This window comes from Perca fluviatilis, chromosome 22 (assembly GCF_010015445.1).
Source record: "Perca fluviatilis chromosome 22, GENO_Pfluv_1.0, whole genome shotgun sequence".
NCBI lineage: Eukaryota > Metazoa > Chordata > Actinopteri > Perciformes > Percidae > Perca > Perca fluviatilis.
In genome coordinates this window covers 4,894,985-4,967,073 of record NC_053133.1, presented here as the reverse complement: position 1 = coordinate 4,967,073, position 72,089 = coordinate 4,894,985, and the positions used below count along the sequence as shown (strand labels likewise).

General features: G+C 42.0%; 1 protein-coding gene across 1 annotated transcript; it reads left to right on the top strand.

The window, feature by feature from the left end:
* The first annotated feature begins 12,094 nt into the window (after positions 1–12,094).
* Positions 12,095–67,119, top strand: snx7 (sorting nexin 7). The gene is made up of 9 exons (XM_039790331.1): positions 12,095–12,293; positions 32,248–32,439; positions 34,562–34,672; positions 35,375–35,533; positions 36,852–37,050; positions 38,053–38,252; positions 40,369–40,455; positions 46,141–46,293; positions 66,150–67,119. The coding sequence occupies exons 1-9, from the start codon at positions 12,210–12,212 to the stop codon at positions 66,228–66,230; spliced, it is 1,266 nt and encodes a 421-aa protein (XP_039646265.1). The 5' UTR covers positions 12,095–12,209; the 3' UTR covers positions 66,231–67,119.
* The last annotated feature ends 4,970 nt before the right edge of the window (positions 67,120–72,089 follow it).

The following is a 72,089-nucleotide window of genomic DNA, read 5'->3' as shown; positions in this document are numbered from 1 at the left end:
GAGCGCCGAGTGCCGTGACGTCAGATTTCCACACCTGCTCGGATGCAGCGCACACGCACAGCATCGCAGAGTAAAAACCCAGCCACCCGTACGCCGCCGAGCCCTCTTCATCATCGCCATCAGATAGAAACTAGACGTCTCTCTTCCGGTCTAACACCCCCACACACCCCCACCCCCATCCTCCTACCTTCTCCCTGCTTTCACGGTGGAAGAAAAAGCAGCCACACTGAGCCTGGGAGGAGTTGAAGCTTTATTTTTTAAATCAATCAGACAGACAAACTGGTATGAAATGGCAGGGAGATAATGCAATGGTGTGGCGTGGTGACCTTTAAACACGGCCTGCCGCTACATCCCAACCACTGAAAAACCCTGACCTTTGTAGAACCATTACAGAAGCCTCTAATCTGAAAGGTGGGGGACGGGGAGACACACACACACACACACACGCCACATACAAGCATGTATGGCATCTGCTTCATGCATATAGACACACACACAGCATGCACCCATGTAGATGAATATATTTGAACACATGTGCATGCATGAAAATAATTAACACACCCAAGGTAGAACCGTGCAATCAAACTGAAACATGCATGTAAACACACACACACACACACACACACACACACACACACACACGTAGCAGCCTTCCTGTTGGCTGCAAAGGCCAGATGTGATAATGGCTTCCTGTATGTTAATGCTGCTGGCTGGAACGCCTCTCTGCTCCTCAGTATTCCGCTCAGGCAGCGCTCACATTGCTTTGAATTGCAAAATGCCAAAAGTGGAACGACACATTGTTTGTAATGCCATTGGCACTGTGCATTTAGAGAGAAAATACAGAAAAAAATATCCCGTGGAGTGTTTGAATAGATAATTAGAGCGGCGCTGTGCGTGCGCACATGCGAGTGTGTGCACGTGTACGTGCGCTGAGTGCAGACTGAGCAGTGTGACCCAGGCAAGTGGAAAGACAGCAGTAATTGTTAACTGTAGAGGAGAGAGAGCGGGTCGATAAGTATTGACTATCTTCTGTCCATTAGGAATAATTGGTGATGTTTGAGCGAGCGACGCGATAACACATTGACAAGTGAGCTGGGGGTAAAACATCATTGATTCCCAAGAAATGCACAATTTGACAGTCAGTTTAGTTGATCATCCACAGCTTTGCTTTATCGGGCTCAATCGATACAAGGGGGAGACTCATTTTGGGGAATTTGTTTACATTTATCAACACAATCTTCCTCGATCGTGAATGATCTTTCTTTCCCAGAATTAGTTTTCCCCCCAATTTATTGGAAGAATCTCTTGTATGAAAATTCTTCTTCCAATGAAGAAGTGGACCAACATCCTGTTTGGAACAACCTGAACAACGCTTCTAAAAACATTACTCGTGGATTTGTGAATGGTGTCTTTCACTCTATAGTTTATTTAATATGGAAATATCTTACTAGCAAATTATGCCTATCTATCTATAATTGCAGGAACGTCTGTCCGTCTGTCCATCTGGGTGTTAAGCGCATATCTCTCGACCCGTTTGTCTGATGGATTTCACACTTGACAGGTGTCTTGCTATGGGCACGAGTAAGTGCAGTGCCAAGTTTGATGTTGTTTGGATTAGGAATGCAAAATATATCGTTAAATATATAGGTAAAAGAAGCACACATTGGCTGTTGACGCTCTAGCCGCTGGCCACTCCCCCTCTGCTCACTGACCAGAGACAGAGAGAGAGAGAGAGAGACAGCAGCGGGGCTTTGGCAGCTAAAATGTGTGCAAAGTAGCACTACTTTGGACTGTCTTTGACTTTGAATAAACAAACGACAATTCCCGAATTTAAGGACGTTTCAGAATCCCACACATGCAAAGCACAACCAGACAACAAGTGCAGACAGAGCGTGATGTCACTTATAGGCAAGCTATCTATCTTATAAAGCCAGACTATCTGTATATACAGTATGTGTGTCCGTGTTTGGGGGGGAAGGTAAGCTGCACATCAGCGCCTCGGACTCTTTTCCTGCTATTGTATTATCAGATTTCATCAGACTCACCCTGGGTCGGGTTAATTAAGTCGCCAAAATACCCCCCCCCAAATCCCCTACTTCACCGTTAACCGTCAAGCCACTAAACCTGTATGGAAATGAACACCTCTGCTGGAATGTTAAATTTGTTAACGACACCTCTCTCTCTCTCTCTCTCTCTCTCTCTCTCTCTCTCTCTCTCTGTGTGCGTGCGCACAAACACACACACACATTAATAATAATAAATAATAATGTAATTATTATAATAATTTATAATGTCCACGGGAAGGTTTCATCAAGAGGAATGGCCAGCAGTATTTTCTTTGTCACAGCACAGCCAGCTAACTTTGTCATACCAGGAGAGCTGAACAGACTTATTACTTTGCCCTGTCTTTTGCACTAAATCAATCTTAAGTGTTGATCTAACCCTGCTGCTTAATTCTAAGTTTCTCCTCATAAGGAAGACTTTCAAATGGCTTCGCCAAAATCAGGTCGACAATATTAGCATTGTCTGCCATCGTGTGCAGTTTGCTAGCTGGCTAGCTCACCCCTACAACACTAGCCTAGCCTACTGTATGAATGAATGAATGAACAAACATCTAACAAAACGATATTAAACTCGAAGGAGGAAATGTAGGAATTAGGTTAAACTGAAACAAGGAATGTGGAGTATAATTGTATGAAATGTATGATGAAAATTGGCTAGCAATTTCGCCAGGCAAATACCAAGAAACTGGTTGCAGCAGTTCGTCTTCCAACTAGACTTGTAAAATCCGCGATGGGACTGAGCTGAGCTCTGCTTGAAGTTGTACAGTTTCGGCGACTTTTTATAGTACAAAATCGCTGTCAATCAAAAGGAGATACAGTCCTTCAACAGACCCTCCAATCATCACGAAGAAGCCCAGCGTCTGGCCAGCCCCCTGCTCCATTGACCCCCAGAGACGCTGAGCGTCCGTGGGCGGGACATAATCGCAGCATTTATCCAATGACCGTCTAGTTTCGAAGCGCTGAAAAAAACTGCTCAAATCAGTCCCGTTGAAGTCAACGGACGCTAGGCTTCAACGGGGAAATGCACTGAGACGCTACAGGAATGTATGAGAAGGAAATCGAGTCAGCCAATTCTGAACCAACTCGTCTTCGAGATTAACATATTCTAACGCATTTTACTCAATAAAATGTTAACACAATAGTACATATTTGACCATTTAAATTTTAGACATTTTAGGGGAAGCTGAGCTTCCCTTGCAGTCTTAAAGAAATCGCCACTGGTCAGGACCCCCCCATCTAAAGGTTGTCCCCCCCCTAGAAAAATCATTAAAACAATGCTGTGTATTGTAAATAACATAATGATGTAAACTTAAAATATCTGTGTAAGTAGTAAAACAATACAAACCCACAAAAATCGTCGTTTTCATCCAAGAGACGCTGTTGATTGGTGGATAGGATATGGAGCAGGGGACTGACAGCGACATAACCAATCACATTATGACAGACGCTCCACTTTGCACCAATTGCAATGTTTAATATTAAAATAATGTAGCCTACTGGCAATCTGGCCACGTGGGTGCTCAGTGGGTGCTGGTATTTTCCGTAGGTACTCCGCATGCAGACGTAGCCCACACTAAGTCAATAGATAGTAGGCTATACAGTGGAGTTGCATATTAAGTGGTTCAGGGTCTTTCTGTAAGTCATTTTGGGGTACACTTTGCTTTTGATAAATTCTACAAGCAGCAACACCACATGCCAAGCAATCAACCCGTTTTCAACGGGCACAGCACTAGTTGATAATAAACCAACAATAGCATATCGTATTCACTAACCGGGTCAATAAATAAGCGTTAGCTGCGTAATGGAAACCCGTTATGCGTTCACATGGACATATTCTTTCTTTTCAAATCTTTTCATTGGTATTTAATCTACAAAGTTTACGTACCATAGCCCCCTCATCCTGTATCCACTCCTCCAGTACCTAATGTCCATTTCCTCCTTTATAACACCCCCCACACACACACACACCACACACACACCACACCCCCACCCCCACTCCGACAGCCAGCCAAATAAATACTACATAAGATAAACATGTAAGACAATGCGCAGCATTCACATGTCATATCCACATGGGCCTACGATGCTAAAATAAAAAGCATAAATGTATGGCATACCTAGGTTACTCATGCAAAGTATGTCACACGGGAGTTAACTTTGGGTTCAACATTGGGGGGGGGAGGGGGGTTAGTTTAGTTTGTATTTTATTTTGAACATGTAAAAATATACACATATATACAAACACACACATATATATATATAAAATTAAAATAACAGACAAATAAGAACATGTACATCTCAGTACAATCTTTCAAAATTATTGTTAGTGATTCAAATAAGAAATTCCCATGTTCAAAAAGTAGGAAGAAGTAAAAAAAAAATCTTTTCTGGTTAAATACAAAACAATTTGATGCTTCACTTATTTATACATACACATACATGTAACATATATCTACCTACCTACACTCACATAAACACATGCATACACATAGACACAGATGCATACATACGCATACACACACATTTACACATTTGTTTTTCTTTTCCATCTATCTTCTTCATTTCCGTCTATCTCTATCTATATAAAACCGAATAATAACCCATCCAAACTACACTTTGTATATAAGCCCAGGAACCATACAGTCAGTTGAAATATACAGACATAATAAGCATATCACACACTTCATTTCCTGCATTCTGGTGAATGTTTCTGCATCAATTCATGGTGCGACTGTCTTAGATAATGTAAAGGAAATTATTATTAGGTGTCTGAGGGGGTTGCACTGGCCAGTTCTGATTATCTATATAAAACCGAATAATAACCCCACCGTAAATTACACCTTTGAGATTGTCACATCATATATCTCCAGATAGAATACAGCCAATACTCTGTTGCAGACATGTTACTCTTGGCCCCACTTAATGGATACATTTATTTGTGACACACTTTGTATGGAAATATCAATACCAAAAGAAAAGAAGAACGCATCAAGCTAAACACACCATTCATCCACCACGTTTTTTTCAAAATTGATTAGATTTGCTGGTTGTTTTTGGAATTGTCATTATAAGGGTGTGTATGCGATGGGAGGAAATGAGGTTAGAGGTGTTGCTACATAACTGAACATAGCACCGTTTATATATATTTTTTCAATTATTTGTTTATTTTTCTTTTCTTTTTTCTCAATACTCTGGATACTGGATTAGATTCATTTTCTTTGACGTTATGGGGTAAGGATGAGGACAGCACGGGGGGAATGTTTACATGTTGATATACTTTTATGTTCATCTATCTATTTATTTATCGCACTGAATGTCCTTTGTCTTGTGTTTTTTTGTTTTTTTTTATGTTGGAATGCATCGCCTGAGTGCCACAACTGATGTCGTTGGATTCCTATGCAATGACAATAAAGGCTTTCTGATTCTGATTCTGATTCTGATACGGCTATGTGGTATCATTTGGCTGCATCCTCGCAGTGTGTGCAGTATGTTTGGAGAATATAGAACAATAAAAAAAAAAATGAAAACAAGATCACAAAAGGACTTATTTTTCTGATGGAAATAAATGAAGAAGGGACATCTCTCTGGCTGCTTCAGCCTCAAAAAGCAAATCCATTTTATGTTTTTTTTTCTTCTCTTCTTTGAGGAGCAGTGTTTGCTGTGGAGTGGAGGAATGGGGAATACGCGAGGCAGCAGCGGTGCTGATAAGCACAGAGGGAGGGAAGTGCAGCCCCTGATCGATGAGCAGGATGCACGTATCGGGCGGGGGGGGGACGGGCTGAGGCGTGACACACGGCGTGGCTTGTGCAACAGTGACATCTTGTGTGCCAGTGCGGCCTGGCCCCGGCCGAGCCACGCTGCAGTAAATAAAAGATTATGATCACATTATGCAAATGCGTGTTCCATCTGTACACAGCTCCCTCGTGTTAGCCTGCACTCTCGCTCTGTGTTCTGACAGTTATTTGAGTTCTGGAGGCGACAGAGAGAGTTTGACTGCGCAGCCGTTGTGTTGACAAGGCTGAAGGTGATAGCAAGTCTTGCTCTGACAAAATATGGGGGAATATATTATATTGTTTCAGGTGCATTGCGCTGGTCGAGCATGAAATGAGCTTTTCATAGGTGAGTTAGAGCAGCCAGCGGCGCTGGCAATATTCACAGGTTGAGATCAGGTGTATTTTAGTGGGTATACTGCAGTGTATATTGGCCAGAATCTGCCTTGTGGGGGGACATAGCTAACAGGGAGGAGGAGGGTCGGGTGTCCTCCCCCAGGTAAGTTTTTAAGCATCAATGACTTTATTTCCTGTTTTCGGATACACTTTTATGCACCAATTTACGGTGGAAATACCTTTATTTAGCCTATGTGAAGAAAAAAAGCACAGATGAGTTAATAATTCAAAATATATCAAAAATATAATGGAAAGTATGTAGTCATTGAGCATTTTTAAGCGGTTATATGGAAATCCTGGAGCTTTCTTAGTGGGTATACTGCGTATACCTGCGTATTAGAGGATGGATACCCGAACCGAGCCCGGGACCCGACGGTACCCGACAGGCTGGGCCGGGTTCAGACAGATATTTAGAAATGATGTTCAGGTTCGAGTCGGGCTCGGTCACATCAGCGAGATAAGGCTTTGAACATTTCAAATTTCTTGTGCGCATCTGTGTTAACGTGTGCTTGTTGCCCCGTGTGCGCTGATGCGCTCATCTGTTGACATTTCTGAATGCCTTCCTACAGTTGCTTAATAAAAGTGGGCTTTCCACACAAACAAACATACATGTGTCATCAGTATGAGAAAAAAAACGAGATTTTAACTGTGTCGGGCTCGGACAGAAATTTCTTAATGCCTGTCAGGCTCAGGTCGAGTTCGGTTACTGCTTTGTTGAACGCGGGCCGGGCTCGGACAGAAAAATGTGGCCCGATCCGGACTCTACTGCGTATCACGTAGACTACACCACTGGGTTTCACACCTCGGACCGGCCCTCTGTCCTTCACAAACTATTATACTGGAGATATTTCATTATAGCTTGACTATGTAACAGAGTTTCTGCAGGTTTCACCAAGTCAAATCTAAGACTTTTTAAAGGGTAACTACCGTTGTTTTCAACCTGGACCCTATTTCCCTATGTTTTTGTTAGGAAGCGACTGATGCTGTAACCGGCAGCCGCAGACCGGGCTGCAATGTAACCCTATGGGGCAAACATGCATAGCTCCTCAGAGATCCCTCCTCCACCAGAAATAAGTGCTGCATCTCATGTTGCTTAAATTGCCTCCTCGAGTCCTCCACTTGCCTCCCTCCCTCGCGTCTTAGCCCCTCCCACCGAGGAGGCACGGGAGAGACGTGAGGAAATCATCGTAGGAGAGAGGAAAACGAGCAAAATGTGTTTTTAAGCGGGATGAGGCGTCCTCTCCTCTGAAGCGCCACATGAATTCGTCAGTGTGGGCGGAGTTAGCAACTCCTTCAGCCGCACGGCCACCAGGAAAGGCTGCTCCTGTGTATCCTGGCCTATTAGCTCCTCGATGAACCCTAGAAATAAGAGCTCTGAGACGGCCTTCACAAAGGAGGGACAGAACAACTGCCGGTTCAGCCAAGGACCGAGGAGTAAGGACCGAGGAGCAAGGAGCTATCAAATAAGGGAAGTGGGATGTCCCATTAGAGCAGGGGTCTTAGGACCCCTAACCTGAAAGAGATACGAGCAGGGACAATCTACTATATGAAAAGCGCTATATAAATTCAATTTATTATTATTATTATTATTATTATATACAGAATATTGTATAAAATTGAGTTGCATAATAAACTGGGCCTACAATAGGGTGGCCTAAAGCCTGTACACATACCTTTTATGGTGCCCTACAATACTACTGTAAGCTACTATGTACTTATTCATATATCATCATGCTTTAATGTCAAACACACATGTGGAAGGCACAGTGAATCCTTAAGCTCAACTGTATATGTGGATGGCTACCATAGTGGCTACCTTAAGCTTGATTTTATACTTCTGCGTAAAATCTACGCTGTTGCTATGTACGTAGGTAGGTGGAGACACAAACCTATATGCCGGACCCTGCGCCGCAGCCTGACGTGCACATCTTGAAAAATGTAACTACACGTCGCTCGGCCGTGGCTGGGTAGCGTTGCATTCCCCCGTCTCATTTCCTGGTTCTCCTTCTCCATCAACAACATGAAATCAAGGAGAGGGTTAACTTCTCCTGCTCCAGATTTCCCACAGTGGTCAGAAAGATCAGGGGAGACACTTTGGTTCTCTCACTAGGACTCTAGAGTCGCTACTCGCTCCGAAGCTAATCGCCGTCACTCTCTCACTTTCTCCCTCGCTCCATCACCCACTCCCCACACACGCGCGCGCACACACACACACACACACACACACGCCGACTCGACGCACACACCAACGCAAGTAATAAACCGGCCACTTATGGCGAAAGCTCTGCGTGGAGCTATAAATCAAGCTTACCTGTAGGCCTGTAAGCCTATCATCAGTGTTGAAGTTGTTGTTTTTTTACGAATAGGCCGATTTATCTTTGCTAATAATATGTCAGATTCATGTTAATGTATATTTTCAGACATATTTATAGTGATTTTGAGCATCCCCTGTTGAAGATCTCTGGCCTAGAAAAACCCTCTAAAAAAACGTTGCCTCTCTCCTCCCGTGATTTCCTCCCGTCTTTCCCACGCTTCCCTAGAAACTCTGAGCAGTTCTACTTTAGGCGTTGTTCGATCACCCTACACACAACACACACACACACACACACACACACAGACTACAACCGGCTACTCATGTCTACTTTGGAGGAAGTCCCAGCTGATCTCAAACTGGCCTGTAGGACAGTTTGGAGACTTGTCTTCCACCTCTGAGAGCAGAAAAGTGGCCTGCATGGCATTCTTTCTCTCTCTCTTCTTTGTTTCACAAGAATCAATAGGCTATTTATTGAAAAATATTAGTATTTTTACTTTAAGGGGATGTCACAATACAGAACAAGTCCACCATGGTTTTATGTGCTGGTGTAAAACTAAAGCGCTCTGCTCTGTTCCTCCCAGCTGAATCGTGGAGAGTGATTTCTGCTCTGACCCTTCCGCATCTGCGCGCTTGACAATCTAGCTGCGTCAAGAGTGAACATGTCCAGCACTATACCGGAAGTACCCCCAATTCATTGTCAAAATAAAGGCCTCCAGTGTTTTAAAAGAGTTTTGCAAAAATGAACGGACCAACAGATACATGATAGTTGTGATACATACAGCAATGCAGAGAACAAAGACAGGACATGAGTAATGAATATGTTGATGAATCATTTTAAACGATAAATCCAGAGAAACACGAGAGACAGGCATCCCAAAAACATTTTTTTTTAATAACTTTAACCATTCTAATTTCAGAATCAGATTTTAATCAATTTCATCTTTGAGTATTTTTAAGGTTCCACAAGTCACATTGAAGTGAAAAGTGTAATATTTGGATTAAATCTAGATTTAAGCTACAGCGACAAATTATAAACTGTTTCAAAATGTATACATTTATAATCACTCATCAGAATCCACTTTATTGGCCAAGTATGTGAACACGAAAGAGAAAGAACTCATTGCTCTCAATGGTTTCAGTAGACTATAGAAATAGACATACAGCTAAAAACGTAGTGCAAACATTTTATTTCCTAAACAATTGGGAAATCCGTAAAAATGTCAACTTTATTCTGACAATAAATGTGCAGCATTTTATGTCTTTTTTATGCATGCAATAAAAACATAATACTTACGAGTGTTGTGTTTGCTATTAGTATCCCATGTCGGGACACCTGTAGACACTGAGAATACTCTCTCAACCATAAATGAGGTTGCTGTATAATCCTGGCAAACAATCATTTCTTGTGAATGTTGAATCGGTCATGACAACCCAAGGGATCATAGTGTATTTTAACCAGACCTACATTAGGTCAATGTTGTGCAACAAAGGGAGAATGTGTTGGGACGCGTGTTCTGGGCTGCACCAATGTCCAATACATTAAATAACTGTGAGTGCGGGGACCCATTTATTTAATGACGGTGCATGCTCACCGTAGCACAGGTATATTTCAGTTGTGTCAGTTTCATTTCAATTTTATTTTTAGTATCAAATCATAACAAGAGTTATGTCAGGACACTTTACAGATAGAGTAGGTCTAGACCACACTCTATAATTTCCAAAGAGCCAGCAATTTCCCACGAGCAAGCATTTGGTGCGACAGTGGTGAGCAAAAACTTCCTTTTAACAGACAGAAATATCAGACAGACCCAGGCTCTCGGTGGGCGGCATTTGTCGCTGCCGGTTTGGACACAGACACTGATACAGATATACAGAAATGGAGAAAGTTCAATTTCAATTTCAATTTTATTTGTAAGGGACAATGTGCAATTAAAACATAAATGTAACCATTTGATGCATTGCACCAGAGTTAGCTTTAGGCTAATTTACATCTGCAGTCTCACAGGAAGCACAAATACAACATTTGTAAAATCATACATCGCTCAATAAGTAAAAAACAAGTAGCAAACAGTATATTACATTTCATATCACAGATACACACACACACACCCGCACACACACAAACACACGTCTCATTATCTTTGTGGGGACTCATTGACATAATGCATTCCCTAGCCCCTTACCCTAACCTTAACCATCACAACTAAATGCCTAACCTTAACCCTTACCCTCACCCTAACCATAACCTAATTCTAACCCTAATCCTAAAACCAAGTCTTAACCCTCAAACAGCCCTTTAATGTTGTGGGGTCCAGCATTTTGGCCCCACAAAGCTGTCGGGACCCCACAAGTATACTGTATTCCCGGTTTTTGGACCCCACGAATGTAGTTAAATGAGAACACACACACACACCATTAGCACAACTGGAGAGTATGATTCATAATCATTATAGCAGTTGGAGTGATGAACAGTGGCAGGTATAGTAACAATAAAGATAATGGAACTAGGACTAGAAATAATAGTTGTAGCAGATCAGGGCGTAGCGCGATGCGGGGCGTAGTAGGGGGTCGAGCAGGACCACGGCAGCAATTTCAGGTAAGTTTCATTCTGCAACCAGTTAAACCCAAATCAAACAATACCATTGACCACACCACGCTGACACGGTAAGAAGCTGTTTGCTTTCCCTGTTGCCCCACACCTGTACCTGTGGCTGTTAATTACCTGTATGCATGTCCGGTGTCAATGCTCCACTCAGTGTTCAAACATAAAACTGCTTATGCTTTAACGTTCTATATAAACAAAAGAAAAGAAACAAAGCATATGAACTCGTCCTTTTATATGGCAAATTTTGAATATCTTCAGTTTTCTACAGTGTTTGCACTATTTGGTATTTATTATTGGATTGTACATATTACATTTTTAATATTACTTGTTTTTTTTATTTTGTTTGTTAATATATTACTAATGTTTTTTTATATATATATTTTATAGATTACTTACTTGTTGCACCGTGGGTCGGAGAGAAACATATTTTCAATTGCTCTGTATGTCTGAGACATAATGCAGAATTGACAATAAAGTCTTTTTTTATTTCTTTTTATTTAGAATTCAATTTACAAATATTCAGTCATCACAGTCCGTAAAGATAAAACTATACATAAATAAGTGCAAATAATATAATGAAAGTAAACATGAAAGTAATAATCTAAACAGAAACAAATAAAAAGCTACATAAGTAAAGAAGTGACAGACTTGCAAACTTCATTAATGATAATGACAGCAGGAGTTCTTAATTAATTATTGTTGAGTAGATATCAGTTATTAAAATGCCTTTCTTATTTGTTACCAATTTAAGAGACTCAAAGTATATGTCAGCTTCAATTTGGAATAGTTTAAAACATGGTGTCGATTTGGAAGATTGTGCTTTGTGAATATGGAATTTACCTAATAAAATAAAGAGATTTAGACAATAAAGTTGTCTTGACTTGACTTATGGCTCCAACACGTAGAGACGGCTTTTATTTCGAAAATCAGTTAGCGGAAGTGCTGTTGTCGCTCGCCTCTCGGTGTCTTTCCGCCGCTCTGAGTCTGAAGTTGTGCTTGAAGTTTACCTTTTACGTTTGCCCCGATGAGCTCAGTCGGTTTCAACAGTTTGGAAGTATAAGATGAGCGGACAGACGGTCCCCGCGGACTTCTCGGGACACATGCTGGACCTGGACGAGGACGAAGACCTGGAGGTTTTCAGCAAGGTAACGTCAAAAAGGACAAAAAGTTCCTTGAAAACAAGGCGAAAGCGTCGCTCTCTCAACAGTTCCATTGGCTTCTCTTGCTACGTGGATCTAGCGTTAAGCCCAGGCACCAACAAGCCCGCTTTAACTCTACCTTGTAGGAGAATAGCTAGGCCGTGTAGCGTCACTTTAAAGGTTCCCTCCGGTCTGTGCGGGTTGGAACGTTAGTAAGCATACAGTGTCACGTAGTGAAGGAAGGAAACCAAATGTCGTGGATCAGCTGATGAGCTGACCTTAGGACCCGTCTGACCTGTCTGCTTTACGTTAAAACTCCGTTCGCATGTTGAATGGCTCGGTTTGCTTAGCTGCAAAACATTAACATCCCATTATGTAAAAACAAAGTTAGCCTAACGTTACCATAGAGATTTAACGTCTCTATAGGCTAACACTTTACAATCCGGGTTAGCTCCAAAACGATAATGAACACCAGTAGTGGAATGTAACTTAAAGGTCCCATGACATGGTGCTCTTTGGATGCTTTTATATAGACCTTAGTGGTCCCCTAATACTGTATCTGAAGTCTCTTTTATATAGACCTTAGTGGTCCCCTAATACTGTATCTGAAGTCTCTTTTATATAGACCTTAGTGGTCCCCTAATACTGTATCTGAAGTCTCTTTATATAGACCTTAGTGGTCCCCTAATACTGTATCTGAAGTCTCTTTTATATAGACCTTAGTGGTCCCCTTAACTGTATCTGAAGTCTCTTTTATATAGACCTTAGTGGTCCCCTAATACTGTATCTGAAGTCTCTTTTATATAGGCCTTAGTGGTCCCCTAATACTGTATCTGAAGTCTCTTTTATATAGACCTTAGTGGTCCCCTAATACTGTATCTGAAGTCTCTTTTATATAGACCTTAGTGGTCCCCTAATACTGTATCTGAAGTCTCTTTCCCTAAATTCAGCCTTGGTGCAGAATTACAGCCACTAGAGCCAGTCCCACAATGAGCTTTCCTTCCTTCTGAAGATTTGATAAAGGCCCAGAGTTATGTTTTGTGGATCATGCTACACTGTAAGAAAACAATCAGTAGAAAAGATAGTTAATGTTAAAGTTAAAGATAGATAATGTTCTGGCAGTACCAGTACCAGTACCAGTACCTTTTCCGTTAAGTTTACGGACATTTCTGTTAATCCCGAACACGGAAAATTCAGAAGCTTTTCAGTATCCTCTGTACCTTTAACGGACATTTCTGTTAATCCAAAAATTCCTTCATATCAACACAGTATATTAGCACTGATGCTTTAGTCACCATATTATACACTCTAAGAAATATCTGTGTATTAACAGCTTAATCACCCACTGCTAGTACCAGCTCTACTCGGCTCGGCTTGTCCTCCTTTCTCCATCGCAGATTTAGTACCGCCTCATGCATGAGGCGAGCGCGGCTGGTCGTCATAGCGACTCCGCAGGAAACTGCCGTGACCTAACGCGACACACACACAGAACGTGGAAGGTGTGTTGTGTTTTTGATTCTCTGTAAAAAAAGGTACCTGTCGGCAGGTACCAGGGACTTTTTAATCATAATGGAAGCAGGAACCAAGTAATGGAGAAACGCCAAAATTGTGCTTGGAATGTGACTCACAGTTGTATTTCTGTTTATTTACATTTCACATTGCATTATGGGACCTTTATCTGTACTCCGACAACTAATGTAGTTATCCTAGCAACAGTAATATCGTAAATTATTAACCAGCACTAAAAGTTGCAAAAAAATTGTTCAAAGGGTAATAAGAAGTGTTGGAAAAAGCAGGCAACAAGCACCAAAAGCGTAAAAAAAAAATAAGCGCTTTAAACGAATTAAAGAACAGATTTCATTTCATAAGTTATAACTGAGCAGCTGTGTCTGGGAGAATTTGAAATGGCACATGTTCGGTATTTTTACTGTACGTAGCCACACACGACATTTTCTGTTTTTTAATAACGGGACAAAGTCCAGGTAATGAGCTGCCAGAACTTCTTCTTTTATTTTATGGATTTATTGCTACGGAAGAGGATTAGGGCCACATGTGAAAAATATATTTGAGTTCTAAGTTTAAAGTCAGAATTCTGAGATTTTTTTTAAAGTCTAACACTTTTTTTTAAAAGTTTTTTTTCTTTCTTTTTTTTAAGTCAGAATTGTGAGATTAAACTCTGAACCTAATAATTTTTTTTCCCCATGTGGCCCTAATCCTCTTCCGTATATTTCTTAGGGTTGTACTATAAAAAGAGGTCATATTTTCTAACGGCTACTGTGAACTATGTAGAGTATAATGTGGTACTGTTGAATGTGTGAACGCGGTACAGCCTGTACAAACACACACTAAAGCCCCCGTACTGTGTTTTGTGCTGGGCTTGATTCAGGTCCGATTGTGAACAAAGGGAGGTCTCGAACAAAGCAAGGAATGCTCCGTTTTTATTTATTTATTTTAGGTATGAGGTTTTGGAGAGGTTTTGGCACACCAGTGCCACCTGTAATACCAAATACTGAAACCTCCCTAGCTCCCATTAGGTTAGGACCAGAGTTCTGAGACTTTCATAGAGGTCTTGTTGACAAGGTCTAGAAGGTATGGGTTGTGTTCTACATAGTTTGGCACAAAGTATGTTTTAGTTATTTTTCTTCAAAAATTATGTTGTTCTTTTTTAGACGGGACCAAAATAACTATTTTGAACCATGTTTGAACTGCTGTAGTGTATGTTGTGTTTGAATCACATGCTAATGCCTCATACCTGCATTTCAGCCTCGCAGTTCTTCTGTTATAAGCTTCTGCCTTTTTGGGAGAGGGAAATAAGACGAAAATCAAGCAAAAGAGGTGGATTTGAACAGGTTAAAGATCGAGGAAATCCAAGATCCATATCCAGCATTCTTTGTGAAACCCACTACAAACGGTACAGTTCCAACACACCTGTTCAAAGTGGTGCAGGGGTCTCCCTACCGTCCTAAGGCTTAGGTGCACCCCCTGAGCTGAATGAATGTAAAATAGATGTGAGCATCAAAACTAACCAAATTACACTCATTCACTAGGAGTGTAAGGAAAAATAATAAGCAAGCAATACTGTATCAATTCAAAAAGGCAATATAGATTTTTTTTATTTTTAGTTTACGTGTAAAGATATTCATGTAAGACAGTGGTTCACGTTTATGTTGTGTTTAAACCCCCTGCAGCTAGATGGCTATGCTGAGACACACCACTAGTGTCCTTGCCTAACAGTGCCTAACAGTGCCTAACAGTGCCTAACAGTGCCTAAGGCCGGTTACACACTGGCTGCTCCACGCGAGCGTGTCAGCTGCGTGGCGTGTCCGTTTATATTTCAGCTCCCATGTTAACAGGTTAGAGCTTACACACTGCCTGCTCAAGCCGCGCCGAAAACGCGCGCCTGCTAGAAATGGAACCGAGCAAGCGTGCGTGTTGGAAGCGTTTCCAGGCAAAATAGAATAGGAAAAGATGTTTCTATGTCATTTAGACACAAATCCATATTAATAATTGACATGTTGATGTTTGAAAGTCTCTAGGTTTTGATATAAATGCAGATAAATGTAATAAAAAAAAAATCAATTTTCTAATATTGCACCTGTCAATACAGAACGAAATATTCTGTAGCCTATTTTGCCGTCAATACTGCAGACGTTGTCTTTGCTGTAATCAAATCAGAGTATCTATCTATTCTATCTATCTATCTATCTATCTATCTATCTATCTATCTATCTATCTATCTATCTATCTATCTATCCAGACAAGGCTAGCAGCAGCAGTGCTGCGTCAGACACATTTCTGGTGTGTAAAGACAGAAAACTCCACACAGCTGACACGCAACAGAAACGCCACGCAGCCAGTGTGTAGCCTAACATTGCCTAGCAGTGCCTAGCAGTGCCTAGCAGTGCCTAGCAGTGCCTAGCAGTGCCTGACTTTTTGCTAGAAGCTAACAACGTAGCTATGGCTGAACTTTGGCCTACTTTAGCATATAAACATTAGCCCACTAAGAACCTGTGAACCACAATCCCAAACTGGCAGTTTGATTTTGTGTACTGAATTGTTTACCTAAAGTAAACTTCTTTGACTTTTACGCACATCATGTCTTTTTTTTAAATATTTTTTTTTTAAAACAATCCCAATATATCGCCTTACGCACAGTATCGAAATATATCGCAATATATGGAATCGTGACCCATGTATCGCGATACGTATCGTATCGCCAGATTCTTGCCAATACACAGCCCTATCAGATACTCCGATAATAGTTTGGTCTCCAGTGGACTTCTTTAGCCAGTTTGATCTTCAAGCTTTTTGAGTGTGTTGTGGAAGTTTCAATTGCAAACTAAACCAAGTTAGGTTTTTGTATTTTATTAAAAATATATTTGCAAATATAGGAAGAACATAAATTTCACAAAAGACAGCAGCCCGGTGTGGAAAAGTTTCTTCAAACGAGTGAACAGGAACACTGAGCTTACATACATCTTCAGAGTGACCGCACACATGCACTTGGCTTATCATGACTCTGCATTTCTCACAGGCAATCTGATACACATGAAGACCATCGAAAAACACAGGAGACATCTCGGAGCCATTTTGCCTCCTTCCCCCCCCCTGTACGACTTTCACCCCCCCCATCTCCCCTTTGCATCTCAACTGGCATGGGAAAACTGAATGTATCAGGAGAGATAGTTTTAGGGTGACCTTGTAGCCCCTATCTGTTCAGACAAACTCACATTGTGTTCCAGACTTTGTGATTCTCACTTAGTTAGAATCCGAATCTACATGTGGGAATGAGATAAACTCCCTTTCAGCATTGTGTGAGAAACTTAAACCGAAATAAGACAAAAATATAAAGAATCATGCTTAAATGTAAATTTGCCATTACAAGTGTTCTCTGCTCTAGCTTTTCCACTGTTTGAGACACAGTTACAGTATGGTGATAATAACAAAATGATGTCAACATTGCATATTTTCTTTATTGAGAAACCTCACATTTTCTTGAGGACAGACCCATAAACCTCTCCTAAGTCTCTGACAAACCCAGGGAAAGCCCTGCGGTGTCACCAGGGTGATGCACTCAGACGTGTACCACGAGGAAGGGTTGATGCCCCACGAGAGGTCGCATAATTCAATGCATAATCAGCCAAAGTCCGCATATTGATGCAGGGGCCAAATTTTTTTCAAATACGCCGCACTTTTGCCACATAAATTGCCGATTTCCGTGCAAAATATGTGGGGCTTGCATGATTTCATAATCCCTGCATTTTCGTTGCAAAAAAGTCACATATATCTTAGCGGAAAGTTGAAAATTTTTTGCGTTTACTTCACACAAGAGCAGCCGTTTTCCCCCTGTTGCCATGGGAACGTTATGAAGTGACTTAGGGGCCGTCCACACGGAAACGTTTTTTTTGTGCAAATGCACATGTTTTGCATCGTTTGGGTCGACCGTCCAGACGAATCCTGCAAACGCACTGCCTGAAAACGCACTTTTTTGAAACCAGGTCTCAGGGTGAAAAAATCCGAAAACGGCTCTCGTTTGGCTTCGTATGGATGGTGAATACGGATCCGTATCGATGATGTCATCGCGCGCCCCCCCTCTCTTTACACCCTCTCGACTGGCTGGCGTAGCTTTGCGGTGAAGCTAAGCGAGCATGTCCCATCTCCATGGTCAAACTAGCTAACTTCATCTAAATACTGTGTCTCTGCTCCCTGACCCTTCCCTCGGATTCTACACAAGTATATTGTGAACGCTTATGTAGCTAACGTTAAACATCGCTAAAAGCAGCTGACCGCCCAGCAGCGAGTAGCGTTAACGTTAGCTGCTATGGCTATCTGTTTATAAAGTGGAAGTAGATAACTTATCCACTTGCTAGCTAATCTGTCTGCTTATAAACTCCCTGAACAGATTATAGTAACTTTTACCACATCTTATTGTAGAAAGGCTACTGCAAGAAAAACGTATAGATTATTAAAAAGACATCATTCATGGATGATTGATGTTTGTTTGACTGCCGATGTTAGAGCTAGCGAACGTTAAGCGTAAGCGTTAGCTTCGCTGCTAGCGTGCTGCAATCATGCAAAATAAAAAAGCAATCCAACAAGCACATTATATAACGTAAACAAAAACACGCGCGCTTTCGTCATAAAATGAGCAGTGGTGAAAGTTATTATAGTCCACGGATGTATTAAGAGAAAATGATAATCTAGCTAGTCATGTTATGATGGGAAGTGGAAGTGACTATGCTCTTCTTCTCCGTTTTTTTTGGTAAATTTCTGTAGCAGAATATGGGCCTGGAATATGAAGTAGCGTGTTGAGTCATTTACAAGTGGATTCGTTTGGACTCAACTATTCTTGAAACGAATCCAGGGAAGACGGGTAAAAAAAAGATCGTTTTGGTACGTGTGGACGGGGCCTAAATTATGCAACGTGCACATTGTCGAAAAGCAGGGTTTTGGGGGAATCACTTTTATTTTCTCTTTTTCATCAAACCGCAGTTTTTGCAAGTTCCCGCAATTTCATCGCATAAAATTGCATAAATATCCCGCCATCGCATTTTTTAAGAAAACATGCCGCATAATGAAGGATTTTTGCCCGCAACAATCACAAAAAAACTCTGCATTTTTCTGGAAGGACTGGTTTCCCCTAACCCTCTGCTTGCTTTCTTTCTTTCTTTCTTCTTCGGTCTTGTCTGCCACTCTTTACGATGGCATACGTGGTACCTGGAAACAGAAGTAGAAATCGTTGCTTCCTCCGTTACCATAACAACCAGTCCCCACACAGATGGGTTCTAATTGTGGTTGACTCTTTGCATGTACTTGTCATGTACTTTGGGTTAAATGAGTTGTCAAATGAAACTGTTGTTTTCAGCAGAAGTTTGAATCGACCGTGTGCTGCCACGTTGCCGTGGACACCCAGACGGCAGGCTGTTGTGCGTTTTTGCGCCGTCCTGTGAAAAGAGACCGAGTGAAGCGCTCCTGCTGCATGTGTGTGCTCGGGCGATGAGCAGACTATCTGGGACGTGTGTCCCTGTTGTTTTGTAGTGTGTGGAGCAGTGTAAAAGGGGGCGGGGCTGCTGACCTCAGCTGTTACAGGAAACCGGCGTGCATGCAGCCCAATGATGGTTCAGTGCTGTCAGGATCATTTGACCGTGACCCTATTAGATAAGATCTTACATGTTGTATCTGTTTCTGATTTTTTTTTTTTTTTTATGCTTTCAAGTCATTTAATAATAGGGGTCGACCTATTTTTTTCAGGGCCAATATCGATACAGATTATTAGTGGTTAATGAAACTGATACAAAATTATTTATGCGTTTATTGTAAAAATGAAAGTCTTTTAGTTGAATTAATTGAATTTTGGAATGTTACAAACTCAAACACAAAAGTTAGATTAAATGCTTTAGCAATTATTTAATAAAAGTGAAACATAACACCCAGTCAAAAAATGAATACATAATAACCAACATCTTCCTGAAGTCTCAACATGCTAACCGTTTATTGCAAGTGTTGCAGACTGCTAACAGAGTTGTAGTGGAGCCAGGTAGGGCACTTTTGAACAATTCACTGATATCTGTAAAATAAAACACAGACACAGAAAATCTGCACGTTGCCAGATATCGGCCCCGATAATCGCCCCCGGCCGATAATTGTCTGATCCTTGTTTAATAAAGGACCTGCTCCTCCAAATGTTGACAACATTCTGTCTTCCATGCTAAAGTCTGTACCGGTTTTCAGTTTCTGAAAATATCAGATCATTGGATCATGAACCAAATGTTGAGTTCTCTTGTAAGGTTAAGGTGTAAATAGCAGTTGGTTCAACAAATGGTATAAATAATTAAAAAAAATCCAACAAAAGCAGATAGAGGCGTGTAAAAACAGAAATTATACATAAATACAGTACAGGCCAAAAGTTTGGACACACCTTCTCATTCAATGCGTTACCTTTTTATTTTCATGACTATTTACATTGTAGATTCTCACTGAAGGCATCAAAACTATGAATGAACACATATGGAATTATGTACTTAACAAAAAAGTGTGAAATAACTTAAAACATGTCTTATATTTTAGATTCTTCAAAGTAGCCACCCTTTGCTTTTTTATTAATAAGGGAAAGAATTCCACTAATTAACCCTGACAAAGCACACCTGTGAAGGTAAAACCATTTCAGGTGACTACCTCATGAAGCTCATTGAGAGATCACCAAGGGTTTGCAGCGCTATCAAAAAAGCAAAGGGTGGCTACTTTGAGGAATCTAAAATATAAGACATGTTTTCAGTTATTTCACACTTTTTTGTTAAGTACATCATTCCACGTGTTCATTCATAGTTTTGATGCCTTCAGTGAGAATCTACAATGTAAATAGTCCTGAAAATAAAGAAACACATTGAATGAGAAGGTGTGTCCAAACTTTTGGCCTGTACTGTATATTAAGCTGAAGGGTCGGGTTAGTCTTGAAAAATGCACGTCGGAAATCGCGGGGGAGGGGATATTGTTTGAATATGGAGATAACGGCACACTTTCGCAGATGTTCTCTCCTGGGGTGTTGCACTTAATTATTCCCATGGAAAATGTCAGAAATAGTCGTGTGAAGAAAGGGAACAAAGAGAGCCAGAGAGGCTCCTTTCTCATCTCCACGCAGCGGGCCAATCACTGAGTGAGGTGGGCGTGAATGTTGGATCATTGGATTCAGAAAGTTACAGAAATGGTTCGGAACGCCGGCGGAAAGGTGTGGGAGAAGGGAGTTTCCGTAACTATTAAAATAACCGAAAACTAAGCATACTGGCAGCTTACGCCACGTTCAGTTTCTGATCTTTTCAATTCAGATTTTTGTCACTTTCCTACGTGCTCCTAAATCAGATACAGATTGGATATTTTGCAGTGCGACCTCAGTCTGAACAGTCTTATCGGGATTCATGCAAATTTTACATCACTCTAGGTCGGCATTCGTTCCAGTTCTGCTCTGGCAGAAGTCGTATCATCCCACCACTCCCGGCTCCTCATCCACACACACCTCCGTACGGAACAGTCATGAACAAAAATGTGGCTCTCTTTCTCTTCGTCCTCGTCACCATCTGCTCACCAATTTTCGCTGGCTTCTACTGACTGCACATAGCCATTTACGGTTTCATTTCTAAGTCTGACTTCAGTGGCCTCCATGTTTACTTCCACACGACAGCATGTGTCGTCCTTGTTATTGGTCTTTTGCGCATGCATCTACATAATATTGGCCACATGTAAAAAAAAAAATATATATATATATGTATACAGTACAGGCCAAAGGTTTGGACACACCTTCTCATTCAATGCGTTTCCTTTTATTTTCATGACTATTTACATTGTAGATTCTCACTGAAGGCATCAAAACTATGGATGAACACATATGGATTTATGAACTTAACAAAAAAGTGTGAAATAACTGAAAACATGCCTTATATTTTAGATTCTTCAAAGTAGCCACCCTTTGCTTTTTTATTAATAAGGGAAAAAATTCCACTAATTAACCCTGACAGAGCACACCTGTGAAGTGAAAACCATTTCAGGTGACTACCTCATGAAGCTCATTGAGAGAACACCAAGGGTCAGGGTTAATTAGTGGAATTTTTTCCCTTATTAATAAAAAAGCAAAGGGTGGCTACTTTGAAGAATCTAAAATATAAGAAGATGTTTTCAGTTATTTCACACTTTTTTTGTTAAGTACATAATTCCATATGTTTTGATGCATTCAGTAAGAATCTAAAATGTAAATAGTCATGAAAATAAAGAAACACATTGAATGAGGTGTGTCCTGTACTGTGTGTGTGTATATATGTATATATATATACATATATACACTTTATTAATAAATAATAAAGTGAACAGCCAAACACAAAAATTGGAGTGCAACACACTGTCCCAAGTTGCTAAGCATTGCACCATTTGATGAACATAGAATAGAATAGTCTTTATTGTCATTGTCACAAGTACAAAGAAATGTAAAGTGCTCTCCAGTCAGTGCATCAATTAAGTTTAAGAAAAAGAAATAAAAATAATACACACACGGGATGTGTCAAAGACAGAAGAAGTAGCGTTATTATGGATCCCACGTAACTTCTAGGCAAGTCCCGCCCTACGAAGCAGCCCGATTGGTTGGGGTTAGGCATTGATTTCGAGTACTTAAGGTTTAGGATAGCCGACTGGTCAGGGGATAGGACCTGAACAAATCAGGTTCCGTTACCTTGCGTTAAGCATGGACACCTGGCCAATAGAAGTGTGTGAATGCTATTGAAGGGCGGGTCTTGCCTAGAAGTTGGGTGGGTTCCATAATAACTCGGAATCCAGGAAACAAATTTGCTAGACGTGCTGCTTCTTGCTCGTGCACAAAGTATTTAAGGTTTCTTCCTCATCTTGGTATTATTACTCAGTTAAACCGTTGCACAAAAGACTTATGCAACCAAAGTAAGGACATCCTCGATCTCTGACTCTATCTGGACCCCAGCATGGCAGAGTTTATGGCCACAAATGAAGAAAATGAACGCATCGCGAGAACAGTGTTTTGCGACCGGAACGTAAAGAGTCAAAATAACTTTGTGAGCAAAGAAAAAAACTACAGCTCTCATAAAAAAATTTAAAAGTGCAGCAGCATGGGTACTTTCGTCATCATAGAACACAGCAAATGCTTGTCACCTGAAGTTATTTTCCCAATCGGTCACCTGTAATCTCTCCTGTCTAAAAACTGGAAGTTCCGGTTCCACTCTCTGTGAGATGTCACTGTCTGTTCATAGCATTTATGGTTTTCGGCAAACCAGTTTCCAGCCTCTGTTGAAATCATGTAACTCACACGCCCCCAAACGCTATCCAGTAACTTGGGTCCAAATCAATCGCTGGAGATGTTTCCTCGTCATATAAAATGCACGCTCTATCTACGAGTAAAGGTTGTGCTTTCGCTGCTGACCTCTTTAGTATCAGTTGCTTGAAATGTCCATAATCTTGGAACAGTTTTACTCTTTATTACAGAGTGTACAGTACTCTGTGTGTGTGTGTGTGTGTGCGTATGGACTAATTGGGGATTAATCCAGTCCAATCGTTTGTACTGAGCATATTTAGCCTCAATTAAATTCTTACCCCACACACCATCTGGATAGGTTTGGTGAATTTAAAAATGCGCCCACAGGGCCCAGATGGCTCCTGCAGTTAGTAGTCAAAGATAAACGGTGGTGCGTTACTGTTGAGGACTCGCTGAAAGTCACAGCAGTCACAGTCTTGTGGAACGAAAATTGTGTGCTCCTTAAAAATGTGTCCAAGTGTGTATTTCCATGCAATGAAAGGATGTAATCATTATAGTTATAACTATGGTGTATGATATACTGGTCGGTGCTCTCTCCGATGGACAACATTTCTTAATGATCGTAAAACATGTCATTTCTGTTCTGCAATTTGTTATTTCTCATTCCAAATACACAGCAACACTGACAGGCATGCTGGAAGAGGGGTCAGGACATCTCGTGTGCTAGAGACCAGCAGAGTAAAAAAACAAACATTTTGGAAACGATAAAAATGTGTCCGAGTCATTGAAACGCAGCGATTGTACGGAAGACAAATCTACTCCGTTGTGACAAAAAAACGCTAGGCTCACTCCTAGAAATAGGATGAGAGTAGAACGGACATTGGGCTGTTTTCCGTGGTCATTTGACTAGTTAAAGGAAAAGAAAAGAAATAGCAGCGCAGCACTGTGCATTGACCATACAAAATGGAATGAGTTACCCCGCTCCAGTGGTAATATAGAGCGTAAACACTCAGTTTCACCAGGACTCTTTAGTAGGTGTCCTAGAACACTTTTTTCTTTTTTTTTTTATGGACACCCTCCAGCCAATCGGATGAGTATTCACCCAGACCATGGTATAAATAAAGTTATTCCCTAGTACTTTCCATGTGTCAGAACATAGATCCATTGTTCTTGGCAGTTTGTAGGGCTGAAATTGAAAACCACAGATTTACATGCTGGGTCCAACACCTCAGATGTGTGAGAGACAGGAAATCCAGGTACAGTGACACTGCAACTCAAAGGATTTAGAGCTTTAATAGTGTTTGCTATGATGGCGTTTTTTTCTTCTTTTTTTTTTTTTTACCACGATCGAGGAGGTGAAGCCCAGTTGTGGTCGTGGAAAGAATGTCACGTGACTGCCGAAATGTCTTTAACAGATCCGAGCCGAGAGGATACCAGAGCAGTCTGAAAGTCTGTGGAGCTCTCTGTGTGGGAGCTTCTGGCGCTTGTGCAAATTGTAACTATTTTAAACTATTGTTTAGAAAGTTTATGAAATTGTGTCATTACAACATATCAGTCTTAATCCTCCTGTTGTCCTTGCGTCAAATTTGACTCATTTTTTCAGAAAGTTTCTATATCAGAAATGTGGGTTTCTTTCAACCAAGTTGTCAAAAACAGAATTCCGTGGATGGTTCCCTCTACAACGCTCTTCACAAGTAAAATGAATAATCAGTTCACTACTGTCATTGAATTTGGATGTTTTATTCGATTTCATTAGCCTGACAAGCCAGACCCACATCCAGATGTTGGTTCTGGGAACTCACCATTGGCGGAGCTCAATCCGAGGGGTGGGATAAACGGTTGTCTTTCAAATTCCCTCTGCACGCAATAGGATAGCGCTACAACCAGGCAGAGCAATGAACAAGGTAGAGGAGCTAGTTGATAGATTCAACTTTAAACTTTTGCCGTATCCGGTCGGCAAAACTCTGAACACATCTTCCTTTTTTAAGAATGACTTCAGTGCCGTTCTTTGTTCTTTTCTCAAAGAAAAGCTGAACTCCAAGTCTTCCAGTAGACCGCTGTTCCCAGCAGCAGCAGCCATAAGCCCAGCCCACCGACTCTATACACGATGTGATTGGCCTGACCAGAGTTTGGTTTTTCCAGCTCGCCAACGGAGAGTGCCAACGGAGAGTGCCTAGACCCCCCCCCCTGGCTGCCGCTAGGGTGTGTCTAGATTTCTAGGCTAGGATTTTATAGCATTTGGAAAACAAAATGGATAAAAGAACATTGAATAAAGTGACAAAAATGTCGGAAAAAGTTTCAAAAACGTGGGGAATAAAAACAACAAAAACGTCAAGCGCAGAAACAATCGACAAAAACATTGGGAAGAGTGTCAAAAAAAGTGTACACGTGTCAATGTGACATGTTAATTTAAAATTTTGACCCAGAAAAACAAAACAACACAAGACAACACAAGGGTTAAGGAGAAACTGACACACCACAGCTCACAGTTCATGCTGTAGGGTTAGGCTAGTCTATATCCACGACGTTCCACTTTCGGGATTGCTCCGGTGCCGCCGGAAATTCTGCCGGATGTCCCTCTTTTCGGTCTGATGTCCGTCCCCTTCCTCTTTCTTTGTGTTGGCGTTCTAAACTCCGGTGGATTTCTGAGGACTACGGTTAACTGCTCCTCAGATCTCTGCAGGGTAATCCAGACAGCTAGCTAGACTATCTGTCCAATCTGAGTTTTCTGTTGCACGACTAAAAACTACTTTTGAACGTACACGTTCCACCAAAACAAGTTCCTTCCTGATGCTATTTTGCAGAGGCACCGTGGCTCCGTCCAGTGCTTAGCACCGCCCAAGACGATTGTGATTGGTTTTAAGTGCTGCGGAGGAAGGTCTGGCAATGCGAGACTAGGATTAGGCTGAGAAACGGCACTGAGCTGCTCCATTAAATACTTATACGTAAAAAGGTAGCACACACATCTTCAGTGGTCTTCAAAGTGGACTAATCTCAATTTCACCCATTTATTTCGCCAGTTGAAACAAGCGCTCAGACATTCCGGCCTACTCATCCCAGAGCTGCTGTGAGAAGAGATCTGAGCTGATGCTGTCCAAAGTGAAGGAAAAAGCTTGAATGAAATGAACTTCCTGCTTTTGCATGTCTTCAACAAAGCACTTGCCTGTGAGACAAATGCAGAAAAGCTGCAAAATACCAAGTCTCTCCAGTGTTCTTTTGTAACTCCAGTTACTGAAAGTGTGTTGTTAACAAGATGTAATATCCCTAACACGTTTTTGTTTTCTGAACTTTTTTCCTATTTAACCCTTAAAAAAAAACCTCCCTCCTGTTACCTAAAGCCCGAGACACACCGAGCTGATAATCAGCCGTCGCACAGTCTGGTGAGGTCGGTGACTCGAGTCTGTTCGGTGTGTCCCGTGCCGTTGTCTGTCCGAGGGGCCGTTGGCCTTCATTTTGGCCGATTTGACATGTATAATCGGGGGCGGGCACTGCCGGCAGTCGGACTCAAATGACCCATCTGATTGGTGGAGAGCTAACCCGGAAACTGGGAGCGGGATGAGCGTGACTAGAATCTCTCAAAATCTGACGAAAATCTTTTAAACTGACCTTTGGCGATCTGAAATGAAGACCGATTCAGCAACTGCACGGCCTACTTCTCTCTTAAAATGTTTTCAGAAACATGTTTCAGTGAATTATTTTAGTACAATAGGAGATCGTATTCTGAACGAGCCGCCAACAGAAAACAGACCCACGTGACGCGTTCGTCCAATCAGCTGCCGGCAGTGACGGACTGGTAATCTGGCATTTGGGCAGATGCCAGAGGGGCCGCGGTCTCTAATGGGCCGTTTGGGCCGGCCGGCCAATCAGAGAGCCGCATGATTGTCACAGCCATGCGGCCCCTTAATTGTAAACAGCGGCCCATATAATTTCTCTTGGCCCCTCAAGCATTAATAATAAAACTCTTTGGCCAAACGATAACCAAACTTGTCCAAATCCTTCACGCCTAGTAACAATATCATCTGATTTGTATTTATACCACATATCAGTCGCTCTATATCACAGTCATGGTTACCCTCTACAGTCACAAACTTTTACATTAGTCTGTACTGTTTTGTAGCAAAATTACTTATTCAGATCAGATGTACAAAAATGTAAATGTGCATGGTTTAAAATAAAACAAATCTACCTGTATTTCATTTATTTGAATATTTGTTTGCAAAAGTTAAAATGAAGAAATGCCTTCTGGGAATTTCAAGACAGAATCAAGTAGACATCTGCGTCTTCATATATAGTGTCTATGGTCTGCGTCAGCGTGAAGTTGGAAGCTATACTGTTGACAAAAAAATGTATCGAGGCATCAAGCGACACAAGGGGGGGTGGGGGCAGAGAAAAAGAGAGAGAAATATAAGAGAGCACTGTTGGCTGACTTTGAAAAATGCTGCAAACTGACTGTTTTTAAACTCAAGTGCAGCTTCAGCTAGCATTAGCGCTAATACAGCTAGCATGTTAGCGACAGGTCTGAGCCAGCACACCAGGGAGAAAGACAATGAGGAAGAGGAAGAACAAAACGAGCAAGAGGAGGATGAAGAGATAGACATGGATAACGAATCTATGGAACTAAGACACAGAACAACAAGCCTGCAGGGTCTGAATGTGGATTACCAGAAGCAACAGAGATGCAGAGCAATGCTGCAGGAGGGAGTATAGGTACAGTAAATTTGGCTACTTAAGAATATTATATTATTATGGAGTGGCTGGCTCTGATGTCTTCTAGGCTGAGATAAGCCAGAAAATGTGTTTTTGGCTCATATGGATGAAAGACACCAAATCCCAGAATGCACTTGCTTCTCTGCTTAGACTCCACTCCCAAGCCATGCCTACCGTTTACAGACAGACAGTGAGGCAGCATTCAACTCAACCCAAATGTGTTTTATTGTCATTTCAACCATATACACGAAACAACATTTCAACGTGGCTCTAATGGTTACACATTTAAAATATATAAAAACGACATACGAAACAGGTGTTTACAGTCCACCAAACGCTAATGCTAGTATGCGTTAGCTGAACTTTACGTGTGTGTACAATAGCTAAATGTAGCCGATTATAAACACAGTTGTAAATTTGCGTGAAATGTATAATGGTCGGCATTTACTAGTCACAAACTCCCCCAGCAGTTAGCATTTCGTTGGATACAAGCAGCTAATTAAAGCCCGTGTTGACACAGCCCATCTCCACTCTTACCCGGCGACATGTTTCCACAACAAGAAAGTTTCGTCGAAGTTGGATGTAGTCCAGTTTGTCTAATGAGCAGACACTTGCAAGCAGCATTGATGGAACAGGTGGCTGGCTAGCGTTAGCTTTCCACCTAGCTAGGTTAGCTATACTCCAGCCCCCGTTTGCGTTTCACCGCTCAGAATGTCCCCCCATGATCGCTCTGATCCGGCCGCTGCCCACTCGGCGCGCGCTGCTCGCTCCGCCATTCGCCCTCCTCGCCGCTGCCGCGCCCGCCCGCCGCCGCCGGCGCGCCGCCCGCCACTGCCCTCTCCGCCGCGCCGCTGCTGCGCTCCGGCCGTCGCTGCAGCCCGCCCGTCCACCGCCCTCTCCCGCACGCTGCTGCCCGCTCCGTCGTCGCTGCGCCCGCCTCGGCCACTGCCCTCTCGCGCCGCTGCCTGCTGGTCAAACTAACCTGTACGGCAGGCCGCAGCAACCTCTTATTTCGAACATTCTTCTCGCGACACCGAGGGGCGGTGGCCACCTAAATTTTCCAGTGTCCCACGTCCGGCAGATTCCGTCTGGCAAAACCAACATCCCGCCCCCAGACTTCGCTGCTGCTTCTTCTTCTTCTGATTTCGGCAGTAGGCCTATAGGACGCTTGTTAAAGCGTATTGACCCTCCACAGGTCAGATTTAGATCTAAATTCTCACACACCGTCAAATACACAGGAATGATTCACATCGGCCTATTCATCGGCGCCTATTTTGACATCGAACGATACCGATGTGTAAAAAATGACCATATCGGCCAATATTATATCGGCGGCCGATATATCGTGCACCACTAATAAAAATGTATGCTAATATGCTTTAGCACAGCCAACATGATTGAAAAATTAAAGAGCCCCAGTTGTCCCTATGATGCAAGCGCTTAAAGCATTGTTGAACATGTGATAAAATGTATTTCCTATAAATGTATTTTGTCTGTGCAATGTCGCACTGTGAAAACTAGCTCCTGACACAAAGTGCAGAACATTTCTTAATCTAGTTTAAGAACAGTAACTAACCATGAACAGCTTTGTCATCACCTCTGGGGTGACCTATTGTACCTACCTATGTACCTGTTGTAGAGCACATGCAGGAAGTGATGAATTCAGACTCGGTATGCATATATATTCATATTTATTTATTTATTTATTTATTTATTATAAATATATATATATACTCACCTAAAGGATTATTAGGAACACCTGTAAGATATCTCGTTAATGCAATTATCTAATCAACCAATCACATGGCAGCTGTTTCAATGCATTTAGGGCTGTCGTCCAGGTCTAGACAATCTCCTGAACTCCAAACTTAATGTCAGAATGGAAAAGAAAGGTGATCTAAGCTACTTTGAGCGTGGCATGGTTGTTGGTGCCAGACGGGCTGGTCTGAGTATTTCACAATATACTAAATTACTGGGATTTTCACGCACAACCATTTCTAGGGTTTACAAAGAAGTGTCTGAAAAAGGAAAAACATCCAGTATGCGGCAGTCCTGGGGGGCGAAAATGCCTTGTTGATGCTAGAGGTCAGAGGAGAATGGGCTGACTGATTCAAGCTGATAGAAGATCAACTTTGACTCAAATAACCACTTGTTACAACCGAGGTATGCAGTAAGGCATCTGTGAAGCCACAACACGCACAACCTTGAGGCGGATGGGCTACGCCAGCAGAAAACCCCACCGGGTACCACTCATCTCCACTAAAAATAGGAAAATGAGGCTACAATTTGCACGAGCTCACCAAAATTGGACAGTCGAAGACTGTAAAAATGTTGCCTGGTCTGATGAGTCTCGATTTCTGCTGAGACATTCAGATGGTAGAGTCAGAATTTGGCGTAAACAGAATGAGAACATGGATCCGTCATGCCTTGTTACCACTGGGCAGGCTGCTGGTGCTGGTGTAATGGTGTAGGGGATGTTTTCTTGGCACACTTTAGGCCCCTTAGTACAAATTGAGCATCGTTTAAATGCCACAGCCTACCTGAGCATTGTTCTGACCATGTCCATCCTTTTATGACCACCATGTACCCATCCTCTGATGGCTACTTCCAGCAGGATAATGCACCATGTCACAAAGCTCCAATCATTTCAAATTGGTTTCTTGAACATGACAATGAGTTCACTGTACTAAAATGGCCCCCACAGTCACCAGATCTCAACCCAATAGAACATCTTTGGGATGTGGTGGAACGGGAGCTTTGTGCCCTGGATGTGCATCCCACAAATCTCCATCAACTGCAAGATGCTCTCCTCTCAATATGGGCCAACATTTCTAAAGAATGCTTCCAGCACCTTGTTGAATCAATGCGATGAAGAATTAAGGCAGTTCTGAATGCGAAAGGGGGTGTGTATGAAATAAATTAGTTTAGAACTTCCAAAAACAGAAGAGCTGTTTGCCCCACCAGTGTAGCCATATGGAATAGCTATAAACCGCTATTTGAATGGCTACACTTCTTTAGTATTTGGTTTAGAAGCATATATCTGTGTTTTTTCATGTTACAAAGTCCTGCTATATACTCCGCAGCTGACTGTACAGCGGCAGCAACAGCAAAGCACGGATGCGGAGGCTCCGGGATCCGGAAATGCTGACCAATCAGGGCAGATTAGTTTTTTTTAAAGAGACAGCTCTACAACGGAGCGATTCAGACAGGTATATTCAGACAGACGGGAAGAGAAAAATAAAGAGTTTGTTTAACATTAAAGCATGTGAACATGTTCAAATAGAAATACAAAATACAAGTCTGATCCTGAAAATGGTTTATATTAGGTCGCCTTTAACATTTCAATCCTGTGATAAATAGATTTCCAAACTACCACAATATGCTTTCTAGTTTCAAAATGTCTGTGAAGCAACAGTACAGGCTATTTTTGGGCAATTGGAAGAATTGAATCATGCAGAATTTGTCTACGAGCAGTGCAATATCCAAATCGCAGAGGGGGCGCAATATTTGTTAAAGGCAAAATATGTGTCAAACCATTCTGAGCGAAGTATTGTGGTGCTGCAGAGACGTCCCAGCCTACACATCTTGTCCTACAAACTACAGAAAACCTCTTTTGTTTGGTACAGATCCTCGCAAAAATCATACTATAATCACTTTAATTTTTTAAGATTTAATATTCGTCAATGAAAATGAAAATAATGATACAAACATGATCATTCCCTTCAATATCGTGAATCCTATTGCAATCGAAATATCAGTCAAAAATTAGATACTTTCCTCATATGGTGCAGCCCTATTGTCTCCTTCGGTGAGATCAATCAGGATCAGTAAAGACGCCGCTCTTTCTTCTGCCGTTTGTCATTTATATGAGCATGTTCGATCTTTTTCCTGAGTGATGCCAGAGGATAATCTCTGCTCGAGTTTAATAACTCCGGTGATACGTTTTTCATCAGGCTGTCGCTTCTGTACAAAGGTACAGCAGCAAGAACAATACCTAACAACTAAATACATACTCAAGGCTGGGTTACCGGCTGTTAAAGGGACCCCAGATTACCTGTGCAGCCATCATTTTGTGCAATTCAATTCCTTTACATTTAATTCAGTTACAGATCATCACATCATTTATCTCAGGAAACTTTCAATTGACAGAGTAGGTCTAGACCACCAGGGGTGGGGTGGGGTGGGGTGGGGGTTGGCTTCTGGGGCTCGAACCCCAAATGTTTTTTTCTTTTCTCCAAAGCTCCGAATCTTTGTTTCTTTTTTCAATAACTTCCATTTTGTGTCATTTCCCCTCAGCCTGCTGTCATACAGACGGGAAGATGCAATGAATTATTATTTGAATGAATTACTTAATTATTATACAAACACTTTAAGACAACAGTCTCAGACTTTCACGGTGTTGCACTTTGTTTTTTCGCATGAATAGTGACCGAATGGTGTTTCCTGTAAAGATTACAGTGTGCTAACAGTGCCGTTGTCTCATTGGTGCAGAACACGTCCCTTGCTGATGGAAGTCCCATGCCCAACTCTCCCAGCTCCATGGTCAACCAGTACAGACTGGAGGAGGAGGAGGAGGAGGAGCAGCAGGACGCCAATGCCAGAGACCTCTTCGTCAGCGTTGATAACCCAGAGAGCCATGTCACTGCCATCGAAACCTTCATCATGTACAGAGTGGTGACCAAGGTGTGGAGCTATAGAATAAGAATACCATAGTTCTTGGAATTCTCTGTAAATAAAACTTGCGTGCGTAATTTAAAAAGTGCTGTGCATTAAATTGCTGGAGATTAACGTAGACAAGTTAAGTACTTTTTAGCTGCACAAAATGTGTGTTTTGTAGTCATTACGAGTAGGATTTCACAGCACTTTCAAAATAAGAGGAAAATAACATGGATGTATTATTAGAATAAGCATGAGTCAAGTAAAATTCCATGGCGGGCCAAAACAATGTTTCCCAAATTGGGCGGCCTCGTCTTAGACAGACAACACACAGAACCACAGTAAACCGGCATTTGCCCAAATGTCATGTATGTAGTGTGTTTGTCCGGTGATGGAATGGGAATGATTTCCTAACTTGCTTTTAGGCAATTGGCCCCTTCAGGCCGTGAAGAAAGTAAAAGGGGCGGCCTCTAGCTCACCCAGTAAGAGCGTTCGCCCCATGTTGGCTGAGTCCTGCAGCAGCGCAGGTTCGAATCTGACCTGCTGCCCTTTGCTGCGTGTCATCCCCCATCTCTCTCCTCCTTTCCTGCGTATCCACTGTCTCTATGTAATAAAGGGAAAACCCCAAAAAAATAATCAATAAAAGAAAAAAAAAAACGAAAGTAAAAAATGGAAAGTGAATTGTCCACAGTTGTATGTAACATGTTTTGATGCCATCAAGGTAACATGATATGTCGCAAATTGCAGTCCCATTCCTATTTATACCATTTCGAGCCCTTGCAACGTCACAAACTCTACTTACACTTACCAGGTGACATCAGTTAAAGGAACACGCCGACTTATTGGGAATTTAGCTTATTCACCGTAACCCCCAGAGTAAGACAAGTCGATACATACCCTTCTCATCTCCGTGCGTGCTGTAAAGCTGTCTGACAGCTCCAGCGGCATCAGTCCCTAACAGAACAGGCAGGCGAATGGTTCCAGTAATCCTACTGCTCCGAATAAGTGACAAAATAACGCCAACATGTTCCTATTTACATGATGTAATTTGTAGAGTCACAGCGTGTACAAAAAACAACATAACGTGAGACACAGCCATCTTCTAACAGTAAACAAACCGGGAACTATATTATCAGGCGGAAGAATAAAGTACTTGGGCGGAGTGATATGCTCGCAGCAAGCTTGTCTGAGAATATAGTTCCCGGTTTGTTTACTGTTAGAAGATGGCTGTGTCTCATGTTACGTTGTTTTTTTGTACACGCTGTGACTCTACAAATCACAACATGTAAATAGGAACATGTTGGCGTTATTTTGTCACTTTTGTCACAATTCGGAGCAGTAGGCTAGTTGGAACCAGTAACCTGCAGGATCTGTGCTGGACTAAGCTAATGCTGGAGCAGTCAGACAGCGTTACAGCACGCACGGAGATGAGAAGGGTATGTATGGACTTGTCTTACTCTGGGGGTTACGGTGAATAAGCTAAATTCCCAATAAGTCGGTGTGTTCCTTTAAGTCTGTGAGGGTTCAGGGCTGAGGGTTTAGGGCTGAGGGTTCAGGATTTAGGGCTGAGGGTTTAGGGCTGAGGGTTCAGTGCTGAGGCTGAGGGTTTAGGGCTGAGGGTTCAGGATTCAGGGCTGAGGGTTCAGGCTTCAGGGCTGAGGGGTTCAGGGCTGAGGGTTCAGGGCTGAGGGTTTAGGGCTGAGGGTTCCGTGCTGAGGGTGAGGGTTCAGGGCTGAGGGTTCAGGCTTCAGGGCTGAGGGTGAGGGTTCAGGGCTAAGGGTTCTGGGCTGAGGGTTTCAGGGCTGAGGGTTTAGGGCTAAGGGTTTAGGGCTGAGGGTTCAGGGCTGAGGGTCTAGGAATGAGGGTGATGGTTCACTGCTGAGGGTTTAGGGTTGAGGGTTTAGGGCTGAGGGTTTAGGGCTGAGGGTTTAGGGCTGAGGGTTCAGGGGACATTGGGATTGGGCCTCACTCTGAGGTCAGAGTGTTTTATTCCTACAGTAGTTTAGCTTCCAGTGCCATTCCAAGGAGAGATTCTGGGACGCCTGATAAATGTGTGCTCAGGTCTGTGCATCACATGGCCACTTCCAGGTAGATCCCAGGGTTAAAGCGTCATCTTGTCTTGGTCCTGATTTCTAACCTCTCTCTCTAGACCACGCGGAGCGAGTTTGATTCCAGTGAGTTCGAGGTGCGCCGGCGCTACCAGGACTTCCTGTGGCTCCGAAGCAGACTGGAGGAAAACCACCCGACACTCATTGTCCACGTACGTATCGGCACACCACACCAGCTGCTTGACGCATCTGCAGTCCACGTGGACCAGAGTTCTGGGATGTTTCAGCTTATTTAACCCTTTGGTTTGTCGACTGCGGTTTTCAAGCCTCGAGTTTGGCCATCGCCATCTTGTTTTTTTCACACCGGACGTGGCGATTTAAAAAAAACCTTTTTTTAAAGATAGGGTGGAGCTGGGGAGGATGACGCTTCTGAAGCAAGTCATCCAGTGGAGATTTGCCGGCGGGTAAAGTCCGACTTCTGGATACTGTCGCCATTCATCTGCATGTACAGCAGTACAACGAAATTGCTCACTTTCAGACTTCTTTACAAGCTGACTTCTTTTTGCAACCAGTGGAGTTGCCTCCTGTTGGAAATTAGATAGAATGCAGGTTGAGGCCCTTCCGCATTGGCTTAACTTTTCAGACCCAGTACCTTCGTTTATTATTTTTACAGTCTATGATTTAGAGTGATATCGAATGCCATCAGGTCCGAAAAGCAATAAAACCCTCTTGAGATTGAGATGTCCACAGCAATTAAACTAGCTCATTACCTAGATTTTCTTTACGTACAGTTATTACTTTGCCTATTACTACTGTTTTTTTTATTTTATTATATATATTTTTTAAATAAAACACATACACATACTACCTCGCACACATACAAGGCCTGAATGTGTGTCTGGCTGTGTCCTCAGCCGCTGCCGGAGAAGTTTGTGATGAAAGGCATGGTGGAGCGCTTCAACGACGACTTCATCGAGACCAGGAGGAAAGCCCTGCACCGCTTCCTCAACAAGATCTCGGTGCACCCCATACTGTCTTACAGCCAGCACTTCAAAGTCTTCCTCACTGCAGAGGTCTCTCTCACACACACACACACACACACACACACACACACACACACACACACACACACACACACACACACACACACACACACACACACACACACACACACACACACACACACAAAGGTTCGATAACTTGGTTTTACTTTAGAAAGCTTCTTATTCAAAAAATCCATTCGCAGTACTTCCACTACAGATTAGGCCTACATCAGACATGGATTCCAAGTAACTACACGACATTATATATTATATAACATTACATATTGTGTACGATTGTATTTCATATTATTGTTCAATATTCTTATGTATGCACCAACAACCAAGGCAAATTCCTTGTGTTACTTACCTGCCAATAAATCCTGATTCTGATAATCCGTCAATCTAGAGATTGAACATGGTAATCAGTGATCTTTAGAGGTGCTGGCAGGTGTAATTCTGAACTTTGGACGGACCCAGGCTAACTACGTCCCGACTCCAGCTTCGTACAACTCTGTACACTGTTGAACTGTACTGAACACGACGATATCAGTTTTCCCATCTCCCTCTTCAGAAAGGAAATACCTGTAGTTTCCAAAGTGTTGCACTATTCCTTTTTTAATTCTTTACGTGTCAAATCCGTTGCAGAATGTTTTTTTTCCCGCTAAGCCACATGTACTGTATGTCTGCCGGTTGATTCCATGGAGCCCAATAGTCCCATATTCTCTCTTTATTCAGCTTTATTCCCCCTTTCATTCATTCATTCATTCATTCATACAACCTTTATTGAAATCATTGAGACAAATTACAAAGACAAAAATCAAACAACAACACAGAAAATAGCGACACCATCACAAAAACTTTCTGAATTGGAACAGTGATTTGATAAAAAAAAAAAAACAGGACAATAAGGATGCAAAAGAAAATACAAGTATGTAAAGCAGTTACAAGTAGAAGTTTGCAGGTTTGAAACCAGATTTTCTAAATTGTCCAAAAGGCACAAGTGAGTTGATTTTAAGTAGGTGCTGTTATTTGCTCCAGGAGTCACCCCTATTTTCCACCGGGCGCATCTGCGCGAGCAATCGCCCAGCCCTAGCATCACGTCTCTCTTGGAGAGAAGACCATCCAACACTTTCATATAAAATACAATGATGTGTACCATAGATATGACCGGTTATGAATCTCAAGGCGGAGTGATAGACGGAGTCCAGAGATTTAAGAGATCAAGAGCACTCAGGCATCTTTTTTACGGTCTATAAAACTCCAGTTATATGTAATGCCTTTCGGACATTGGACATATGGATGTTTAGGAGCTGATGCTAATTAAAGCTCTGGCGTGTGACCCCGGCAGGATTTGATGTCTCACAGGAAGCAGGGTCCGGGCTTCCTGAGCAGGATGGGGGAGACGGTGAGGGCGGTGGCCAACTCGGTACGAGGCCTGAGGAGCCGGCCGGAGGAGTTCACGCTGATGCAGGAGTATGTGGACGACTTCAGTAACAAGATCTGCTCTGTGGACAAAGTCACTCAGCGGATCATCAAGGAACAGAGAGGTACTCCTAACGGGCACACTGAGGACTTCATTCAGTCATTCAGGTTCTCCGCAGGGTTGTGCGGCGGGGGGGGGGATGTCACTGAAACGGCCCATTTCTGCCGGACCGCCTGAGGACAGTAACATGTAGTATCTTTATGTATTCCTATAAACTGACTAGGACATTCAATTTATTCAATTTCTGTCAGGTCCATCAAAGTCAAGAACAACACAGACAATAAAATACGCTTTAGGACATTTTATTGAATAAATTACCAATTTGGCGGTGTGGCCTCTGCTCAGAGGAGCCCCCTGACCTTTCACGAGCACCATGAAAAAGCAGCAGCATTAGGGGACGCTCACACAGTTTAGGACTGGGAGAGCTAAACTATTCCCCCATATGAACAGAGTAGCAACGATGACATAGAAGCGTATGCCACGGTATACGGCGAGCGGAGCTGCGGGGTGTAGCATAGATGCGAGCAGCAAGCCGTTATGAGCAAACTAAAGCAGCTTTAAGTAGGGCAGCCTGATTGTAGTGTAGCCATTTTGCAGTGAGGGGGGTTGACCAGTTGATGCACTGATGCAGCTCAGCTGATGCAGTTTGGCTGACGCAGCTCGGCTGATGCGACCATGTTGACGCATCAGCTGACGCTGGATGCTCAGTTTATAACCCAACGGAAATAACCCAACACGTACCCGTAGCGTAATACATGAATAAAATAGTAAATAAATGTCTAAAATGATTGTTTTCAAACATTGCTTGGGCTCGCCGGCACGTCTTTTGTCCTCAGAGGGTTAAATGTGATGCTGGTGGTTTTATTCTCATCACATTTTGTTGGTAAAGTGACTAGAAAAAGCTCAAATACATGTAGAGGAGTCAATGTCTTTCTCTCTCAACTGAAGTGGAGTAGAAGTGTGAGGTGACATGAAATGGAAATGTGCCCCAAGGTTGTACTAAATGTACTTGGTTTCATTCCCTCTGAACTCGCGGCCTGTTTCAGTGTGTCCTCTGTTCTTCCAGAGTATTTGGACGAGCTGAAGCAGTACAGCCCCACCTACAGCCAGTGGGCGGGGTTGGAGGAGGAGCTGGCCGAGCCGCTGAGGGGCGTGGCCAGCTGTGTGGAGCGTTGCGGTCTGGAAACAGAGGAGCAGATCCAGCATCTGTCTCAAGTGCTCGTCCCCGCTCTGCACGAGTACGTCCTCTGCGCCGAGACCCTGAAGGTGAGCCGTTAAACACAGGAGAAAATCAAAGATTGATTATTAACCGCAAGGGGCATCACTTGGTTTAGTTTTCGTGTTCCAGCGGGGAACTTGAGACTGTTGATTCTTTGGTTGGGGGTGGGACCCTAAAGAGAACTGTTTTGGTGTTGAGAGAAAAGACTTATTTGCTGCACTAAGTTACATTTTATAACTTGAAGACATATTTTAGATACTTTGTTAACCTTAAAAATAAAAAAAAAAACTGTGTGCAGCTCTATTATCTGAGCAAATACAAGTATCGGATCGGGACTCGGTGTCGGCAGATATTCAATATTTTTTTTAAAATGATCGGGGGGTCAGAAAAGCTGATCGGGACATCCCTACTACTCACTTCACGGCAGGAGACCACGTTCAGCCCCGACCAAAACGTAGCAACATTTTTTTTTTTTTTTTTTAACTGAGACGGGGGTGCGCTGATCGCCCAGTTTGTTCCTGAGTTTATTTCCTGGGACTGTTTGATCAAAAGAAATGGACGTCGCGGGTTCTGCAAACCTGACTGCACCATATGGATTGCTTCGCATTTGCACAGCATATCCATCTGGGAACTTACCGTTGGAGAACTTTTGGGAAGGGGCAAAAATACTGGTTAGCTGATTGGATAAACCATCTGTCTATCACCACCTATGTTGGTGATAGACGGGCCAAATCAACCAATCAGATCAACGAAGCGTATGAAAATACAACCACAAGCCCCTGCAGCTGCAGGCAAAGCATAGCTCGTTAGCTCAGCAAGCAAGCAACATGTCGGTAAAGGACATTAGCAAGCATTAGCGAGCGGCTAACAGAATTAGGGCTACCGCTGGCTGAAAATACTGGTTAGCTGATTGGATAAACCATCTGTCTATCACCACCTAAACCCGCCTCAAAACCAACGCTGATTGGTCGGTCGTTTGGCGAACCGCTCCAAATGTTCTCTATCTCAAGATGCCAGACTGATCTGCGAGTGGAAAACTGGAGCTCGCCAGATCAGGACAGTCTCACGAGGCTAGGTTTCTGCTGTCTTACCGTTTCTTCCATTATGTGACTGTCTGCACACTTTAACGTAGTACAGTCACTTAGTACAGAATGAACACCTGTCGTGGCCTCTCTCCATTGGCCTCCTGTACGTTTCAGGATCGATTTGAAGATCTTATTGCTTGTCTTCAAGGCTTTGAATGGTCTGGCCCCTTTGTATCGGGCTTCGCTACACATCAGTCAGAACACTGATGTCAACCAACCGCTTGCTTTTGGATGTTCCAAAAGCGAGGCTAAAAAGTAGAGGGGATCGAGCTTTTGCGGTGGGTGTTCCCATCCTCTGGAATAGTTGTATATTTGACAGCGCAGACTATATATACTTTTAAATCCCTGCTAAAGACGCACCTTTTTACTCTGGCCTTTGGTCCTAGCTGAGTGTGGACGTTAAATGTCTTTTACTGTGTTCGTTGTTCCATGTTATTTGTAACTATGTATTTTTATGTGATCATTTTTGTATTGGATATTCTGTCTTGTTCGGCACTTTGGTGAACCACAGTTGTCTTAAAGGTGCCCTGCCACACAAAACCGTTTAAAAAAAATGTTAGGTCCATATTTATTTGTGTTATGTCGTGAATGTGAAAATGAACTGCTAGCTCCTCTGTCAGCTCTAGCCCCTGAAAAGAAATAAGCAGAGAAATCAGACCAATCACAAAAGCTGGTCAGTCTGACATCATGTTACCTGAGCTCATTACTGTTCATGAGCTCGCCCAGTTGGGCTGGGTAAAGGATGCTGATAGCCAGGCTCTCATAGGCTAGCTGTTAACCAATCAGAGTCAAGCAGCTTAGCTCGTTGAATATTAATGGGAACTGGCACAAATCGAGCGGAGTCTTCCTGCAGGCTTTCTATACAACGCTAGAATGGCTTGAAACAAGGTAACCAAGGCATCCACCATTTCCACCAAGAATGTTAGAGTCCATGGTAGAACTTCTGACATTACCACAAAGTCATGAAATATGTGTGGCAGTGCACCTTTTAATGTGCTATAGAAATACATTGGACGTTGACATTTCACACTACGAAAAACACTCACCGAGATCAATTGTTGTGGGAAACCTGTTTTAGGCTGTTATGAGACGGAGAGACAACATCCAGGCGGAGTTTGAAGCCAAGAACGAGGCCCTGGCATCCAGAAGAGTGGACCAAGAAGCAGTAAGTGCAATTTTACATCCACACACACACACTGTTGGTTGGTGTGTCCTCCAGTCATCTTCTGGAGGTGTAATAAAGTGAGGCATCTCCCGCAGGACCACCCTCAGCTCATATTGGGGAGGAAGGAGAGCTTCCTGGGAGGATTATCAAAATATCCAGGCTTGTGGCCTGGAAGTCAGTCCTGAGCTCAGTGGGAATACGAGCCATCAATATTATTTCACACTGTAAGCCCAGCAGCTAATCGCGGCGTAATGAAAATTCCCATATAGCCTCTATAGATGGTGACTCGCTTCAAAATGTCAGGAGACAAAGAGCGAAGACGGAAAGTTAGGCAAGCAAAGGACAGAGCTATTTTCAGTCACTGCACTTGAGGTGTGTGTGTGTGTGTGTGTGTGTGTGTGTGTGTGTGTGTGTGTGTGTGTGTCTCTCTCTCACTCACCCAACTGATATCAAATTCCATCTGTGAGATTTTAATTAAGAAGCAGGACTGAGATTTCCCCCCACAGACTTGGATTATATCCCTGCTTTAATTAGGTGTGTGTGTGTGTGTGTGTGTGTGTGTGTGTGTGTGTGTGTGTGTGTGTGTGTGTGTGTGTGTGCGCTTCTGCCTTTTAACAGATATGCGCTAATGAGAAGGGAAATGTCAAATAGACGCCTTTGTTACGGCTTCCTTCTTATTGTGTCTTTTTTTGTCAAAGAGGCGATGTGGCCACACACTGGGCTGAATGAGAGGCCGCGCAGCTTTCATTCAGCTTTTATCTGATTTCATAATGTATTAGTTATGTGGGGAAAATGTTGATTGGTAAGAACCATAGACAGTTAAAGAATGGACAAAGTGACGCCGTAGACTTCCACGGAGACCAGTGAAGGATATTAGAAGTCACTTTTCCAGTGAGCGCTGAGCGTTACTGAGCAGCCTCCAACTGAGCTTGAAGACGTAGATGTGACGTGAGCAACCTGTCTGAAAGTGTGAAGTCTTCTGGTAGCTGTGCCGAGAGAAATCTCAATCATTCCCAATCTCACAGAGACGGAGAGCGTAGGTATATGTAAGGAGATAACATAGGCACAGGCTAATTATTGCTAACTAACATGCTAGTTAACATTAGTAATGAAACTTAAACAGCTAATGTAAGTCCAAACTGCCTGCGAGCTTCTCCTGACTATATGGTAATATAAGTACAGAAAGTCGCGTGGTTATGATACAATCGTTAGCCTATTTTTTACAAAAGTGTCTGCTACGGAGCCATAACGTGAGATACAAGGAATGTAGCCTTTTATACATTGTCGTGTTTCTTTGAACAATGGACAGATAAAGTCTTTAAACGCTTCAGATGTAAAGTTATTCGCTGTCAAAGTGACGCCAAAATAAATGGGAGTCAATGGAATGCTAACAGCGGGGGATGGCTCGTTAGCATCAAAATGTCTCCATAGGAGCTACGCTTTGCGGACGCTCGCTTACCACCTTGGTAACAACTTTTCATTTGAGGAATGAGGAAGGAAACGCTGTGTTTCTGAACAGGGCCGGTTGGGGAGCAGGGTGATGGAAACCTTTAGGGCTTCTTTGTAGTAAACACACCATATTCCTGTATCTACAGGATGAAGTGGCTTACTCAGAGTCCATCAGCGGGCATGTCAGTGATACTATAGATGTTCGAGTACAAAAAAAAACAAAAGACATTTTGTCTGCATGTCCACAAGTTTTCAACACACTGTGGCTCTGTTTCTATGAGTGAGAGGAGTGTCAAAATGTACCGATTGTGAAAAGGTCGTTTTTGTAATTTTTCAGTTTTTTGCTGTTGTTACCATCCTTCCACTGCATATCAACAGAGACAGAGAGAGGGGATATGTTTTTTTTTTTGTGTGAGGACTGCAGTTTGTCCCCATAACTTCCACTAGAAGTGCATTAGGTCACGATCTCTTTCCAGCTAGTGTGAACAGGAGGAATGATTACAGCAAGAAAAACGTGCTTCAGCGTTGATTGAGGAACCGGACTACTATCTTAACACAGACGTGAAAAATTAGCAAACCTATTCTTTGACCTACTGATTTAATTTGACCATTTAGTTGTGAGGGAAAACACACACACAGATTTAAATTTAAGATACTGGGTGAACTGCTGCTAAAAATGTCGTTCATTTTGTACAATGACCAGAAATCATCTGATTCTGACACACAGACCTGTACTGTAGCACAGGAGTAATGAACATCCTAGAGCACACGTGTTTGGCCGCGGGACCAAATCCGGCCCCTGCTGATTTTGTTCCGGGCCGCATATCAATTTAGGTTCACAATCAATTTTGGCCCGTCTAGTTTTTGTTGCTTTATCGGACGTTACTTGTAAATTTTCTTTTTTTGCTATGATGGCTGAGGAACTTTTTCCCTGACTTTTTTGGGGCTTGATGTCAACCTAACTGTAAGTGAGAAGACTATATCAGACACGCAATAATACAGTCAAAGATATCTGACTTTTTCACATACAAAAAAGCGTGTCAATAAACTTGACAAGTCTTTGATGTAATTCTCATCTTCCAGTGTGGCCCTTAGTGAAGTGGAGTTTGACACTCCTGTCCTAGAGGCTGCCTGCAGGCCTCTGGATATAAATTCTTGAATTAGATTTTTTCCCCCTCACACGTGATACAGATCATATGTTTTCTGACCAAGAGATAGCTGAATGGACTTGTGTTTTTGGTCCAAAACGGCCAGCATGGCTGCGATGCTAATTTGATAACTGGAAGGCACATTTCATAACCCAGCGGTCTGTAACACAAAACATGTGGCGTATTATTTTTTTTGCCGCTGTGCGGGGCGGTGTGTGTCTTTAGAACACTGCCATCACTTTGTTTTCTATCGGATCTGGAGCGAAGCCTGGAAAAGATTGGAACGATCCTCCAGAAGGCTCAGGTATGAGCAGACACTCAGAACTGTACTCACCGGTACGATGCAGATCTGTTCTGAACTTCACACAGCACCGGATTAAATTGATCTCTCCTGTAAACATGTACTTGAAATACAAAGACTGAGCTATTCCTGGGAATCAACCTCTCCACAGACACGGGATGTGTTTCTATGACCGGACACAGCCAGCAGGGGGCAGTGCTGCTCTGATTTAGGAACCAGGTGTTTTTCACCAAGGCATATTCCACTATGATTGTTTAAAGACATAGAGTACTTCTGCATATTTACTTTAGTAGTAGTGCATAGAATGCAGGACTTTTAAATGTTTATAAGAATCATTAAATAATGTTGTATGGGTATTTTTACTACCTTAATACGTCTTCCAAAACTGATCTAACCCTTGTGTTGTCTTCCCGTCAAACTTTTTTATTGGCGCTTTTTCTGACGTTTTTGTCGCTCTTTTCGATGCTTTTGACTCTTTTTAAACGTTTTTGTCACTTTTTTCAACGCTTGTTTTATTCATGGTCAATAAACCTAATTTAAATGACATTATACCTCATTTTTTTAGTTCAAAAAAAGCAGAAAGAGGACTTGATGTCGCCATCGCCAATGCATTTTTTTATGTGAGTGCGCGCAGACATGGCGCATGCGTTACGTTGCACATTATGGCACATTATGGCAAAGGGCAGGGGACATGCAGCTCGTCATACGTTTCCCCAACGTTTATGCGGCAATAAAATGGAAATACATGTATACATTTAGATTTAAAAAGCAATAATTGCATGAAAACAGGTTGTTGACGAGTCTTGATTCTCGAGTCCGAGTGAAGTCTGAAGTCTTTGGGGTCGAGTCGCAAGTCAAGTCTGAAGTCAGCTGTTTGTGCGACTTAAGTGCGACTCGGGTCCGAGTCTCAGACTCCAGTCCCCATCTCTGCATGATGACAACATCTGCACTGTGAGGAGAGGTGATGTGACGTGTACTTCAGGGTCTTCATACAGTGTCAGGTTAAACTCACTGTTCATTTAATTATGCTGAAATGCAGCTAATAGTTGGTGTTCCCTAACAGCTAATACTAACTCTTGTGTGTTTAGTCATTAGTCAGTGAAACCCAGGCAGCATGGTGCAGTGGCTGTTTGTTCTGCTCTGATGTTTTACAGGCCACTAACTTTTGAGCCATTACATTGTGCAATAAAACACGTCTACTTAGTTGTGACTTCCTCCTTTTGTTCAGCTGCAGCATGGTAACTTTCTGCTGAGAGGAGGAGAAAACACCCAGTATCTGAAATAGAACATTCGTCTTATTTAAAGTGGTGAGCAGGGTTTTTTAAAGTAGTGAGCAGTTTGTCTGTCTCTCTCTCTGTCTCTTTGTCTCTCTGTCTGTCTGTCTTTCAGTCTCCTGTTCTGTGCTGCAGATAAGTGAATGCATCCCACCATCTTTTTCACATTTAAGTTATTGTACAACGTTTTGCTCACAGAACAAGCTGTATACACATCATGGACATAATATACAATGTTAATAATCTGTTAGCAAAACAGTTGCTTATTCCTAAAGACACGGAGCAACATTAGCATTCATGTGGAGTCGTAGTTGTCTCCACCTAATGAATGTATGTCTGATGTTTACTCTTCTTTCAGCAGTACAGCCGAACGTCTCGTTCTAAGCTTGTTTACAAGATACTCATTCATATATTTCATTTAATCCATTGTGTATATAGATATTATAGAGGAATCACTCATGTAGTCATGAATGATCAGCTACTTTTTAATTCATATATTTACAGTATATGTATTCTACTTCATCTAGTTAGCTTGTGTATTTGTATAAAGGCCCATCCAGGATCAGGCATATCAAACTATCTTAGGCTCTAAATGCACTGATCTATACACATTACATATTTAACTTTTGCTCTCACTTGGTTGTGTATTTGTCAGATGTAGCAGTCCAGAGCAAAAGGCGAGAACTCCGCGGCATTCTTAAAGGCTTAATGTGAAGTCAGCTTAACAACATCAATGAATAAATGCTGAAATAATTCAATAACTGGGTAGAGATATAAAGTATTCTCACGTGAAGAGCAGAGTGGGACTCAGCAGTGGTGTAGATTAATTGAGACCAAATTGTTTAGTGAAGTTGGTCAGTGTATTTTTTGACTCCAGAAACACTTACATACATAGAACAATTTAGTCTATACTGACGACGATTCATTTAGGGGATTGCTCTGGTGCCGTCGGAGGTTTCGCTGGATGACCTTCTTTTCGGATGTCCGTCCCCTTCCTCTTTCTTTGTGTTGGCGTTCTGAACTCTCGTGGATTTCTGAGGACTATGGTTAGCTGCTCCTCAGATCTCTGCAGGGTAAATCCAGACCGCTAGCTAGACTATCTGTCCAATCTGAGTTTTCTGTTGCACGACTGAAACTACTTTTGAACATACGCATGATCCACCAAAACAAGTTCCTTCCTGAGGCCATTTAGCAGAGATACTGGGGGCTCCGGCGCTTAGCACCGCCCAAGACGATTGTGATTGGTGTAAAGAAATGCCAATAAACCAGAGCCTGTTTTTCTCCCATCCAGGAATGCTGTGTGGACTAGACAGACTCCAGCAAGCACTTCCTTCACAGCGCTGTGGAGGAAGGTCTGACAATGCGAGACTTAGAACAACTTGACATGAGTGTTAAGTTGTGTGTGTGTGTGTGTGTGTGTGTGTGTGTGTGTGTGTGTGTGTGTGTGTGTGTGTGTGTGTGTGTGTGTGTGTGTGTGTGTGTGTGTGTGTGTGTGTGTGTGTGTGACTTGCAGCTGCAGGACGAGGTGGACGGTCTGGCGGACCGCGTGGAGCTGGCCAACAACGCCTTGAAGGGGGACTGGTCCCGCTGGCAGAACAGCATGAGAACTGACCTCAAGTCAGCCTTTCTATCCACGGCCGAGAAGAACGTGGAGTACTACGAGCAGGTGAGTTCCAGATTGGGACTTTGTGGATGGAATCACCCTTTAAGACCTCTGAACGTTAAAACTCTGCTCTAAAACGGGGGATCAATATTTCAGGGTTCATGAAGCCAACAGTATTGATTTAGAATACATGAGCTATTAGGACGGACTAATTCCTAATTATAGAAGCCCATCATCAGTCTTGGAAACTTCTGTCTTCACATATCTTCACACATCAATGGGACGGTTAGTATGAGTTTGTATGATAGGAGGGGGGGGCAGCGCTAGAAGACGTTGGGGTACAGGAGCAGCTGATTGGCTCTTTGAAGTCAACCGTGATTAGTAATTGGCTCCCAAATTGATATAAGCACTTGTAGGCTGAGATATTGTTGGCTAGTTTTAATTTAGAATCAAACATCAGATTTTATAAACTACACGGGTTTTGTGTGCAGGAATCTTAATTTGTAAAGTAACTAAAGCTGTAACAGATGAATGTAGCGGAGTAACTAAAGTAACTAGTAACTAAAGCTGTAACAGATGAATGTAGCGGAGTAACTAAAGTAACTAGTAACTAAAGCTGTAACAGATGAATGTAGCGGAGTAACTAAAGTAACTAGTAACTAAAGCTGTAACAGATGAATGTAGCGGAGTAACTAAAGTAACTAGTAACTAAAGCTGGAACAGATGAATGTAGCGGAGTAACTAAAGTAACTAGTAACTAAAGCTGTAACAGATGAATGTAGCGGAGTAACTAAAGTAACTAGTAACTAAAGCTGTAACAGATGAATGTTGGAGTAACTAAAGTAACTAGTAACTAAAGCTGTAACAGATGAATGTAGCGGAGTAACTAAAGTAACTAGTAACTAAAGCTGGAACAGATGAATGTAGCGGATTAACTAAAGTAACTAGTAACTAAAGCTGGAACAGATGAATGTAGTGGAGTAACTAAAGTAACTAGTAACTAAAGCTGGAACAGATGAATGTAGTGGAGTAACTAAAGTAACTACTAACAGATGAATGTAGTGGAGTAACTAAAGTAACTAGTAACTAAAGCTGTAACAGATGAACGTGAGGGAGTAACTAAAGTAACTAGTAACTAAAACTGTAACAGATGAATGTAGCGGAGTAACTAAAGTAACTAGTAACTAAAGCTGTAACAGATGAATGTAGCGGAGTAACTAAAGTAACTAGTAACTAAAGCTGGAACAGATGAATGTAGCGGAGTAACTAAAGTAACTAGTAACTAAAGCTGGAACAGATGAATGTAGCGGATTAACTAAAGTAACTATAACTAAAGCTGGAACAGATGAATGTAGTGGAGTAACTAAAGTAACTAGTAACTAAAGCTGAAACAGATGAATGTAGTGGAGTAACTAAAGTAACTAGTAACTAAAGCTGGAACAGATGAATGTAGTGGAGTAACTAAAGTAACTACTAACAGATGAATGTAGTGGAGTAACTAAAGTAACTAGTAACTAAAGCTGTAACAGATGAATGTAGCGGAGTAACTAAAGTAACTAGTAACTAAAGCTGTAACAGATGAATGTAGTGGAGTAACTAAAGTAACTAGTAACTAAAGCTGTAACAGATGAATGTAGCGGAGTAACTAAAGTAACTAGTAACTAAAGCTGTAACAGATGAATGTAGTGGAGTAACTAAAGTAACTAGTAACTAAAGCTGTAACAGATGAATGTAGTGGAGTAACTAAAGTAACTAGTAACTAAAGCTGTAACAGATGAATGTAGCGGAGTAACTAAAGTAACTAGTAACCAAAGCTGTAACAGATGAATGTAGCAGGTAACTAAAGTAACTAGTAACTAAAGCTGGAACAGATGAATGTAGCAGAGTAACTAAAGTAACTAGTAACTAAAGCTGGAACAGATGAATGTAGCGGAGTAACTAAAGTAACTAATAACTAAAGCTGGAACAGATGAATGTAGCGGAGTAACTAAAGTAACTAGTAACTAAAGCTGGAACAGATGAATGTAGCGGAGTAACTAAAGTAACTAGTAACTAAAGCTGGAACAGATGAATGTAGTGGAGTAACTAAAGTAACTACTAACAGATGAATGTAGTGGAGTAACTAAAGTAACTAGTAACTAAAGCTGTAACAGATGAATGTAGCGGAGTAACTAAAGTAACTAGTAACTAAAGCTGTAACAGATGAATGTAGTGGAGTAACTAAAGTAACTAGTAACTAAAGCTGTAACAGATGAATGTAGTGGAGTAACTAAAGTAACTAGTAACTAAAGCTGTAACAGATGAATGTAGTGGAGTAACTAAAGTAACTAGTAACTAAAGCTGTAACAGATGAATGTAGCGGAGTAACTAAAGTAACTAGTAACTAAAGCTGTAACAGATGAATGTAGCAGAGTAACTAAAGTAACTAGTAACTAAAGCTGTAACAGATGAATGTAGCAGAGTAACTAAAGTAACTAGTAACTAAAGCTGTAACAGATGAATGTAGTGGAGTAAAAAGTCCAATATTTCTCTCTGAAATGTAGCGGAGTAGAAGTAGAAAGTGGCATGAAAAGAAAAGACTCAAGGAAAGTACAAGTACCTCAACATTTGGACTGAAGTACAGTACTGGAGTAAATGTACTTAGTTACATTCCAACACTAGTTGCCTCAGTGCAGCTCTTAAAAAATACATACAATTAAATAAAATCTGTCAAATAAGGGCAGCAAAAACCATCCCATTAATACCCAAACATACATAAAATATGAGGTCAGATCCTTTAAGTGCTTTCTGCTGCTACCTACCAACTTCTTAAGTGCGTGTTGGCTAATGCTCACTCTACGACAAATGCATTCAACAGCCTCAGGATGTGTGCAGTTCCTGAGGCGAGGTGTCCTACACCCAACGGGGCATTCACACCACGATCAGGCGAATTGCCGCGGTGTCAATGAAACGGCCCATTACTGTGACGTCCTGTTGTGTTCTTTAGCATAACTACATTATATTTGAAAATGACTGTTTTCCGTCAGATCGTTTATAGATCTCGACGTTTCGGAGCGCACTCGAAAGCAGCTTCATTTCACAGGAGAGAGAGAGAGAGAGAGAGAGAGAGAGAGAGAGAGAGAGAGAGAGAGAGAGAGAGAGAGAGAGAGAGAGAGAGAGAGAGAGAGAGAGAGACTTTGTTGTTGCAGGAAACATTCAGCTATTACACAAACTCCCAGGCAGTTCACTGCTTGTGTTTAATTTTTTTTACCCTCATAATAGTCTCGCATTGCCGGACCTTCCTCCGTCACACAGCATTCCTGGATGGGAGAAAAACGTGCTCGGATTTATTGGCATTTCTTTAAACCAGTGGTCACCAACCTTTTTAAGCCCAAGATCATTGACCTGTGCCCTGGTGAAATGCAAGATCTACATATCAAATTATTGAGAGAAAAAGAATGCCAAAAACACTTCTAACTTGCGGCCTTTTATTTATGCAAAATGTATTTGAATAACATGAAATACTTTGCTCCAACATTCAATTTGATGCAATAAAAATAAATTATAATGAAAGAAAACCTGTAACTGGCATATAAAACAAGCCATACTGTAGCTATCTTGCTCTAAGAATTGTGTTATCATACCATCCATGTTAAGTAAAATTTTTTGAAGTCCTACACATACAAAGAATAAATGGGCTATTTTCTATTCACATTCAGATTATTGTGTTCATTATGGACAACAAAGAGACAAATTTACACCCATGACGATTTGAGATTGGTTTAAAGTTTAAACCAAACTCAGTCGTCATGGGTGGCGCTAAGCGGCAGACGGAGCCACGGTGCTTCTGCAAAATAGCCTCAGGAAGGAACTTGTTTTGGTTATTTTATATCGACCGGAGTTTAAAATTCCAACACAAAGAAAGAGGACGGTAACTGACATCTGGCCCGAAAAGAGGGACGTCCAGCGGGATTTTCGGCGACAACGGAGCAATCCCGAAAGTGGAACGTTGTGGATAAAGACTACTGCAGGCTACCCTCGATAGTGCTTCTTGCTGCAACAATAGAGGAATGATGTTCTCACACCGCCTCAAACCATAGCTCAACCCCCCCCCCCTCGCAACGTGACATGGACTTGCGTTTCTCCAACAAACAAAAAAAACGCTGCAGCCTAAAAGCACTACCCCGACTCAAAATGAACGGTAAGACCTGTGTTTTTGGCTGTCTACAGCTGTGGTATTTCTCTCCGGATGGGAGGAATTTGAAGAGGGAGCGAGCAGGGTGAGAGGAGACTGCGATCACCTTCTGCGTCTGGTACGTATGCCGTTTAGGAGGAGACTGACGGGAAGGTCATGTGATCTTAGACGCCAGCTGTCCCCTCTCAAGGACCGTCGTGTTGCCATGGCGCGCTGTGACTGAGGCGAGGACGCTCTCCACAGCTCGTCCTCCAGAGAGCCGAGGCCTTTCACTCAGTTTTTTTTACTGCCAGGTAGCAGATTATTTTTAGCTATAGCGGCCGAACTAAACTTGAAACCGCAGGAGAGCTGGCAACTTCAGTTGTCTGTGATAGGTCACGGTGACGGATCACTTGTTTACGTGCGAAACGTTGGTCACGTGGCGTTCCCATCCAACACCAAAGACCATGTTTTGGACGGAGGCGCACACAAACCACTGTGATTCAAACAGACAACTGAGCCATCGCCATGACGACTGCCACGTGCGGATGAAGACCATGAGATGCCGTGGAAAAGGCCCAGAAAAAGCTGCTAAGGTTGGTCAAGTTCTCACAATAAGTCATGATATAAATTGTCACTTTTGTCTGGACTGAATGTTCAAACAACTCCTCGCTGTTTGAACCTGAGAGCGTTTATTCCGAGAGGACGGAGATATTGATGGAGGAGAAAAAAAATGCGGACGAGACAATCGGAAATCCAGATTAACGAGCAAAGAGCCAGCAAAGACGGGCGGGGGAATTAGACGTTCAAAAAGAAGAAGAATAGAGCTGTTTTGGAAGGAGAGAGCATTACAAGCAGCAGGAGAATGAGGCGCTGAAGCTGTTACCGTAACAATCATTTACTCTGTTATAGCTTTTTGTTAGTCCTGCTGGAGTCTTAAGCATGCAGTTAAGACAGAAATATGCTTCCGTCTGCTTTGGATGTATTTTGGTCCTGGAGGCTGGAGCTCCGCCAGCAGAGGGTAGCGCCGCTTTATTTCTCCTCAAACAACTGGCTTGTGAAAGGCTGTCAGCTCCTACACTGCATTTCCTGTGGAAGCTCTTAAAGACCTTTTTAAAGTCTGCTGATTATCAAAAACACCAATTAGACGAGTTAATGTGTCATTTCCCAGAGCCCAAAATGACACATTTAAATGCCCTCTTCCGTCCGACCAACACTCCAAAACCCAAAGACATTCAGAAACAAACAAGCCAATGTTTGAAAATTTAGAGATGCCGATTTGGTCATTGTTGCTTTTGACGATTGATCGGCTGAGCGTCTCACTTCTACTTCAGACGCCAAAACTTAAAGCTACAGTGCGTGGCTTCTGTCCCCCATAAGGAGTTCTACGTAATGACAACAAAACTTGTACATGATACAAGCCGCTTCTGCTTGTTATACATCAGAAGAGAATGGTATTTGGGTAGTAATAATAATAGTAAAGACAGTGTTGGTGTCTTTGTGATATTTGGGTTTTGTCTCATGGCCTGCAGCAGCAGCATGACACAAACACTCATCACCCAGCCCGGTGGCCCGCAGCGAGCAAATGCAACACAACAAATGAGTACTAAATAATTTTTTTGTGCCTTATACATGGATACAGCAATGGATACACACGACAGTACAGACAAACAAGGCTGATTTCTGCATGTTTATGAGTTTTACCACGGATAAATTTAGCTCTTACTTTGGATTATTTCAGAAATGAAATATTAATGCTTCTCCAAGGTTCTTAATTTGAACACTCAGAGGTTTGGGACACATGTGTGTATTAATGCTGCATGAGGAAAGGCTTCCATTTTTATATGAATAACATAACAATGTTGGAAAATAACCAATAATAGTCTCTAGCATGTAGGGCTGGGCAATATATCGCTATTATATCGATATCGATATGTGAGGCTAGATATCATCTTACATTTTGGATATCGTAATATGACACAAGTACATTATAGTAAAGTCATTTTCTGAACTCACCAGACTGTTCTATTATTTGCCTTTAGCCACTTAGTCATTATATAGTTATTTGATCAAAAATATCTCTTAGATTTTCTCAATATCACCCAGCTCTACTGGCATGGTATCATGTCTGCAGCCATCAGCTGCTGATCATAACATCAACATTATCACACAGTGTGGTAGTAAGCAGCACTTACAATGAGTTTCATGTTATGGGAAAGATGTTAGCAAGGTGTCTATTTACAAGTCGTAGTCGTTTCTGTGTCCACCTTATGATGCCAGTCCAGTATTCGCTCTCTTCTAGCTCTTGTTTTGGTCTCCACCGGCTCCTGAGGGAAACACCTGTGTATTTAGCTGCTAAATGATCCGCTATATTCACTAGCTCGTCCCTAGTCTCACATTGCCAGACTTTCCTCCACAGCGCTGTGGTGGAAGGTCTAGCTTGTCGACACAACACTCCAGGATAGGAGAAAAACACACTGGTTTATTGGCATTTCTTTAAACCAATCACAATCGTCTTGGGCGGCGCTAAGCGGCAGACAGAGCCACTGTGCCTCTGCTAAATAGCCTCGGGAAGGAACTTGTTTTGGTGGAACATGTGTACGTTCAAAAGTAGTTTTAGTCGTGCAAGAGAAAACTCCGATTGGACAGATAGTCTAGCTAGCTGTCTGGATTTACCCTCCAGAGATCTGAGGAGCAGTTAACCATAGTCCTCAGAAATCCACCAGAGTTTTCAACGCCAACACAAAGAAAGAGGAAGGTGACCGAGCGGATCTTTGGGCAGCACCGGAGCAGTCCCCTAAATGAATCGCCGTCGATATAGACTAGCTGGTTTCTAACTGTGTCAGTCTGCTGTTTGCTGCTGAGCAGGTAGACTACACTGGCTTTATCAGAGCTGCTGCTGCAGGACACTTGGTTGATGAAAGGCATAACCAAAACAGCAAATGTGTCTTACAGCCAAAATGAGCTAAACAATAGTTTAAGTTGAACACTTTGATCGTGTGCACATTGCATGCTTAATGCAGGGCGTTGTAAAGAACTCCCCCTGGCCCGCAGTGTTGGTGCAGTGCCTTTGTGCCGGTCCTGTTGCCATCTGTTCCTTTGTGTGTGTGAGTGAGTATTACATTCAGTGCTCAATGATTTCTGATTACCTGACAGCTTCTTGGAAACCAGACTCTTGTCTTTCCAAGTCTGTTGTCCCTCCTCTTGTTTCTGCCAACCAGCACAGACTGATCATCAATTCAGCCTTTAAAAATAAAAAATAAAAAACCCAACGCACAGAGTCCATATTGATCGCAGATCAACTTAAGCTAGTTGGACACAAAGAATGTTCAGTGACTCAGGTTATTAGATGTTTGTTCTGCCAAGTCAGTACATCAGCTTGACACAGCTCAGCCACTCACTTGTAGAGAACACAGTGCTAACAAGACATTTATTAAGCAGCAGTGGCCTCTCCAAGGAAACAGCTCTGTCACTGACAAAAGACAGAAACTCCATTACAATAATCCATGTGTAGGTGATAAACTCAGCAGTTAATGGTGAAAGGCAAGCAACTTTCCCTGCTTTGGAAGTGCCTTTTTATAAAGGCTAGATAAATTAAAATGTTGGTTGTCTTGTCCAGCACCTTGGCTTGTTTGACATGCTTTTAAATGAGCATCCACAGGGGGGGGGTGAAAGTGCACTGTTTAAGGTAGTTTGCAGGCTAATTAGCTGCTCAGTGTTAGCTCATTGAACACAAACGCGCCTGCAATGGCAACATCAGTGTGTTAAGATGGTCTGGTACTAACCACCTTTCACACTTATGGACTCAAACTTTTTAGGCAGGAAGCCATTCATTGTGAATGGAACCTCTGTGTGATAGACAACCAATCACACAGCACAGCTGTTTTTTTTCTCTCCAGTCAACTACGTATTTATTAACCTGTTATTAGTAGCCAACTGTCTATAGGCTGAGGTTTAGTTGGAGATGACTATGCTACTATAACTGTTACTGTACAGGGTTTTCCCCGGCATTATAAGGTTTAGGTGCAGCACCTGAGCCGTTTTTGGACAGCACCTAAGCTTGACTTTTCTCATATCTAATGATTGTTGTTGGACTTCTTTACCTTTTTAAGTTTTGTCTTTAAGCTTTTGGAATGTTATTTATTTATTATCTGCTCTAGCTTTTCCAACGTTTTAGACACAGATATGGTAATAACGGTCAAAAATTATCTGAAAAAGAGACCCAAAGCGACTACACAAAGAGACCCAAAAACCCACAAAGAAACCCAAAATGTATGGAGAAATGTTGTTGAAAAATGTAACATTTTCTTAAGGAAGCATACCTAAACCTCGGCCAATTACGCGCACCTCAGTCTTCCACAGAATGCCACCCGCCAAAGTGGCTAGTGAGAGTGACTGTGTTACCCACCACTGCTGAAATCTACCCACATTTGGCGGGTTGGCGGGTGCTAATGTCAAGCCCTGGTAGTAACTGTCACCAGCATCATTTAGCGGTTTACCGCACTGATTGTTAATATTCATGTATCCTATGAGCCTCAAATCTTAGTGTGAAAGTCAATCTGCTACACAACAGCTTTTCAGCATTTTCCTCTTTCTCTCCTGATGTGACAGCGCAAGGAAGCCTCGGCAATGTCGGTCTGGTCTATCTATCTAGGATCTTTTTTTAGGACGCGACGGGGACAATTTGAAGATCAGGTTTCTTGTAGGTATTGTTGGTGCAACCAACTACATAGCAACTCTTCGGCATACCATTGTTAATTTAAAACGGGTTGTTTTAAAGTAAAAGTTTGGAGGCATGTTCAACAATCTCTGTTAACGCTGTTGCCTTCTATGGAGAACGCAGGATTGTTTTCACCCAGAAAGGGGCCTGGTGATGAGAGCCTCCCTTGCATGAGGTATTGCCGGTTGATGTATGTAAATGACACGCTCAACGCATCCACGTCTGCAAGATAAGATATACAAGATAACTTGCTACTTTAAGTGTACTATCTATCTAGTACATCTGTAAACAGGTTTTTTTGTTCAACAAAATGTTAAAAATGCAGTTAAAAATCACTTTGTCCTTACCTTTGTTACTTTAGTTGGATTTACATAAATGTATAACAACACAAACGATGGGCAGATTGACTGGAGGGTAGGCTGCTTCTACTGAGCATGTCTCTGGTGTGTAAATCAGAGCAGTGCTAAAATAAAATAGAGCATGCCTGCTCAGCAAAGCTCTCATTGAAAAATATTTTGGTAAAGTATAAAATCAGTGCATAGGGGATGATTTCATACCTTGTACAAAGCAGGGTTAGAGCAGATTAAGGCACTGAATAGAGTTTTCTTAGATGGGAGGTTAGCTTATTTCCTTTACTGTGATATCATTCCTTTGTGAATAACCTAAAATAGGGCTGGGCGATAGGGAGAATATATGGCGATATTCTAGGGTTGACAATTGGTGCTTTAACAAAATATCTTCAATCTTAGATTTTAGATAAATAATCATCAGTAATGTGGACATAATGTCCATAAAGTGGAGAAAAGGCAAATAACAGAACAGCTAGAACAGTCTGGTAAGTTCTGAAAAGTATATCACTTTACTGTAATGCAGCCTTTAAAACCAGGAAAATACAACACTTGTGTCATATTACGATATCCAAAATCTAAGACGATATCTAGTCACATATCACAATATCGATATAATATTGATAATCTTCCCAGCCCTAACCTAAAATCTGTGCTTTTTTGCCCCATCTTTGGTGAGAACATCTTGTCATTGAGTTCAAATTTCAAGACATAGTATTTGGACCTGATTTAGTTCTGTATGTTTAGTAGGATGATTTTAATATTGCATATTCAGTGATTTGAATCCCATCCAGAGCACGTGTGTGCAGGATGTTCCGCCCCCTTCCCCCAGTATTAATTACCGCCACAAATACCTGCTGTCTTTTGGCACACTTGTGCGTCCTCTGAGAATTTAATCCATCTGGATAATGCCTGGTGTTTCCAAATGTATTCCGAAGTTTTGCATATGAAACGCTGCAGTTCCTGTTATTGAGTTTTATCAACCTCCTATTCAGTTTGAGTTATGTGGGGTGTAATAAAAGAAGAGCGTGGGGGGCGTGAGGCAAAAATACCGCATGGGGGTTTCTATAAACAACAACTTCGCAGGGTGTTAAACATGCGTCGGGAGATGATATTGAGGCCCCGACTATAGATGCATTTTCATTTCCCGATACTAGTCTACCTATTTGAGCGGTATGGTTTTTCTTCCCAGTCTATCAGTTATGTAGTCTACATAACCTTATCCATCCTCATATCACTAACGTCACCCATCGTGGACATGCTCTTACATCTCAGCACTTTCTTTGTGTCGCATTAAAAAAAATTGTGTGCAAACGGCAGTTTTCTTTACAACATTGGTGATGTAGAGCGTTTTAGTAAACACTGTGGCAAAGCGCCGTCAGAAGAGTGTGACTCACTCTGAAATGTTTCTTAAACGTTTTTGTAGTGTTCCATGGACACAAACCAGTAAGAGCCATTAAAAAGGAGTTCCACAGTATTGCACGTGAATGATGTAAACCCTTTGAAATAAAAAGATTATGAATTATAATTCTGTTAATGATGGTGCTGCAGCCTCAGAATGGGATTAGTAGGTCTAGGACCTTTTCTCCCGCAGGATTGCACCTAATTAAATAGATTATAGGTTAAATACCATTTCTCCAGTAATATTATACAATATAGTACTTCAGTGACAGTTGTCTGTACATCCATGGGAATTCAGTTTAGTCTTTATGGTGCCAGTTTACTAAAAATGTTAACAAATGTTGTAGCCCACAGCTAACCCACTGACTATGTTTCTTTGTTTATATCTCCCAAAGCATTATGGGAACTGGTACATTCTGTAATTGTCTGAAGAGAGAAAAGTGTGGGAGTTAGGAATATGATGTATTGTACGTCCTTCAGTTGCCACCCAAACCTATAACTCTAGTGATCACATGGTTAATATTTTCTCGCCCACACCGCAATTAAGAATGTTCTTCATGGCCGAATTTGTGCTTTAGACTGTTTTATTAAAACAATTGATAACCACATCACATAGATTTAATCTCACTTACTCATTTGGCTGAACTCTTGAATTGAACTCTACACAGCAAACCAGTTGCAATGATTTTAAAACAAATTCAACCCTTTTGTTCTCCTGGCATTCCATAGCACACAGTGCGCAAACAATAACTCTCTGCTGAGAGTGATCCCAAAGGATGAGATCACTCTGGGCAATGTGCTGATATTGTTATTCAGGTGCAGGTGTGGGCTATTGTAGCCACGGGGCCTGTGAATGATTTATTGGAGTGGAGCCCAGAAAGGCGTCCTATAAGGATCTAATAAGACGTCTGCACCTGGGAGGGTTGTATAGCTCCTAGGTGGGGTGTATGGGGAGACTGGGAAATCGAGATCGAGGATGAATGAGGGTAGATTGGGAGATTGAAGGAAGAAGGAGACATGAGCACAGTGAAGGCAGAATGGGTGAGCAGTGTTAAGAGGAGGAAAGAGACTCAAATACCTGGAGCAAGAAATAGGATGGGAAGTAGTAGGATGAATATAGAAATAAGAGCGCACTGAACTAAAATAGGGGCATATGTGTTTTAAGTATTAAGGCTGTTTAGTAACCCATGTCATGTAGAGCTGAAACATTGACTTGTAAAATGTGACAATTTGGGACATTTGAATATGATTGCTTCCCTGTTTCCTGTCTAGGGTTGGGCATCGTTTGGATATTAACGATTCTGATTCCATTTCCGATTCTTCCTTTCGATTCCGGTTCTTATCGATTCTCGATTCAGATTCTTTGAGGGGTGGATTTGAAACGGGTCATATGCTTATTTCACAAATAAGAGGAAATTTTTGATTTTTATTCAAAGGTGGGTTGCAGTTTGACGGGGCTTTGTCAATGTAAAGTAAAGCCACACTAGAGCACCACTTACTGTGCTCCATGGCTGCAACACAACAAGCGCCTGGCCGCTACGGAAACCAAAACTTGCGCATGTAAAATTTGGAACCCATGATCAGATTTGAAACCAAATCCTCAAAACGATTCCAATAAAGAAACGATTCCGATGGATTTGTAATTTTTTAAACGATTCCAAGTAGGAATCGGTTCTCGATGCCCAACCCAATTCCTGTCATTTCATGGACTAATCTTTGTAAGATGAATCAAAGAAATACTCAAGACATTAGTGATAATGATAATGAAAATGGTTGTTTGCGACGCTGTCTTAAAATAACTTTAGTCATGACATCTTGAAGGATTTTGACATTTCCCAATGCTTGAACACCACAGAGTCATCCCTTTAACCGTCAAGTCCTTCTGACAGTTATTCCCATATGACATGCATGCACCATTAACACAGAGTGACAGAGGAGCAGGCATGGCAGGACGCGTGTGAAGTGGGTGACAAGACAAACTTACCCTTAGCTTACACAACCATTTTTCTTCTTTCATTGTTGCTTTGGCTCTATACCACATGGGACAATAACAGCTATAGGGTCACTTCTCTCCCCCATTGTAGCTTAACTTGTACATGGAACATTTGGATCAGATAGCCCTGACAACGGCTTCCACTCCATCTGGTACACGGAGGATGCTTTCTTCAAACTTCGTTGCTCCAGTATCAACAGCTTCACCCAAAGCATCAATAACATCAACCCATACTCAAAACCCATAGTTAACAGGGTGGTAAGCTGCCATTCCTCCATACCTTTGTTGGTGTAAAGGCTGAAGGGAGCCAAATCTAAACATGGCAGGAACCCTGAACAAGAGACTGAATGAACAACCGAAACCGACATAAGCTGTCTGTAAACACCGGACCAAAACCTCGTACAACATACAGTACACCATCAGAACAGTCGCCATACCATAATGTGATGCAGTTGGTAATGACTAATGAATAGATAAAGGTTGATGCATCGCTTTTTAAATGTTTTATTGTTGAGGTACTGTCCGATGTCCATCCTGTCTGACCATTCTGGTCTATCAGCAGCGGTTGGTCAGGCGGTCCGTCGGTCAGTCAGTCTTTTGCTGTGTAGAGTTTGTTTTTAGCATGAGTGGATGGCGGCTTCATGGGGTTGATGGCTGCTCTGTGAGTCAAAAGGGCTGCCCAGGATTACCAAGAGAAAACGTGTTAAAGGACCATAGTGAGCTGTGTAGACTGCATGAACAACCCGGGGGCGTGCATCGAAAGAACAATAGAAATTGTGTTGAACATAAGGAGACCAGAGGGACCGTCTTCACCCTGCAGTACTAATGCTGGTGTAGCATTGCTTTGTGGACAAGGAAACCAGAGACTTTAATGTGTGCAGATATACTACATGAATGTTCATTTTGATTTAGTTTCATAATGATTCTTGGTTAATAGATTTGTTGATTTTGATTTAGTTTCATTTTGATGAAGTCATTGATCAAGCAAAACTGCCAAAACATGGTTTCAGCTCGTCCACTCTGGGTTTGCTACTATTCACTAATATCATTCCAATCTTAATGTCTTTGGGTTTGGATTATTGATCATAGAACAAGACGTTTTAAGATGTCACCGTGGACTCTGGCCATGGACATTTTCTGGCATTTTATAGAGTTAAAAAATAATTTACTAACCCGATAATTTACAATACCAGAGAATGCATTATCGACCGATTGATTCAGTATAATGAAAACTGGATATTTGCGGGCCTAGACTGCAACTGCATTATAATAGTGATGGACAAATGGAGCTTCTGCCGGCTAGCTGTTTCCACCTGCTTCCAGTCTTTATGCTAAGCTAAGCTAATTGTCTTCTGACTCCAGCTCCATGCTTAGCACACAAACATGACAGTGGTATCCATCTTCTCAAAGAAAGCAAATGAGCGTGTTTATAAAAATGTTGAACTAGTCCCTTACGGTGCGGTAGTTGCTATGTGTCAATCTGGGCATTTAGCTGACACTTTTATCCAAAGCGACTTCCAAATAAGTACGTTCAACCTTGAAGGTACAAACTCTGGACAACAAGAAGTAAGTGCGAGTACATTAGCTTTAAATAAGCCTCTTCAGACACTTTATTCAATGCATTAGATCATTTGAAAGAAGATGTTGATGATACTGTTGCAGAAACATGTTCATCACTGAGGGACTAGGCATTAAAGCTATAGTGCGTAGTTTCTGTCGCCCCCATGAGGAATTCTAAGTAATGACAACAAAACGGTCTGCACGTCCACATGATACAAGCCTTCTGTGATCATGAACCACCCCCCTTCCACACAGTTACTTGTAGCAAGGAGGACATGGAGGATTAAAATAAACATGATGGACTCTTCAGAAGAGGACTTTATCTTCACTCGAGTTTATGCGCAGGAAAGTCACCGGATGCCACAATCTTCTGAACGTAGTCATACTAAGAAATCTAGAGAGATTTGTGTGGAGCTGATAGTCTTAATTAGCTTTGTAGCAACTCATTTGGCAACGGCTTGAATGTAACGGATGTTCATTAATATCAAAAAGTTACGCACTAAAGCTTTAATACTGTCAAACATGGAGAACAGACTCATTTAGTGGTTCACTACATACTGGCGAGGTGATAACCTTCCTTTCATGTATGGATTTGACAAACATCCTGCTCACTGCTTGAGAACTTTGATCTACAATTTCAGGAATAATAACCCTCTGCTGCTGTGATGTATCAACATACAGTAGATTAGCTCTAGCCCATGCTGTGATCAGATTGCTGTGTGTGTGGAGCGCAGCAGAATGAGGATATTTTGCAGTTACGTTAGCACGTGCCTCTTAGCGCTCTTCAGTGGTTCTTCAGTCGCTCCCATAGGAAGGAACGTACCTATAATTCATGTAACTCTTACATTCAATTCAATTCAATTTTATTTATAGTATCAAATCATAACAAGAGTTATCTCGAGACACTTTACAGATAGAGTAGGTCTACATGACTTCTCACATGACCACACTCATAACAGTTGTTACACAACCTATGTCTCTCATCCATTAACAGGAAGGGTAATGATCTAAACAAGCTTACACGCATATTGCATAGAGCACCATTGATTATCTACTCAAGCATACTCGCACACATTTGAAATGAGCACAGTTGCACTTCTTCCTTACCTACACCCACATTTCCTAAAAATGTGTAACTTGTTAGTAATGTCATTGTCATATTAAGGCACTTTAGGATGTTAACTTTAATTATTTCATCACAGTGTGAAGTGGCTGTCCACCATTGACATCCGAAATATTCAACACAAGATTCCAATAGCCAACAGTGCCTGTCATAAAGCTGATATTAATGATAGATTGATTGATTGATTTAATTTCAATAAGTGCCTTACATGTTTTGAGGTCTGGTCACGTTCTGGCTCATGTTGTTGACAGTAGGAATTGAGTCACACACATGCTCGTTTTCATGCATCAAGTTCAAACAGCCCAGATCAACCAGGACAGACCACGGATATAATACACATGGATTAGTTAAGTATGTAATTATTTATGAGACCGAATAATTGATTCAGACTTTTTGAATGACTGTTAGCTTCCCAGACAAATCCAGCAGCTGTTGAGGATGCAGGGGTCATCATGCAGGTTTTTTGATGAGCTGAGTGCTCCGCCATCACTAGGAATTGCAGAGGCAGTAGCCTTGTCAGTGTTGCCATGGTTACCTCATAGCAACAGGGATCTTCTTTGGGGACTGCTATAAATTCAAGGATGTTGCTTATATTTTAGGATTATGTTTTCTGTCTTCACAGAATTGGACTAGCTGTTAAAGGTCAGTGCTGGTATTTCTAGACTGAGTGTGCCCGTATACTGCAGAATGAACATGTTGATGCCAGATAGACCCCAGTGTCTCTCAGAATGGTGGGCTTGTGAGATGGGAAATCCCCCACTTTAACAATTACACAATCATGGAACCAATGATAGCTGGATTAGATGTAAAATGTTAGTTTTGGATAGCTTTTTTTGGTCAGGACCTAATTTGTGTATCATTCGTTCATTTGTTTTTCAAAATAAAAAAAAGACTTGTTTTCTTAATACATTTTGGTTTCCAAAACCAAAATGAAAAGAAACGAATAACTACTCGTTTTTCCAATTTTGTGCCCAAATGAAAAATGGCGAGCCAATGACAAGCGTTTCATCCAATTTTGATTTTTTGTCAACTGATGCAAATTGCGTAATCCGGAAGTGGTTTTGGAAACGATTATTGAGAAAACAAGTCATTTTTTGCTTCTTTGATTTTTGGTTTTATTTTGAAAAACTAATGATTTACACTGATTAAACCTAAACCCGTGATTGCGTGTGTGCATGCATGAGTGTGTCTAGCGTGTGTTTAAGAGAGATGGCAGTATGTGCCCATGCCCTGTGTGTGTGTGTGTGTGTGTGTCTGTGTGTGTGTGTGTCTGTGTCCAGATTCTCTGTGTTTACCTGTTGAGCTGGAGGATAGCCGTTCAGGCCTCTGCTTGCCAAATGAACCCTGTAATTAGAGCTGCGTTTCTGCTAGACCGTGTGTGTGTGTGTGTGTGTGTGTGTGTGTGTGTGTGTCTTGCTGTATTTAATTAATAGCTGCATGTATGTAGTGTTAATGGGTCTGTTCCTGTCTAATATAAAGTACATATTCATTCAAACCAAAGCTTACATCTGCTCAGTTAAACCTCTTTTCATAATGCATCAAGGCCAGTTCCTTAATTAATAATAATAATAATAATACCATTCATATGAATTTCTACTCCTTTTAAATTACATTTCCAGGACAACTTGAGTCTTTTTTACATAGATTTGCCCAACATTTCTATCCGGTTTGATATAAATATACTCAACAAAGTGTTTGCTGAGACCTGGAAACTAGTGATGGCCAAATGGAGCTTCACAAACCATTGTCTTCATTTTCTGAACCCACTAGATGGCTCTCTCTGTTCACCGAAGGCTTGAAAGCACACTAAATTGCCATTCCTCGATCCTTTTCTTAAAACCAAGAGCGCCATCTAGTGGGGTCAACAAGTACTAACTAATGATTCACCAAGCTTCATTTGGACTTCGCTGCTGGAAACGCAGTGACATCGCTACGAACAAAGTCCAACAGAACAAGAAACCGGAGCCGTCAGATGATCCGACAGGTTTGTCCAGATTACCTAAACCCTGTTTTTGCTCCTCCAGTCGAACCCTAACCAGACCCAATGGCATATCCAGCCTGCACTGCCACAGTGCTACCAAGGTGCCGTGGGTGCTATTGAAAGACATTGGCTGTTAAATGGAGTGTTGACGGGCCAAGGCTTTGACTTACTGCTGCCTCCAAACAAACCGCTATTACCTTGGAAGAGCGGACTGCTTTATTGATGGGTGCTGACAGACTGGAACCCGAAGTTCACAGATTAGCTTTTGAGTGTGTCTGTGCCTGTTGGTGTGTGCTTGTCATTTTCTCTTTCCGGTTGCCTGGCTTCCTGCCTCTGCCATCTAGATAACTGCTTTTATGCCATAAAAGCGTGATTCGCTTTGTCAAGTCCCCTGCAACACATACACTCTTCCATCCACAACGGGACTCTCTCAGCACCTCTGTCGGTGCAGTAATGTGCCGTCACTGATGAGATGGTAAGGGGAAGAAAGAGAGAGAGAGAGAAAAAAGAAGAGGAAGAGGAGAAAAGTGCTGGGAAAGACATTTGGGAAAGCTCTTTAGACACTGACAGACCACTGTTTTATGTCTGTTAAAAGTGGAACAGTAGTGAAGATAGACATTATGATGCAAGTAATAACCATGGCAATTGTCATTTGTGAAAATGTACAAAACTTGTTTTCATCAAAACCTTCAAACTAAAATGTGATGTCACGTTAATGCGAGACAACATACGACAAATATGTAAATATTCTAATATGTCAACATCAGTCAATACTCGGCCAACTGTAGGACTATGATTATGATGCAGTTCATTTAAAGTGATTGTAAAGGGCGTCAACATTGTTATTGTGATGTACAGGAGAACTGCAGGCTTGAACAATCCAGGAGATTTTATGGCCAGTGTGGAATGTTCTTAACTGTCAGTCACAATCAAAAGCCACAAAAACAAGTAAGCTGCCAGAAGAACGCCCTTAGGGAACATACCAGGTGTCTGCTGACGACTGCAGACACTCGACTACGAAAGGACTTGAACCAAAAAATTAAAAGCATCAGACTTTATTTCAGTTCATCAAACTACTTTTGGTCCCCTAAAATTAGGGTACTATGAAATAAAGTACTGTAAAGTAGTAGCTATATGTCTTGGTGTTCACTGGAGAATTGCTTGTCTGAATCATCTGTCATTATAGATGGTAAATGGAACAATTAAAGCTTGTGTGATGCCACGCGTATATTTGTAATGGGTTGTGGAGGCTCTGGTTTGGGTTCATTGCTGTTACTACAAATTTGACTTTGGTGGAGGGAGGACTAGCAAGTAGCAACCACCATCCCACCATAGCCCTACTGGTAATTCATGCCACTAAAGACCAGTGTTGGTAGGGGTGCAAGTCTCTGGAGTCAGATTTCCGTTCTTGGTTTAATGATTCAACTCAGATTTGATTCTCCATTCAAAATGGATTCAATACATAGTTGATGAGGCACTATTTTTTCAGCCTGTTACTCCAGTGCACTTTGTGCCAAACCATTGAATAATGTTTTTAGCCAGGCTCTAAGTGTAACTTTCAGAAATCCCTTGGTATTAATGACACCTGTGGCCGTTTATTGAACTGCTGAGCGAGCATCGGCCAAAACAGTGACGTGGCATACACGAAACAGAACGTCATTGATTAATAGAATGCTGGCAAGTAAATTGCAATCATATTTAGAATAACCTTAGCGCCGGCGAGCACTAAAGTTTGTGCTGGCTGAATTTGAAGGTCCGTCTCAGGGCAGCCACTGGTAAATGTACACCTCAGAAACACCCACGGTCTTGTCATGGGTGCCGGTCGTTTGTTGACATTAGCAGACTCCATTTCTAAGCTAATGTTGCATGCTGTAGGGGATCTGAAGAGAGGCAATGTAAGCTTCCTTCTGCACTGTGATTGGTTCAGCGTGTGTAGTTCGGTTGAAAGAAAATAGTTCCTACATAAAAACAACCACATCTGTGCATTATCTTTATTGACCGGTCATCATTTCTGGAACGAGACATTGCTGTTGAGTTTTTTAAATGTATTTTTTGGCACTTTGAGCTCCACAAGCCGAGTGCCATCTAGTTTAATTATATTAGATTCTTTTTGGGGGGGCTTTACCCCTTTATTTGATAGTGACAGGGGATAGACAGGTGGCAGAGAGATGGGGGATGACACGCAGCAAAAGGCCACAGGTTGGACTCAAACCCACTTATTGTAGGGAAGGCAGACATTTCTACAGCCGATACTTCCAACACTGGGCAACTCTCACCAAAACTATCTAGATTGAAAAAAAGCACTACCGGTGAGAGGAAGAATAGGCATTTTTGATTTGTCTCCTTAAACAGTGTAAAGGCATCAGAATCTTTCAAACTAAATAGGTTGTACAACATGTTTAGGGCAAAGGTCTGGGCCAACTACTATGTAGTTGTTGTGGTTGTCGGACTTTCTTTTTTTTCAGAAAGTTTAAGAGATTATGGAATGTCCCTGTCCCCAGATGTTGCATTGTCGGAAAGTGGTTTTCGGGACACTGTTAGACAACCGACAAGACAATCTCAAGCGTCCTGCAGACTTAAACTTTTAAGGAAACCACCAAAACCTCTTATTATAATGCTGATGGTGTGTCTTCTCTTTCAGTGCCTGGCTGTGTGGGAGTCGTTCCTCCTGTCTCAGAGAGCGGAGCCCAGCGAGCAGAATGATGGGGAAGATGCCTCTTAAAGTGTTTAGATGATCGAAACGCCTTTCCAGCAGACTCTGTTGTCTCTCCAGCACAACCAAATATAGACTTTGAACCAATGTCCACATATGCCAACAGGCTCCGCCTCTCTTTCATTCTTTCTTTCTTTCTTTCTGTCTGTCTGTCTGTCTGTCTGGCCAAAGAAGTTAATCCAAACCAGCCATTCCAGTGATGATGGTGCATCACTAATACCAACACTGTGATCCAAATATCCACATGTTAAGGTTTACACTCCCTCTTTGTGCATTGCCAAAAGTTAAAAGAAGACTCCTGGCTCTTCTGTCCAATATTAAGGTGGATTAGTATGGCTGTACACCACACAGGCTCTGATTGGTCGGGATCCAGCATGAAGTCCGCCATGTGTTTTGGCCAAGTCACAGCTAGAATTTTTTTATCTAATCTGACAGTGACCTTGGCACAAATAAATTATCAATCTGTCTTAATAATAATAGTAATTTAACATGCACGCCTTTGACTGAAAGCAAGTTCAGGTCTTGCATCTATACTGTGTGTTCTCATTTATTTACTAATGAAGAATCAGCCAGTGCAGATTTATGTAAAGAGTGTACACTGAAAAGTAAAATTATAAAATGTCATCACAAGAAATGCATTGAACATCTACATCCATCTAAAGCTAGAGTTTTCCTTTCAGAATGCTCTCAGTAACAGTACCATTGATCTCCCGGTGCACTTTGAGCAGAGAAGCCTTAAATGATCTTGTTGTTTGGGCCGATAGAGATTTCACGTTTACACGAAGACCAGCTACAATGTCTTTGTAACAGAATGCTCAAAATAATCTTGTAATACTGATCTTTTTTTTTTTTCTTCTCTTTTTTGCTTTTATCATTGATTATGTAAAAAAAAAAAAGGTATGAATAAAGTTGATGTTGAGATGATAATAATAATAATAATAAAAAGAAGACCTCACACCATAAACACTTGCCCTTCATAATTCAGAGCAGTTCAAGGAAACATTTGACGTTGTTTCCTTACGTTTCCAGCTACATCACTGTTAAAAAACATTCAGCCGCTTTCTGAGCTGAATGCAGGGTTTAAACCTATTCAAAAAAACTGCTGGCATGAAGAAAGAAAAAACATTGCTACAAAAGTTGAGAAATAGATTTGGTTGCAGTTTGCGGTCATCTGATGAGGTGTGTGTATATATATAGGTGTGTGTATATATATGTATGTGTGTGTATGTATATATATATATATATATATATATATATATACACACACATACTGGGGCCCATTCTTCGTACGTCGCTAACTCACTTAGCTGGATTTGATTGTTGGCGATTTGGCATGATCTTGGATTGTTTAGTTCTTCGACGCTCATCCTGGACTTGCTGTCATAGCAACAGGTGCGCAATCTTAAACCTGCTCGCGAGCAGGCTTATTTCATGTCAACAGGATTAGATCCCGGCTATGTAAACTGAGGTGATATGGGAAGTCTGTCGCAGCCATGTCTTGTCCGTTTTTACGTCAGGAACCTGTTGCTGAAGGCGCCAGAATAATTCAAAGAGCTTTTTGAAGCAATCGCGTTTTGCGAGATCGACAGGATCCTTTAGCGCAGCGCGATAATATACTGATTGAGAGATATCGTTTTTCTCGGGAGGGTCTCATCTACATTATCAACTTGTTGGATCCACACGTTAAAAGTTTGACTCGTCGGAAAAGAGAACACAATGGCATTACAATGAACTACACTAGGAAAAAATATGATCAATAACATATTGCAAAACATTACTACATTAAGTTATGCAGTTTTCACCTTCACAAGTCAAAGCAATTGACTCACTATTTATCTGTTGGAATGACTGTACCAGCCATTTGGATTATAGACATACTTAATTTAATGCAGCAACAAATTATTTACACTGTAGCAAGATGATTTAAAACTCATTTACCTGTAATGAAGGTGTTGCTGTTACTGGTCCCTGGCTGTAGGTCTAAGGAAGAGCTGCCCCCAGGGATGCCCTCCACAATGGGTGGGTTCGCATTTAGCCCAAGGGCCAGCTCTTCTGCCGGGGTATAATGTGGGAGTGCAGGACCACCACCTGTTTTTTTATGCTCCGCCTTTTTCTTGGTTGCTGTTATAAACAGACAAACACATCATTTAAAATGTTTTTGGGTAAAAGAGACTAAACAGTAGAAGTAGAAAATCTTACCAGTTTGAAGAATATTCTTGTACTTCACTTTTACTTGTTCCCATGTTCTAGTGGGTCCTGAGCTGGCTCTGACATTAAGCAATTATGAAATAATTAAAATACAAGAATATATACTGTAATAAGTGATATAACCATAACATGGAACACTTACGGATTTAATTTGTCTGCTTCTTTTTGCCAGCCCTCTCTCCTGGCTTTTGCAGACTTGGAGTGTGTCCCCTGGCGTTTTAATTATTGTTTCAAACTCAGCATACCCTTCCAGTAATAGTTCTTGCTCTGCTGCGTTGAAAAACTGAAGCGTCTTTGGCCATGGTGAACCAATAATAGCAGCGTTGCTGATCAAAGTTTCTGCTATCGATACATCTCCCCTTTTTAAACAAGGCGTAACGCACGCGCAATTATCTCATTAACTCAATCCAGCTATACTAATCATCAACAGCAGGTGTGTTCGAAGAACCTAATTAGCCAGATCATGATTAGCACGATGATATCATCTAGGATGTGTCATTTGATCTCGGATGTTTTAAGCAACGTACGAAGAATGGACCCCTGGGGCCTCATTTATAAAACTGTGCGTAGATTCTATTCCGAAAGATTTCGTGCGCAAAAAAGTCAGAATTTTCGTACGCAAAAACAATATTCTGATTTATAACACCTTGCGGCGCACACCGGTACGCACTCTTCTCGTTATAAATATGGACGTGCGTTACCTTATGCGGTCGTGCACGAGCCTCACGCTCCTCCCAAGGTCGTCCCATATTTGTCCTAATAAGGTCCATGTTAATCAATCAATGAATATTCCAGCCCTGAAAGGAGCCCTTGATGACCAATCACGAAACGGAAAAATGGGGCAAAAACACGATTCAGTGATTGTGAGATGGATGTGCTCCTAACAGAGGTAGAACATCGAAACACAATCCTGTTTGGAAGCCGTAAACCTTGTGTAGTGTTCATATTGTTGTTACACAGCACATACTTAACAGATTTAGCTCAATTATCAATGATATACATAATTTATTGTTCATATTTGCCATTTACCCCTGAGATCACATTTATGATCATATGATCATTTTCGTTTTTTGTGAGAAAGGAAATTCAATTATTAAAAAGGTAAAAAATAGAAACAAGATTTTGGATCATTATTGGTGCGAAACAGGTGAAAGTGCTTGAAATGTGACAATTTGGTAACTTGTATGGTAACTGTGTGGGAATAGCAGGTGCAGAAAGACAACATTCCCACACAGACACATACAATCAGACACGACCACATAAAGACGCACAGACACAGACACAGACAGACAGACAGACAGACACACACACACACACACACACACACACACACACACACACACACACACACACACACACACACAGATACACATCAAACAAACAACGCATTTCCCGGGGAGAGGCAGGAGAGCAGCGGAGGAAAAGTGCATTCCCTCCGGCTGCGATTGTCGGAGGAGCCCCTGCCTCTCCCCGTTGCTGGCAGCCCCTCGTCGGGCGCCGCGACCGGCTCTGGGTTGGTTTAGCAAGAACGGGATTGTTGGGTTCAGGAAAACAAAAACTGGGTTCGGAAAACGGGCATACCATCGGAGTTCACTAAAACGCAGTCTATAAAACCTTGGGAGCATTACGCACGATCACACGTGTGGTCAAAAGTTTGCGGAAAACTGGGAACATTTTTATGCATGGAAATTCTTTATAAATCCCAACTATTGCGAGGAATGTTGCGACGACAAATTTCACCCTGCTTCACGCAACTTTTTCTTGCGTAACAGGTTTTATAAATGAGGCCCCTGGTCACAATTTATTTTGTTTTTTATTGAAATTTTATTTATTTTTATTATTATTTCTATTTATTTATTTCCCAGTTGTACCTGAACGCATCGCAACATCGACGTCATCCACAAGCGACAGCAGTCGGCGGGAAACAGGGAGCCAGCAGCTGCCTTCACTCTCCTACCCATCAGCTCTATAGTCTAGTTTCTATTATATTAATATAGTGTTTTTATAAAACCAAAGATACATTTTTACATGTAGTAAACATTTAGCCTCACGCTAACTTAACTTATCAAGACTAGACCAACCGGCTAAACCAACGCTAGCCCCATGGCTGCCTCTACACCTGGCGAGTCACCACTCCCACACAAAATTTCATTTTTCGCATTTTTTTAAGAACGCAAACAAAGAAATTGCTGACCTCAAGGAAGATGTTCGTCGACTTTCTGAGGACTTAATGACCAAAGATGCTTTGTTAACCGCCTGCTTGGACGTGGCTCATAATCCGTCGCTCCGGATCTCATCGCCTTTCAGGATACCGCGCTATGGGACCCAACTGCCAGCCGACGCCCATCTTCTTGCTCGACACCGGTCATCAAGCCACCCTGGACTGTGGTGGTTCGAGTAGGGCGAGTAAGAGAGCCTTGAGTAGGGCTCCTATCGCCTCCTGCCCTCAGCCTCTCCAACCGGTTCAGTGCCGTCGGAGTCGGAACTAGTAGCGGCTGATGTGGTTCGCCGGGCTCGCCCAGCTTCAAAGCCGACTGACCTGCCGCCGTCACAGAAGAGGACCGCTACCCCGTGGCTACAGCTTCTGAGGGACGCGGTAGCCAGACGATCCGGTGGCCTACACTGCCTGGTCCGGCCAAATGACAACGTTCCTCAAAAACAATCTCCCCAACCGAACGGTAAGCAATCGTCCTCTTCTTTTCCTTGTCCATCTGTAACCGACACTGACTGATATTTAACATTTCATAATGCTGTCAAAAACTGCTTTCCTGGAGCCAAAGTTGCAGACATCCTGGCTAAAGTTGTGGATCTGACACCCTCATTCCCGACCTCTATTAAACGCATCGTGGTCCACTGTGGACACAACGACATGTCCTATCAGGAATGCGAACGCACAAAGAAAGAGTTTACCACTCTCATTGAGGCTTTAAAAAGCACTGGGAAGTCGGTTTTTATCTCTGGCCCACTTCCATCTCTTTTTAGCAGGCTACTCTCCCTTAACACCTGGCTCCAGCTTACATGCAGCATTCACAAGCTAGGTTTTATTGACAATTTGAATCTGTTTTGAAAACGTGGCTCCCTGTACAGCAGGGATGGGATCCATCCCAATACATGTGGAAACCAGGTGCTCCGTGAGAATTTGCACCACGCCTTGCACACCACACTCACAACTATGATTGACTGTTTGCATTCCGTAAACACTCTCACAAGCGCACTGCCCAGACTCTCCCAAAAGCTCTCACTCACTTATAAATAACTGCTAACCCACAGACCAGCTATGTCATTCCAGTTATAATCAATAATATCAGCAACCAGAGATGCAGCGCTACACGCTCCTCTGTGCTTGCTCCTTTGGAACAACCACCCGTTCATAATCCCATAACCATGGTGTCCGTTCCCCGACTGAGATCGATTAAATTAAACATAAACAAAAGAGGTGCTATACTCAACAACCTAATTGGAATTAAAACAACCACTGCACTGACAGAACAGAATAGGAAAATCAAATGTGGACTATTAAACATTAGATCTCTGTCTTCTAAAGCAATATTGGTAAACGAATTGATATCAGATAACCAAATTGATCTATTTTGTCTCACCGAAGCATGGCTGAGCCACGATGAATACGTTAGTCTAAATGAAGCCACTCCTCCCAGTCAT

What these genes read in the sequence shown, in the direction of transcription:
- snx7 (XM_039790331.1), top strand. Translation starts at nt 12,210, where the DNA reads ATGAGCGGACAGACGGTCCCCGCGGACTTCTCGGGACACATGCTGGAC. An exon ending in ACCTGGAGGTTTTCAGCAAG is followed by an intron (nt 12,294 to 32,247) that starts GTAACGTCAAAA and finishes TCATTGGTGCAG; the next exon opens with AACACGTCCCTTGCTGATGG. An exon ending in ACCCGACACTCATTGTCCAC is followed by an intron (nt 34,673 to 35,374) that starts GTACGTATCGGC and finishes CTGTGTCCTCAG; the next exon opens with CCGCTGCCGGAGAAGTTTGT.